At 36.2% G+C, this 72089-nt stretch overlaps 3 protein-coding genes, 1 long non-coding RNA gene and 1 other non-coding gene across 5 annotated transcripts in view; 4 read left to right on the top strand and 1 right to left on the bottom strand.

Moving 5' to 3' along the window:
* The window catches only part of LOC132606106 (purine permease 3-like), a 2004-nt gene extending 580 nt beyond the window's left edge, over positions 1–1424 (top strand). The window contains exons 1-2 of the mRNA XM_060319479.1: positions 1–158; positions 937–1424. The exon at positions 1–158 is cut by the window's left edge and continues 580 nt beyond it. Of these exons, the coding sequence (XP_060175462.1) occupies positions 1–158; positions 937–1284 (506 nt within the window). The 3' untranslated portion in view covers positions 1285–1424. The remainder of the gene's footprint in view (positions 159–936) is intronic.
* Positions 1425–4842: 3418 nt separating this feature from the next.
* LOC132638977 (uncharacterized) lies at positions 4843–8895 on the top strand. The gene is made up of 3 exons (XR_009582034.1): positions 4843–7050; positions 7768–7859; positions 8630–8895. It is a non-coding gene; the product is annotated as an uncharacterized LOC132638977 (long non-coding RNA).
* A 20657-nt stretch (positions 8896–29552) lies between these two features.
* LOC132614669 (glycine-rich RNA-binding protein 10-like) lies at positions 29553–40661 on the top strand. The gene is made up of 2 exons (XM_060329188.1): positions 29553–29743; positions 40490–40661. The coding sequence occupies exons 1-2, from the start codon at positions 29553–29555 to the stop codon at positions 40659–40661; spliced, it is 363 nt and encodes a 120-aa protein (XP_060185171.1).
* A 22500-nt stretch (positions 40662–63161) lies between these two features.
* On the top strand, positions 63162–64160 carry LOC132606040 (uncharacterized). Its single transcript, XM_060319374.1, has 2 exons — positions 63162–63293; positions 63407–64160. The coding sequence occupies exons 1-2, from the start codon at positions 63237–63239 to the stop codon at positions 63995–63997; spliced, it is 648 nt and encodes a 215-aa protein (XP_060175357.1). The 5' UTR covers positions 63162–63236; the 3' UTR covers positions 63998–64160.
* A 7649-nt stretch (positions 64161–71809) lies between these two features.
* Positions 71810–71915, bottom strand: LOC132619023 (small nucleolar RNA R71). The gene has a single exon (XR_009574467.1). It is a non-coding gene; the product is annotated as a small nucleolar RNA R71 (small nucleolar RNA).
* Between the last annotated feature and the right edge of the window lie 174 nt (positions 71916–72089).

Below are 72089 nucleotides of genomic sequence, written 5' to 3'. Positions count from 1 at the left end.
CTGCTTTGACTGGGCTTATTTTTCCTTTGGTGGAGTTGATATATAAAAAGGCACAACAAGCTATCACTTACACACTTGTGTTGGAGTTTCAGACTGTTTATTGCTTTGTTGCTACTGTGCTTTCAACAGTTGGGATGATCATAAACAGCGACTTTCAGGTCATTTGAATCCTCCCTCTCCATTTACCTTCTCTCTATTATTCGTTACGTACACATCTTTGACTTTCAACGAAATTTACAATGAGTTTAAGTTTCATGCGCATATCAAAAATATTTACACAATCAAGTTACCTTTAACATTACGTAAATCTATATGATATATAACCATTAACGGGTGAACCAATGAAAATCAACTAATTTAATAGTATAGAGTTGAAGTTTAAACAATATTTGATAGCGTACAAATGTTCTAACTTCTATACACCAATAGTTTTAAAAAAGAAATTACGTTATCAGATCACCTTAAGATAACTACTCATAATTAACAAGTGGAACTATTGATCTAAAAAATAAAAATATTTTTAGATTGTTTAGCCATCCAACAAAATAATATCCATCAATTGTATATTAATGATAATATACATATAGTATACATATTTATATATAATTAGTGTATATCTTTTGTATATTAGCCAGCAGAGTTGTAATTATTTTTGCTGAGAGGCCAAATATGTTAAAAGCCCGAAAATAAAGGCAGGCTGCTTGTTACTCCACTATAGTTGAATTATACTAATAGTGTAAATATTGTTTATTTTGAAGTGTATATAAGTTAAATTAGCTAAAAAAGATATAGAGGAGAAAGTCAAAAAAAAAAACAATCAGGTTAAATATCACTAGTTTTAGCCAATGACGATAAAATCCAACTTATATGAGGTGTAAACCAATTTCCCCCATTGTCACTAGTTTATTAATGGTGTAAAACATACTTAATTTGCAGGCAATTTCAAGGGAGGCAAAAGCATTTGAACTTGGAGAAAGCAGATATTATGTTGTGATAGTATGGAGTGCAATAATTTTGCAATTCTACTTCTTAGGCGCCATTGGAGTCATCTATTCTGCTTCTTCTTTGGTGTCCGGCATTTTGCTATCTGTCCTGCTTCCTGTCACCGAAGTTTTAGCTGTTTTTCTTTACGGTGAAAAATTCAGTGCAGAAAAAGGAGTTTCTCTTGCCCTCTCTTTATGGGGATTTGCTTCATACTTTTATGGTGATCATAAAGAGAACAAGAGGAGAGAAAATAACCAATCTCCGGAAACAGAGATGAGTGATAAAACTTGTACCCCATGATTGAAAAGAATGGTTTTTACATGCCAAGATTATTAGTACAAGTTGTAATATATTGGAATCTGTTCAAGTTAAGGAACTGTACCTGATCGATAGTTGGAATTCACCGAGGTGATTTTCAAAGTTCAAGTGATAAGACTGAAAAAGAGACTATTTAATTAGAATCACTTTACAGAAGGTCTTAGTCTCCCTCAAACTTGAAAAATGAGAAAGCTTGTGATGAGAACATAAATCGAATAGATATGACAAGAGTTTAATAATAAGAAATACTCCTGCAAACGTATGACAGAGTAATACTAATAGAAAATGAATAGCAGATCATACATATGCAGTGAACACCTGAGGATTGGCTCGCTTCCAGTAGCCAATAGCCAATTTAGTTCCTCCAGTTGAGTGTGAAATTTATTGCACGTGTCCCTGTATATAATGGATGATGCAGATTTATTTGCTAAACCAACCGTTTTAACCATGGTCAATGATATATCTCTTATCTATCACTACCCCTTTCTTCTGACATGCATTGAGTAATTTCAGATCAATAAAGGGAAGAAAATCAACTGTATATGTGCTCAGGTTATGAAATGTTGCAGATTTAAGTGAAGCCAAATGCAGAAGAATAGGATCTATAGGAATTTCTCCTTTTAATAGGCTTGAACGTAACATAGAATGAAAGAAGACGTGTTTTTTTGGTGAACATAAAGCTTTATTTATCACCAGGCAAACAAGTACAAATGTCCTACACTACTGTTGACTTAAGCATCCCTCCGTCTCAAATCAAAAGCAATAAAAAATAAGTATACACTATCCATCTATGTGTGTTGGTATAATCTCTCTATCCACTATCTTCCTTGTCTACTTTCCTTCCTCCTCCTCTGGCTATTTATTGGTATATACACCTCTCGTTTGATCTTTACACAGACTTTGGTAATGGTAGAGTCATCTTCCACACTGCTTCATTCCTTGCCCCCCAGATATTGCATATCAGTGCTACCAGCACAACTGTGATGAAATCTCTGTAGTTCTTACCTCTTCTGTTCCTTGTCATTCTTCTCCAAATGCCATGGAATTCTGCGTTCTGAATTCCCAACCCCATCCAGTTCATCATATAGTCCAGAAAAGTCCTTGAGAATTGACACTCAAAAGTGTAAGTGTGCAATGCTCTCAACAGCTCCTCCACATAGGACACAACTATCATCTGCTATAATTTCAATCTTCATCAATCTTTGCCTTGTTAGTAGCCTTTTGTGAGCTGCTAGCCATCCAATAAAGTAGTTCTTGGGTGTGCTTAATGTATTCCATACCCACCTACTCCCTTTCCATACTTCCATATCCCCTTTCCTCCAAAAATACCCACTTTGGATGGTATACTTTCCATCAGCTTTCAACCATCCATCCCCCACATATCCTTGCTTGTATCTGCATATTTTCCTCCAATACCAGCAACTATCACTTGGTGGAGCTTAGGTTCGAACCTATATATCATGGTGATATTTATCATCAGATATTTGATTTGCTTCGCCATAATCACAAGTATATCCTCGCAGAAATGTAAACTAGACTGATTCAGCTTTTCTGTCTAGAAAACCAAAAATCCCGTGTTTTTTCTGTTTGGACTTAAAAAGAAAAGAAGAAAAAGGGGCCGTTTTGGTTGTTGGAGAAAATGTAGGGTTATGGGATTTTTACCAACAATGCTTTATTGATGAATCTCAACGAAAGTATCACCCTGCCAGTTTTTTTTTTCTTTCAACTCTATCATCCTCTTTAGATATGAAAACCCAAGAAAGTTATCAAACCCAGTTAATACACCATTGAAATTTCCAATAAGCTTAAATTTGTGCACTTGCTGCATGGGTTAAGGGGATTACGAACGAGCGGAGTGCTTAGTGGGAGCTGCGAGCCTCCTGGGTTCTTGCTTTCTTGTCTTTTTTCCTCCGCCTTCCTCTTGTAATTGACCCTTTCTTTTCTGCTACGCCTATCCATCTATCAAAATAATGAAGAAAAAGACATCATGATGTAAGTTTATTATTCTTTGCATCATAGGTGTTGCTGCGTCTTGTGATCCTAATTGTCATGGTTCTGTTGCATCGTAGACGCAAATATTGGACCTAGGTTTGTTGATGGATCTGATCTTGTCGAACAGGTCATTTGAACACAAAGGCCCACTAGCCGAGCTGAATTGGTTAGTGATGGAAGCAATTCCCGTCAGGAGGAAATTAGTAACATGGCACATGGGTTGATACAAGGGGCTATTCATGTTGATCTTAATGATGTTCTAAGCTTAGATGAGAATTCTAAACAACTAGCCACAATCATACGGATTCATTACAAAAAAAAGAAGAAAGAGTGATGCCTAACCTAATGCTTTTTGCTTTGTAAAGGCCGCTAGGGTATTCTTTTGGAATTGCAGTTGACAATATGGAGGACCACCAACATCCATTCTTCCTTACTGATGGGACCTCCATGGAAGCTACTTCAGCATAAAATTTGAAGAAGGAGGGAGGAGAGAACTAAAGAAGAACAGTTTTCGTACATTGCGTCAGTAGCTAAGTTGTAGTGGATACAAAATTTTAAATTTGGCACCGTTTGAAAATTTGACATTCTAAATGGCATAAAACAACCCAAGTTAATGAAATTGATATTGAGTAGCTCAAATCCACGTTTAAGGCAAAATATTGGCATTCATCGCCAAAAACTTCTTCACTTAAAATAGCTGTAAAGATCCAAACTCTCCCAATCTCTTCTAAAGGTTTTATCCAATTATTTTTTTCAAAAATCTCTATCATTTCGCCCTGCTTTTCTTAAAGATGCAATAATTTTCAACCCTAGCTCTCAGTATCAAAGCTTCTTGGAATGAATCTACCCAAGGTAATAATCTCTAACCCCCCGAATAATCTTCTTGCAGTTGATAATCCTAGTTTCCTCATGGTACTTTGGCTCGCAACCAAATTCCTGGAGAGATAGGAGAGCTATCAAGAAGTATATCCCCATGTATATTTGTTTATATCAATTTAAATATAGTTTATCTCTTGTATATCATGTTTCGCTGTGTATATCCATGAAAATCTACTGATACCCACGATATACAATGTGATATACACATGTTGCAGTGACATCCATGAAAGTCTATGCGTGTCATATGCACTGATATACATGACATAAAATATGATATACACATTTCACAGTGACGTTTTTTCGGTCTGACTTCTTATTCCACACCAGAATAAATCACCTTTAATCTTCCTTAAATTTTACATACAACATCATCCAAGTGTTTCCAACCATATCTGTACACACCCATTCAATCTAACAACAAAACAAAACAAACAAAACAAAACAAAGGACAAAAAAAAAAAAAAAAAAATGAGGAAGAGAGAAGAAAAAGAAATTCAGATGCGTTTCTACTCCCTCCATTCCAATAGATTATTACTTTTCGCTTTTCTAGAGTCAAACAAATTATTAACTATTTTGACTTATAGTACTTTTTATGTAGTTTCCAAATATGTAATTTTTATTTCAAAAAATTTAAAGATTTATGTTCTAACACACGATCAAAATTAGAAAGCTTAACTCTCGAAAATCGAAAAGTATCAGTCTTTTTGGGACGGAGGGAGTATTTTGTAATTTCTCCTAAATAAATTTTTATAATTATTTATTTCGAAAGCTGAAAACTGATACTTGATTGGCGAAGTTGCTGTGAGTTGTTCAATGGGGCCGAATTCAATTTTCTCTCATTGTCTTCTCTTCAAAACAGAACTAACTGATTTTGATGTGTTTTTGAAACCGTGGATGCATTATCTATTTAAAGGAATACACTTTGAATGTGAAGTTAGGAAAAAAATATTTACTCTCCTATTTAGTCATCGGTTATAGTGGAATTTGGCTATACTGTGGGGTCCAGTCCTCTATCCCATATTTTAAGAAAGGAAGATTTTTCTTCCTTTGACAAAATCACATTGGTAGCAATTGTGGAATTGGCCAACAAGTCAATTCTTTTGTTCACATAGCCGTGATGTAAGCGCTTACCTCATCTTAGTCGTGATGTAAGCGCTTAGCTCATCATAGTCGTGATGTAAGCGCTTAGCTCATCATAGTCGTGATGTAAGCGCTTACCTCATCATAGGAAATTCATTCCTATAAATAGGCGGCTTATGGTTCATTTGTATCATCACCAAGATCATTTGCTATACACACCAAAATCTCAGACAATACATCTGAGTGAGAGCAAAGTGAGGTGTTCCATAGACTGTGAGAAAATAGTCTGTGAAGAAAACTAGAGTGTGAGTGATATTGTAGTAAGGTGGGAAATCAAAAGAGTGTTATTTCTTTTGTGGGTGTAGTGGTCTTAGGAGTATTTATACTCGTTACTACACAGTGTAAAATTCCTTACTATAATGATATCAGCTGCTCCTCTTGGCCGTGGTTTTTTCCCTTATTCAGAAGGGTTTCCACGTAAAATCTTGGTGTCATTATTGCTGCATTTTATTCTTGCTGATTTAACCATAACTTAGTGTTCCGCGTTTATCACTAATACCGTGAATATTATTTTGCGGGTCTATTTTATTCCCAACATATACAACGCCAATTTGGGGCTTTTATTGTTAAATCTATTCTTTGATTAAACAAAACATGTTGTGAACCAAGCTGGCTTCCTAAGGGCCAATGGGCTAGAAACTGATTTAGTTGGTATTTTTGGGCTGAGTAACATGCTGGAGAGTTTTATTTGGGATCTTGGCCAAATTAGCAACTTGTTTCAAAGGACGATGGATTAGAAAGAGTAGTTTTATGCATATTTTGAAACAAACCGTTTGTCTCTCTCGTCTTCTTTCCCTAAGTTTCCAATCCTCTTTTGGTTTCCTCTTCTCAGTTTTCCATTAATGACTATTACTCGTTAATTGCTTATCGTTTTCCTTTATTAGTTGTAATTTGTGTACTAAGTGGTTATATTATACATTAGTGTTGTGTTGGTTATTTCGGGTTCGTTCCATTGGTGCATTCATCCAAAGGTCTTCAATGGAGGACCAAATATATCGAACAATCGAAGATTCAATTAAGGACATGAAGGATTCGTGGTCGAAGGATCTCGCTAAAATTAGTTCAATGTTAAACGAGTTGGTTGGAAACCTTGCAGCGAGTAAACCTACCTTGGTGGAATTTTGGTAAACCTACCCCGGTGGAATTTCAACTATTCTGCGGCGAGAATCCAAAGTTATGGATTTCTCAGGCTGAACGCTACTTTGACTCCTATAAAATTGCAGAAAACCACAAGTTATCTCTCGCATCGTCTTATCTCGACATTAAAGCTTTGACGTGGTACCGATGGCTTTTCCAAAACAAGCAATTGACAGAGTGGAAACATTTTGCTGCAAAAGTGTTGATTCGCTTTCGTAAATGGTATCTCGTATTGCCAAAGTTCACTTGGACAATCTCCAGCAGGTAACCTCCGTGACTGAGTACCCAAGTCGTTTTAAGGTTGTTTCGTCGGGCTTCGATGAGTCATATTTACTTCGCCATGCGTTGCACATATTCATCTACAATGGAGTATTATAATCAACTCACCTTTTCTTCAAAATTATGATGAGCAATCTGAATCCAAAAGCAAAATGAATGCGATCAAGGTGTTCGACGAAAGGTTAACTAGTGCTGCCCTACAGTATTTGCCGAGGTGCAATTAGATACTCCATTCGAAATGCTTGATAAAGAAGCACCAGGTCCTGACCGTAGCGAAGTCCAACCATTCGATGCATGTCCTCAACGAGATATGCCAAATAGGTACGTTACTACAACTTCTCTGGATCGTGGCTCTAGTAAACAGAAAATTGAATTTGAGACATTTGAAGATATGTGTTACAGTTTGCATTTCGCGGGCGGGGTTAGCGCTCGGAAAGCTACTTTGAATTTGTTGGTGCTCTTTCGCACTTTGTTTTAAAAGAGTTGCCACCTAATTTTTAGGAAATTAGGAAAATCAATTTCGAAGGATTTATTCATAAAAAAACTTTCGTAATCTAAAGTTCTAGGTAAGAGTTCTGGTGATCCCTTAGGGAAGGTGTTAGGCACCCTAGTATTAAGGATCCGTACTATACGGTTGACCTTCGAATTCAAATGTATGAGTATGTGCATGAACTATTTATTTAGTGTTTATTCTCGCATTATAAAGTCTGTCATTTTTGCATATCATTTTTTTGAAATAAATTGAATATATCCCCTTCACATATAGGGTATTTACGTTCGAATTTAACATATCCGGGTAAGAATAAGCTACTTTTATGTACAAGGATAATATATCTTGTTTATGAAATGATCAAAATGCTTTTGGTTATATATATACTAGTAAGAGGTCAGCACGGGCCCAACACTATAATATTTCAACATTGTGTCCAAGCTTGATTTAAAATTGATAAGAACAACTTCGAAAAGTTCAATAGCTAACACTTGATTGAAACACCTGTAGAAATTTAATCTTGAATGATATGTTTCTTTTTCAAACAGGAAGTTGGGTACTCCTATCGCCCTTGTCCTTCCCAACAAATAGATGGTGCTCACTGCTATGATGTGAATGAGAAGTCTCAAAGAAGACAATGGTAATATCTTTTAAGTGCGAAAATCCAGATTGTAAAAGAAACTTTTCATCACGTAAAAATATCTAATAGAAGAAACAATAACAAAAAAAAAAAAAAGGAGAGAACATTTAACAGCAGCAGCAAATCCATAACAATTATAAAGTGAAAAACGAAAACTAATATACATGTTCGACCGCTTAAAACTGTACTTCTCATCAATGCCTTCAAACACTATATTAAGTGCAAATGCTAATCCTGGGAGTGAAACTAAATACTTGGCCAAACAAAAGGCATTAACTTATTATGGAAAACTCAGAAATTGGTATAAATAGAAATAGAAAAAGTTTGTTTTTCTACCGAGTGAAAGCTGACTCACTTACCTTACTCGAGCCCACCCTTTACATTGCATCTGGTGTGGTGGGAGTTGGCGATGACTATATCTCTCTCTTACGCATGTTTTTCTATTAGGACAGTATTATGAACATGTTTTTTAATGACTTCAGAATAGATAGTATTGTATGTGAAATGGTCATAACATCTGGGAGGTAATTGGAACATGACACTTACAAATATCTCCTCGTGGAAGTGAAGCTCTTCTAATTAAAACTCGGATTGCCGGTCAGTTGGAACTTGGAACCCTCACCTAAGTGTATGAATTACTTTGCTCTCCACAATCAATATACACTCTTCGAAAAGGATGATGAGAATATTTCTAAATGTAGTCTTTTCTTGCTCAATGAAATTTCACTATCTTATGTATAGGCTCAAACTGAATTTGTTTTGCTCAACAGGGCTTTCTAAGGGACGGATGACGTGTTTTGTTCTCAGCTACACTAAGGTGATATTCTACTGTAATTCTCGAATTCCCTGTCTTTTCTACTAATCAGTTGGTCATTTCCCTTCTTACTAAGAATGTGGTGGAGATCAAAGACTGTAAATGATAATGATGTGGTATTTGTCTTTTGCATTTTCCTAAGATTTTGTGGGAAAAAGGTTAGATGCCTACCGTGATTATCGAACATCATATGTTCATTTATATAACAAATATCTTAGGATACGAGGCTATGAAAAGGCATTTTCAAATAATCTCCCATGTTAAATTATTCAATATTAATACCAACGCGACATACTTTCTTGAAAGAATTCTTGTAGACCCATAAGAATTGTTTAAAAAAAAAGGTCATATACTCAATCAGAAGTATTTTTTTTTAAAATATATTTTTCAAGGCCTGATTAGCTTCATAAATAAAAGCACAATATGCAAGCTGAATGTTAATAAAATACAACAATGTATTCAGAAAAAAAAAAGAAAAAGATTCTTCTTTTAAGGCTTAGGGCAGTTCATGGTAATTGTTTTTTTAGCTGCTTCAAGTGTATGATAGCAAATTATAGACCAAAAGTGTCTAGGTGTCAACTGTCAAAGGTTCAAATGATAAAAATAGTATGCGAATGTTCGACACCTAATTTTCACCGCATAAAACGTATGTTTTTAATTTCCACATTTCCCGAGTCCAAGACGGGGTGAGGATGCCCTTAGAAAATTTAAAAATCCAAAAATCCTCAGAAAATTGCAAAAATTGACGTTTAATTATTATTTTTCATAAAAATTAACAATTACAAGAAATTACGAGTTATTTACTTTCACAAACGTGATTTGAAAAAAAAGATACACATCCCATTCTGTCTAGCTCGGGGAAACTGTTAATTAAAACGACGTACGAATTACTGTACTCTCGACCGCATTTTCACAATTTTTAAATATTGCTCGGAACTATGTCAATATTGGGCTTGTTTTAAAGATTGTATTTCAAAAATACGTGTTATAAATCTTGTTTACGTGAAAAGCTATTTTACGAGGAAGTTTTAGACGAATATGTTTTTTAAAGAATATGTATTTTTATAAATGAGTACATTGTTTAGGAAAGGTGTTTTCATCAAAAGAAAGGGTTAATTTAAACCTTTTAAAAACTTAAGGGGGGGGGGGGGGGGTTCTTCTTAAAAAAAGGGGAGTGGAAGTTTATTAAAAATAAACTTCCACCGCCTCCCCCCCCCCCCCCCCCCCCCACTCTTTCATGACACCCCGACTGCTCCTCTCTCATTTCTCAGGTGATTTGTTTGTTTTAGGGTTCCGCTGTCGATGGCCATTTCAGGCCAATCCACGGCTGTTCTTCGCCGGATTTTTGAGGGGTTTTGTTCCTTATCACGAGTCCTTGTGATTTCCAGGTTTAATTGTGTTAAATTTTCTATTAAGTTGCACCTTTTTTATGGATGTTGCTCGGGTCACCCATGCGTGTGGTTGCCATGGGCGGGACCTCGAGTCTCGTGCCAGCTTGTGCACCACTCGCGATTACACGAGGATCTAGGGTAATTTCCATGGGGGTTTGCTGGGTTTAGGTACGAATTTGGGGGGTTTTATCCCCTTGGTACAATTATGCCGTTATATATGTTGTTTGTTTGTCTTATATGTGACTAGGTGTACTATGCAGTTATTTGTTCGTAAATTTTAGGGATTTTTGAATGAGAATTTGGTACAAATGGGTTGGATTTTTGTTTGCTTGTATGAGGTGTACAAAATCTGAATTGGGGATAGTACTAATTATACAATTTTACTCTTATCCTATTGTGCCAAAAAATTCAAAATGTTTGAGGTTTTTTTTTTTTTTTGGGGGGGGGGGGGGGGGGGAGGGGGGGGGAGGGGGAATCTATTTTGGGAATATTCCTTCCTATTTTTTTTACCCCTAAGCTGGTGGTATTGCCTATATATAGCAAGTTTCTATTCATGTTAGAGAGATTTTTTTTGATACCCGAAGAGGACTAAGTTCACTACCTTATATACCACTACAATATACAAGACAAATATAATACTATAGGAATACAAAGCTATTTAAAAAAAAAAAAAGGTGTCAAGGTCTTGTTTGGTGTTGAAGCTTTGGATTTCAATCCCCATTTTGGTCTTTTGGTTGCCCCAATAAGAGGTAACTTCTTATTTCAAACCTTATTCTATTTTTGGTCATGATTATTTACTATTCAAGCTTGTTTGTTATTCAAAAATGCTATAAATGATTAGCTTAGTCCTATATGTTGCTATTCTGTTCTGTTTCTGTTATTCAAGGTTGTAAACATAAGTTAAGGTTTAAACTATGTCACATTAAGTAGATAGTATAGCCTGTTACTTGATAAAATGCGAAGAGTGGTTAAAGAATAGGATTTTGGAGTTTCTAAGTTAGAAATGCATAGTCTTTGGTTCAAGGATAAATTAAATAAGGTGGTGTGATGAGAATTCTAAGTTGCCAAATCTGTGTTAAGTTTTTTTTATATAGTCATACTCTTTCCAGTTTTGTTGTTTGAAATGGTGATGTTTAGAATCTATTTTTATGAAACAGTAATATGTAGTTACTACTTTAGTAAAGATGAAGTTACTTTCAAGGTCTGAAAATAATTTTGTGGTTTACCTTAGATTCTGGACTTTATCTTGCTTCATCTTAGCTAAATATGGTTTCTATTAGCTTAAGTCCATTTTAGAATACTATGCTTGTTTGATATGTTTAAACTAACTCAAATAGGTAAGCATTTTCCCTTGAAATGAATCATGGAAGTTACTTGTTAAGTTTTGAATGAAGTTCCTTGAAGATTGAATGTCCTGAGTTTGTTTTGTTTGAATGATTGAGCTCTGTACTCCCTTTTGTTGTCAACACCGTTAAAACATGATACATAGTAGGATAAGTGAACCTACTTACTTGGGCTTTGTGTGACCTAGTGTGTGCCTATCTTAATGTGTCTTTTTGTCCTCAGAATAGATTCATGAACCTTTCATAAGTATATTTTCTTAAAACTGGCAATCTTTGTGAAAAAATTGATTGACTATGTGATTTGAAAAGTGAAAAAACCTGCTTTGCAAATTGTTTTTTTTAAGCTGAGTAATAAGGTTCAAAAGAGTGGCTTAAATATTTTTAAGGAATGTAGGATGAACAAATAATATTTTAGATGGGAAATGTGTTTGAAACTTGGGAATTAGATATAGTTTGCTTGAGATCTAGGCTTTGTTTTGATATTATAAGCAGTTTAGCTGTGTCTTAAAGGTCTAAGGGTATGTTAAGAGCGTTTGCTTGATACTTAGGCAAGAGTAGGTCTAAAAATGGTATGTTCGGGGGCTATTTGGTTTCTTGTTCCCTGTTTGAATATACTCTTTAGTATTCAGTGTCTCCCAATCTCCTATTAACTATACTTGTTGAGTTTAAGTGCTTTCGCTCTTATTTCTGTATACTTGGGGTGGATAGCCTTCTGTTTCTTGTTCTCTCTATTGGATATACTCATCGTGTTTGAATGTTCTTGTCATTACCTTGGTCTATTTGCCATATCTAGATGCTTTAATTCTTAAATTAGTGTGTCCTGCTGATGTGTAGTTGGTTTTTGGGACTATTTCTGATGTTTTAGGAATATCTATTAGTTGTGTCATCTCTGAAAGTCATTCTCTGATAATTGTAAAAGGTGTGTACTTGCTGAGTCCAAGATTGAGTAAAAATCAATATGCTTAGCCTTTGAATGTTCAAAAAATGAGACCTCCACTAGCATAAAAGCTTGAATATAGGATGCAGGCCCTTGATATCAATTCTGTGATCCTGAAACTAGCTTAAAAAGAATGTCTATGTCCTTGTGACTGCTATTTTGTTAGCCTAAAGGAAAATTCCTACTGATTTCATTTAATTCTGTAAAGAATGTAAAATGGCCCATCTGAACTTATTTTAACTGAAATAAAGTGTTGATTGTTAGAGATGTCTAAAAAGTTTGGTTTTATGAAATTTGCAATCTATTCATTAGTGGTCTTTGGATTAGAAGTGTAAACTATGTTATTCTAGCCTAAGTGTTGTCCTGAGCTTATAGTAAAACTATCTCTTTTGTTTAGAATTAAGGGTAGGAGAGATAGGAGGGGAGCTAGTGCTATAATGGTCTTGAATCTTATCTTATTTTTGTAACTAATATGTTGTTTCCCTGTTAGATGATTGCTAATCTCCTATTGTGCTTTAAACCTACACTGTATTATGGACAATTGCAGTGTATAACACTTTGTTTTTTGCCTGTGTGATCATCTGAAAACTAGAATGAGTTCTGAAGACTAAAACTATGTTCATATGATCCTGGTTTATGTATGCCATACCTAGAATTATCCCTACTTGACCTAGTATCACCTATTTGAGCCAAATTATGTGCATTGGTTATCCCTATACTTCAGACAATGCCCTGAATTTTTGTTTAAACTTAAACTCCTTAGAATTTGTCATGTAGGAACCCCTGTTTATCTGCATTTGTTCTGAGATGTTGACTCATATCTCTGGAACTTAAGGCAGCACTCATATGTTTACTTGTGAACCTTATTATGGCTAAACAACTTGTGTGTCACTGTGTGCCAATTCTGAGAATGTATCATGATTGTTTGACTTTATGCCTAACTTGTTGTGAATGTTCTATATTGATTTGGTTCCTGATGGCTTTAAAACTGCCTGAAAATGATCATTAAAAATTTGATTGAACTTACTTAACTTGTTAAGTGAAAAATGGCTTCATTCAGTTGAAATTACACTGTTTTGACTTTGCAACTTACTAAAAAGAGATAGCTTGGAAATAATTTACTTGAAACCAGTTTGACTACTCATAAGATTGAAATGGACCTAAGAAAACCTGCCACTTGGTTTAACACTTGGTTTCTACTTGAATGAACTTCTGAATTGCTTCATGGCCTGCATATTGCCTGTTGGCTTCATTTGAGTCTTGAATTTTGTTTGAACCTTCCATGAGGATTATAATCTAGATTTTGTGACATAACAGTTAGTTTGAAACCATGTATCTAGGCCATTTTGATCCTCTGCAGGCTCCATGAGTCAACTATGTGACATTCATTCTAGGTCTAGTACTCCAAAAGCTGAAATCTTGTCCTTGCTTTGCTTTAAATACTTGAGTACCTCTCCTTGCACCTAGTTGAACCTTCTACATAACCCTAGCTTTTAAAATGACCAGTTAAGGCTGATATCTGTTGTGCTTATCATTGATCTTCATGCCTGCTCATTTAAGGGTTGTCTGCTGTTAATTTCTGTGGCTAGTTGGGCTTGTGATAATATTTGTGCATTTTGCTGGGAGTTTCCTTATATTGTTCTGTGTGATCACTTGAGCATTAAGAGCTTAAATTGAGGCGTATGGAGGGTATGCCCCTTTAGGGTGGTTTGCTCTCTCCACTATGTGGGATATCACCATGTGTGTCTTGGTATATAAAGGTTTCAACACTTAGAAAATTTTGGGAAAATTGAGAAGTATATATGTTGTATATCATGTATACTGCCAGCTTAACACTTAGAAAAATTTCAGAAATATAAGTGAATATACTGTGTGTATCACAAGTACAGTAGTTAGAAAATTGGAAGAGGGGGCTAGGAAGTACATTGTTGGTATATTTGTTATTACACTCAACACTACAGATTTTGAGAGGAAAATAGGTGGGTATAGCAGTTGTATACCCGGTATATTATAGTCTTGCTACTTAGAGAATTTTGGGATAAAAATCGTCGCTGGGCCAGTTGGGCCTGTTTATTGTTTCAACCATATATTTGAGAGGAATGCCCCCTTTGCATAAACTGCCCCTCACTATTTGTTTAAAAATTATGGGCCTAACTCAATTTTGTTGTAATTTAATTTTTGGCATTGTAACTTAATTTATGTCTCTAAGTCATAATGCAATGCAATGCAATAATGGTATGAATGTGATGCCATGCCATGCTATGCAAATGAGGTGTACACATGCACTCCGGACGGTAATATCGACGTCTCGGCAACACAACCCAGTGTGACTCGCGAAGTCTAAGTGCCACCCGTCCCGGATCTTTGCCAAACAGACAGACGGGACCCTGGCTAATTGCTCACAAGGGGAGTCTCACCGGCACCACTCTGGGGGACCCGCGAAGCCCATGCACTACAATCGATTCCAGAATAACATCGGAATCGGCCATGCAACAACGATGCCCGAATATAACCATCGGACATCGGCCTCCTCACAATCACTCAAAAGAGTTGTCAAATATCAGTTTCATAAATCAACGATTCCAGAATTGAACCTCGGACATCGACCTCCTCACAATCACTCAAGTAAAAGAGTTTATCAAGTGTCAGTTTCATATAAACAACAATTTCGGAATGGATCTTCGAAAATCGGCCTTTTTCACAATCACTCAAGTAAAAGGGTTTATTAAGTATCAGTTTCGCTCAATCAACGATACCGGATCATCACCGGATATCGGCCATGTATGATAATTATGAGAGAATGCGTGCAATGCATATGTCAATCATCAACAAGCAAGCTCAATATCACAAGTACCTCAACGGGGTACGCCAACAATGCATCACATCACAATACCAACAGTGGGTATGCCAACATATATAAATCCAGTACCAACAACGGATACGCTAATAATATATCAATAATATCAAGTACCAACCGTGGGTACGCTAATAATATATCAAGTACAAATACCAACAACGGGTAGGTTAATCCTATCCGAATCAGGACAACAAGCTACATTCGTTATCTACCAACTACACATGGCATCAAGCCAACACAATTAAACAATCAAACACATATAATGGGGTGGCTAGTCCCAACACACATCAGGGCCCAACCTAGGGTAATATCCATCCCAACTTCACACCCGAAGGTTCACATGCTGTCTCCGACATCATAATCTCAATATGTGATTCACTATACTAAGTCTCACCAAAGGTAAACCATAACCTACCTGGACTGCCAAACCGCAACACCAACAAGTCACTCTATCGCCTTGCCCTTCCTCTGAAGCTCAGAACCAAAACAGTCTAAGCATAATCGAATTCTAAGTTGGAAATCATGGAGAATGATACTAATATTACTATGATATCAATTAGGTCCATTTAAACCCTAGAAATTGGGGAAACGGACCCACAAGGGTGAAATGGGATATTCGCGAGCAAAATACCAAATTGAATCCTAGGTAATCATAACCCAATCATTAATTGTTGATTTAGCTCAAGAATTATCTCCAAATCTGATTTCTAGTAAAAAACCCCAAATTGGGTATGAACCCTAATTCTCCAAATCCGAAATTCAACATTAAAGGTGAAAGATAACTGATTACTAAGCTTAGATTCATCAAGTTTTATCATCAACATCATCAATTTATCATATAGGACCCTAAGGGAAAATCTCTCAAAACCCTTCTTCAAATTCCAACTCTAAGGGATTGTAAAAGGGAAGGGGGAATTCTAAGATGATTGTGATTAAGGAAGAGTAAAGGATTTGACAAGGTTTTGCCTCCAAGAATCTCCTCAATTTCACTACTAAAAAGTTGGCAAAATTCGACGGACAAAAAAGCGACGGACTGCGTCTCTTTGAAAAACTGACGGAAAACCGACGCAGTGTATTTCTATTTGTCTTTAGATTTCTGCCATTTTTTTTTTTTTTACAAAAACAGACGTCCCACGTCGGTTTTATTTTTAAAAATATATTAAATAATTTATGATTCATTTTGTTTTGTAAAATATTAATAAATGATTTTTTCTTAAAGAAACCGACGGACTATGTCGGGGGGTTTTTTTTTTGGTCAAAGGCTGGTCAACATTTTAAAAAAACCGACGGACAGCGTCAGTTTTTCCGTCGATTTTTTTTTTTAACAATATGATAGAAACGGGTTTGGCATATCATTTTCCATCTTCCCAAAAAAAAAAAAAATACCCACTTCTCTCTAAAATAAAAAACCCTAACCCGCCGCCCACCCCCCTCTGCCCACGCCCGCCACCTGCTGCTAGCAGCCGCCCACCCGCCGCTACCTGCGCAGCCCAACCCCACCTACCCCAGCCCCGTTTTTAACTTGTAATTTGAGGTAGTTTCTTTTAAAAGTTCTTTTAAATTAGGGCTTTTGAAATTCTTTCAATTTTAGTTCTATTTGTAGATTTTAGGCCTAATGTTAGTCTATTTAGCTTTGTTAAACATCATTTGTAATGTTATTAATGTTGAATTTGTGAAAAAATGTAAACTTTATTTGACTAGTTTACTTTTCATTTTTTTTTTTTTTGCTTGAGATTGTACTATATTTTATGTTCATTGTCAATGTATTTGTGTTAGCTTAGTTATCATTGTTTGTAGTATTATTGATGTTGAATTCGTGCAAAAATGTATACTTTATTTGACTAGTTTTTTTTTATTTGGAATTGTGCTTTTCGTTGGAATCCATAAGTTAGTAGAATGTTTATTGAGCATTCAAAATTAGAATTGGTTGAGATTGTGCTTTTCAAAGTTAGAATTGTTAAGTTATAGTATTTCTATAACCTCAAAACTAAAGTGTAGACTTTATTTGACTAGATTTACTTTTCAATTTTTGGAATTGGTTGGGATTGTGCTTTTCAAAGTTATATTAAAGTTAGAATTCATAAGTTATTAAAGTTAGAATTGTTATTAAGAATTTAAAGTTAGAATTGGTTAGGATTGTGCTTTTCAAGGTTAGAATGTTAAGTTATAATATTTTTATAACCTCAAAACTAAAATGTAGACTTTATTTGACTAGATTTACTTTTCAATTTTTAGAATTAAAGTTAGAATCCATAAGTTATTAAAGTTAGAATTGTTATTGAGAATTCAAAGTTAGAATTGGTTGGGATTGTGCTTTTAAAAATTATTGATGTTGAATTTGTGAAAAAATGTAAACTTTATTTGACTAGTTTACTTTTCATATATATATATATATATATATATATATATATACTTGAGATTGTGCTATTTTTTATGTTCATTGTCAATGTATTTGTGTTAGCTTAGTTAGAATTGGTTGAGATTGTGCTTTTCTAAGTTATATTAAAGTTAGAATCCATAAGTTATTAAAGTTAGAATTGGTTGTGATTGTGCTTTTTTCAAAGTTAGATTGTTAAGTCATAATATTTCTATAACCCTCTAAACTAAAACGTAGACTTTATTTGACTAAATTTACTTTTAATTTTTAGAAATAAAGTTAGAACCATAAGTTATTAAAGTTAGAATTGATTGTGCTTTTCAAAGTTAGAATTGGTTGGGATTGTGCTTGTCAAAGTTATATTAAAGTTAGAATCCATAAGTTATTAAAGTTAGAATTGTTATTGAAAATTCAAAGTTAGAATTGGTTGGGATTGTGCTTTTAAAAATTATTGATGTTGCATTTGTGAAAAAATATAAACTTCATTTGACTAGTTTACTTTTCATGTATATATATATATATATATATATATATATATATATATATATATATTTGCTTGAGATTGTGTTATTTTTTTATGTTCATTGTCAATGTATTTGTATTAGCTTAGTTAGAATTGTTTGGGATTGTGTTTTTCCAAGTTATAGTAAAGTTAGAATCCATAAGTTATTAAAGTTAGAATTGTTATTGAGAATTCAAAGTTAGAATTGGTTGTGATTGTGCTTTTTTCAAAGTTAGAATAGTGATCGTGTGGGTGTACATGATGAATTTGTTGACAAGTTTACACACATGCAATGTCACTTCATCCTTTTCAAAATGAAGGGGTTAATTAGGTATGCTTGTTCTCGTTGCTGGTGTAAGAAGTATTTGAAACCGGAAGTGGTTAGGGTTCATTTATATGGTTGAGGGGCTTATGTTTTAGTTTGGATTTCATAATGGACTTATGTTTTATGCTTTATGGACTTATGTTAAAACTATGTAGAACTAGTTAATGGTACTTTTGGTTGGACATTTAAATATTTTTGAACTTTGAAGGTCTATTTAGATCGTATTTGGTGTGTTTAGATAGTGTTTGATTGTTACTTAGGGTGATTTTATGTGTTGTAACTCTTTTAGAATCCATTTGGAGTATTTTAATGCTAGTTTTGAGCAGCTTTTGGTACTGGTTTTTGAGTTGGTGTGGCTGCAGAAAATGCAGCAATTACATGCAGGAAATTTTGGAAATTTTCCAGCAAACCGACTCAGTCCGTCGGTTTTCTGAAAATTAATTCTTAAAATTTTTGAGAAAATCGACGCACTGTGTCGGTTTTTTATTTAAAATAAAATAAAAAAAAAACCGACGCAGTTTTCATAAAATTTATATTTTTTTATTTAAGATAAAAAATCAAAAATTAAAAAACCCGACTCTGTCCGTCAATTTTTTTTAATTTTTTTAAATTATTGGATAAAAATCGACGGACCACGTAAGCAACGCAGTCCGTCGTAAAGAACCGACGTGGTCCGTCGGTTTTAAAAAAGCAAGGCTATGGAAACCGACAGACCGTAAAGGGTCGGTTTCCTGTCGGTTTCATTGAAAAAACCGACGCGGTTCGTCGGTTTTTGGCAGTTTTTTAGTAGTGTTTGTCTCCAAGAACAGCCTTCCCAAGCTCCAATACCGAGATGTGATATAAATGAGGGTCTAAGACTTATTTAAGTCCCATTAAATGAAATGTCACTGCCCGTGACCGCCACGGCGGAGGGAGTGCCGCTATGGCGGCTGGGACGCCGCTGCAGCGGTGAAGCCTGTTTCACTCATGACCGCCCCAGTGGTCATCACACCGCCATGGTGGTGCCGCTGGGGCGGCTCTGGTGCCACCGTTGCGGGCACCAGACACTAGATTTCCATAAATTATCTAAGTCCTCAATCGAAATTTCCGGTTATTCCCGAGGCCATCTGCTTTCAACCCGACCACCTAAACCCATACAAAAATACGATAGGAACGCACTCGTTCTTTTAAAATTTCAAACGAAGGTCTCGTTGACCAAGTCAACCACCGGTGCCTACTTCTCATTTCCCATTCAAAGTCCCAAGATACACCAAAATGCATTGGGAACCAAACCAATCATACACACAGGTTTTAAACAATCATTCGGACCTCTCGGAGTTGAAGAAACTCTGAAAAAGATCCGTTTTCCTAAAAGTCAACCTCGAGTCAAAAGTGAGTCAATCAATGCTCGGAAGTGGCGAAAGTGTCAAAAGAGCCATAACGACCAAATGTGTCGTTACATCAGATACCAATTGAACAGTTGCTCGTCCTTGAACAAGTAAAGAAGGAAAGTAGGGAAATACCTGAATCAGTGACCAACTGGGGATATCGGCTACGCATATCAGACTCAGTCTCCTAAGTAGCCTCTTCCACAGGGCGGTGCTTCCATTGCACCTTCACAGAAGCAATCCCTTTGGACCTCAATTTTTGAACCTGCCTATCTAGGATAGCGATAGGCTCCTTCTCATAAGTCAAATTCTCATCAAGCAATATAGAATCCCAACGGACAATGTAGGTACCATCGGCGTGGTATTTCTTCAGCATCGAAACATGAAAGACCGGATGGACTCCCGCCAAGCCTGGCGGTAATGCCAACTCATAAGCTACATCGCCGATACAATCCACAATCTCAAGGGGACAAATGTACCTGGGGCTCAACTTGCCCCTCTTACCAAACCTCATAACACCTTTCATGGGTGAAACCTTCAATAGATACTGGTCACCAATAGCAAAACTTCAAATCCCGAACCTTCCGGTCCGCATACATCTTCTGCCAGCTCTGAGCCGCTACAAGGCCTGAATAACTCTCACTCTCTCAAGGGACTCCCTCAATAGATCCGTACTCCTAAGTCGAGCCTCGAACCCATCGAACCAACCAATCGGAGATCTACACCTCCTATCATATAAGGCCTCAAAAGACGCCATACCAATACTCGAGTGATAACTGTTGTTGTATGTAAACTCCACCAAGGGCAAGTGTTGATCCCAATGACCACCAAAATCAATAACACACGCTCTCAACATGTCCTCGAGCACCTGAATGGTCTGATTGGACTGGCTATTGATCTGGGGATGGAAAGCTGTACTAAAGTCCAATCGAGTACCCAACTCATCATGAAATGCTCTCCAGAATCGAGAAGTGAAGACAGTACCCCGATCGGATACAACAGAAATAGGGATCCCATGTAATCTCACAATATCCTGAATATACATCTTGGCTAACTTCTCCATGGTATAAGAAACCTGAACCGAAACAAAGTGAGCGGACTTAGTCAGTCGATCCTCTATCACCCAAATAGAATCAAACTTGCCAAGGGTCTTCGGAAGACCCGTGACAAAATCCATGGTAATCCTCTCCCACTTCTACTCGGGAATGGGCATCCTCTGAAACACCCCACCTGGTCGCTGGTGCTCATACTTTACCTTTTGACAATTTCCACACTTAGCCACAAAATCAACTATATCTCTCTTCATACGGCGCCACCAATAGTGCTGTCTCAAATCACGGTACATCTTAGTCACCCCCGGATGAATGGAGTAGCGAGAGCTGTGGGCCTCAGATAAGATCAACTGAATTAGATCACCAACACGAGGAACGCATACGCGTTCTCTAATCCTCAGAATGCCCTCAGAATCGATCACAGCCTCCTTGGCCTCCTCTCTCGACACCCTATCTCGGATCTTGCTCAACTGGGAATCCTCACATTGATGAGCCTTAATTCATACTATGTACACTTGGTAATTGGTATATTCTCAACTACTTTGCTAAAATTATTTCGCCATGTATTTTTCGAACGATTCCTACCTTGGTAGGAGTAAGGTCTGCGTACACTCTACCCTCCCCAGACCCCACGTTGTGGGATTTCACTGGGTTGTTGTTGTTGTTGTTGTTGTTGTATTTTTCGAACGATTACGATATTATCGAAATTTTAAACTTAAAAACTTATGGGACTTTACGGGAGGTTAACCCCTCCCCTTTTATTTTCATAATAGAATTTTCTTTAGACTTAAGTCATATACTCCCTCCGGATAAAAAAGAGTGTTCATTTATCCATTTGCACACTCTTTAAGCAGGCGTTTGGACATGCGGTTTAAAACCATGGTTTGAAACCATGAGATGAAACCAACGTTTGGACATGCATTTCATCTCATGGTTTCAAACCCCAAATCATCCAAAAGGCATGATTTGGGGTTTCAAACTATGGTTTCAAAATTTTTAAATATAAAACTTGACCCATAAGTTGATATTTTATAAAAAAAAGACCCATAAGTTGGTAAATATTTTTAACAATCACTCCCACCAACCATTTACCAACTTCATTAACTTCCACCAACCTTTATTTATGTCTACCATGTGGGAGGATTATATTACAAAGTAGTTACGTTACTATTGTTAAATTTTCATTTTTATTGAATTATAGTTTGATCAATTGATGTTGTATTTTACAGAAAGGCCTTCTAGTAGCGTATTAATTTTGTTATGAACTATGACTTGCTCATTTGGTAAGACTATATAAGAATTGTGAATGTTTTGATAGTTTTCACAACTTGTGGGGTTTTTATGTCTGTAAGAGAAAATACAACTTAAGATATCCAAATTACATGTCCAAGCATGGTTTGAAACCAAATGGCTCCTAAGAAAACACTAACTTCTAGAAAAAAAAAAATGCAATTTGACTAAACTGCCCCTAATTAAATAGATATTGAAATTCAATCACATAACACTTAATAGGGACAAATCTGAAAAAAATAAGGTTAATTCTTTCTTGATTTGCTAAGTGGACACTCTTTTTTACTCAAAAAAAAAAAAAACCTAAGTGGACACTCTTTTTGATCCGGAAAGAGTGTATAGTAACTCCGCTTCCATCATGGTAATTTGGATATTTTATCCATCCTCTAAAATACCGAATTGCTTTTTTAAAATTTGAACTAAACGAAACCTAACCTATATTTAGTAGCACATCTAAACAATATCTTCCTTTTATAAATCAAAATTAAACAATGTATAATTTGTTTCACATCTATAAAACGAGAGTAAAAGAATAAGTCGTGATTCAGTTACATCCTCCAAAAAAAAATAAAAAAAAATACTCTGTATGTTACAAATATTATTTATTATTGTGGATGTCTATCTTTAGGAGAAATATTAGGGTTAGTGACTTTGGGATCAAGTCACTTTTTCCCTATAAATATAGAGATTCTCCATTGTAAATTAATCTCTCAAGAGAAATAAAGATATCTCTTCTCTCTTTTCTATGCAATATTCTTTTTGTAGATTTATTGTTTCATAACACGTTATCAGCACGAGTTTCTGCCATCTCGAGCAAATACTTTAAAAATATCTAAGGTATAAGAAGCAATTTCCAGGTAAGTTACTAGAATCCAACTTTAAATTGTGGCTATGAATGATATACTAAAATTGGAAAAGAACATCATGATCTACTTACGGCTATTATAATCAGTACATAACTTTTATATTAATCCTAGTGATATTTAGTACTAATAAGTAGATCACAGTGGAATCGATACAATATAGTACAATATTTGATTTGTTGGAAATTAAACTACAAACATGGAATTCCGTACCAATTTTGTTTTTGTATAATATTTGCTTACTGTGGATTATGATAAGCTTTTTCATCAAGATTTCTTCTTTTGTGTTGATTCGCGTAAATTCAGAGATTGTACGCTTGTTAGGTATGCAGTTAATTAATGGATACCTTGAAATTGTTTATACACGACATTAAAATTTGTCACCTCCAAAAGGTGATTTTGTTATCCATCCAAGCTATATCTTACTATTATTATTAACAGTGATAATATTTTGAGAGGCATCAAATTTGCTCCTGCAGAGCATCGCCTCAACTTACAATAGGGTTCATGAGAAACTTACAATCACCAGAAGTGAGTATATATTTTATATGGTCTCGCTATAGCTAAATCTGTTAACCACCAAAAGTGGAATATGCAGATATCAACTATAAGTGATTATATATCACGTGCTTCTTTGTAATTGAATTTGTTAACCACCGGAAGTGGTAATATTTTTATAGGCTTATGATTGCAATTGAAGATATGTTAAGAGAAAAAATTTCTACATTATACATGTGCCTTGATTTGCTCCTAAAGTAGTAATATCTTGAAAGAGGTTATAAGCTATCATAACTTTATCTGATTAAGTCACGTTCAGATGATTATGTTACATTCTTGAAGAATAAGAACTTTTAATAAATGTTACAAATACAGATCTATTTCTTGAAGTGAATACGATAATATTTCGTAAAGATTATAAATACATACGTGCTTTTGGTTGTGATAAATATCACACCTCACCTCAGACAGAGGTAGAACAATTGAAAAAGAAAATATTCTAAATATTTTATGATTTACTGCCGAAATAGTAAACTCATAAATCTGCTCACGAAGTAGCAAACTCAGAAACCTGCTCCCGAAGTAGCAAATTTTGAACTCTACCATTGTCTTTACATGTTGATTTTTATTTCATGACACCAGCAGTGTCTAACTAAAATTTCTTTATGATACCAGCAGTATCTAAAATATATTTGACAGTACAAAATCAATTAAGGGCTCCAGAAGAGCTGACTATTTATCTAGAAGATCATGACACTAGTAGTGTCCAAACAATATGTGATTATGGAGAATAAATTAAAGGCTCTTGAAGAGCTTATATAGTATTGTTTCATTCGTTCTAGTATAAGTATTGTTTCATTCGATCTAGATTGTAATGTACAAAGTTGTTATGATTGAAACACAAATTTTAGTGAACCCGAAGTTTACTAAAGTAAATGACTATCATATTGAAGCTATAAATGATGGGAGAATTAAATATCTTCAAAATCATAGTGGGTATGAAATATGTATGTGAAAGGTTACCCTCTCTGTTCTCCAAATTGTACCATACAAATATAAGTATGATGAAATCACATGTCACAGTAAGTCAGAAGTTTATTAAAACAAATAGCACATGCCATAGTAAACTTGAAGTTTACTAGTATAAATAATTTTATTAGTCATCATGAGCGGTTTGGCCATCCTGATTCAAATATGATGTGCAACTTGCGTATTTGACATATATTGAAGAACTAGAAGATTCTTCAAGAATTTATTTCTGTTGTTTGTTCTTATGATAAATTGATTATACTGGCTAATGTTGGGATTGAATTCCCTAAATTCTGAAAAAATATAAAAGGTGAATATAGGGTCGTTCACCTGTTATGTGATGTATTAAATAGATGTATTGATAAGACGGTCACATGTGCGTTTATTGTCAACCCGCAGTTTGACATATGCAAAGTTACTTGCTCAAAATAATTGAGTTGAGAGCATAATTTTCAGATTATGTAATCAAAATAATTCATCTCGTTAATGCTGGTTTATATCAAAGCTGGTTTGGCATTGAATGCCTCTGGGAACAAAACTTCATATGCTGGTTTGAGATATGATATATTGTATACAACATCACTTGTGTGCTTCAGACCAATAAATTATGATAAATACTCCCCTCATAATTGGTTCAGGGTTAGGAACCAGATATTTCTATCTAATAATTTTTTATGTGTGGTAGATGATTAATTAATCTACCATGATGCACAAAGATGGATTCACCCAAAGAAGATGGGATATATGTTAGTTTTTCTAACATAAGGGGGAGAGAATAAGCAGCTGAAAAATATGTTATGAATTACCATTAGTATGATCCTCATTCAAAAGATAATTCAACTCAAATGCTAGAAGCATTTGCTGACCCAAAATTAATATCTAATTTCGGATGCAAAATGCTCCAATTAAATTCATGTTCCTGAAGGAAAGAGTCTACAACATGCATGAAGCGTGGTAGACTAATCGGTTCCAAATAATCATTGAAAAGAAAGAGGAGCAAATGATCAATGATCATTATAAGGAGGCAATGTGCTCTTGAAGAGCCTACAGCATAACACTTCATGAATCCTCATGAGAGGTTTAGGTACCTAAAAATAATGGAAGTGATGAGATCTCAATAAGTTATGTCACATTGCGAACCGATACAAATGATCTATCGTCGACGATATCTTTGGTACAATATAGCGCAATATTGTAAAAGATTGTGAGGATCTAAATTCTGCGTCTATTAAAGCATGCTAACATAGAAATTATCATCAAGTGAAATGACACATCTTGTTAAGCATAAAACTTATTGGACCTGCTGTCCAGACACCAGAAGATGTCACATATTTAAATAGAAATAGATGTTGTCACAACCTATATGAATTACTTGACAAAATTATATGAAAATTCCTGAAGCATATACAAGTTGCAGAAATTTGTTCATAATTCTTATATGAATTAAGTTAAGCAAGGTGAATGCGATTTTATCACCTTAATGAATATTTACTGACTAAGAGCACAAATGACTCTATTTATCCTGACGTCTTTGTGAAAATCAAAATCTGTCATATTGTTGGTACAAGTTGATGACTTGAGAATTATTGAAACTCTTGAAGAGTTTTCAAAAGAAATAGATTATCTGTTGAAAGAAGTTGAAATGAGAAACTTGCAGAATTTTTTGGTCCAGAAGTGCCATATCTTTATGCAATTGATGCATTTATATATTTTGCTATGACTACGAGGGATTATGATCATACGATGTTGTTTTACATGACAGTTAAATCATATAAAGATAAAATATATTTATAAAGAAAGCCAAGAATTCACTTAGTGTGATATCAACAATATTATATGCTGATGCAGCTCTATCCAAAGACTGAAGATGCAACAACATACATAGCCCAACTAAAGAGTGGATTCATAAAAGGACAAAGTTCATTTCACCAAAGTTTTTCTTCACAAACGAGCTTTAAAAGAATGGTGATATCAAGGTGCAACAAATTGTTCGAGTGATAATATGGCTGATTTATTCACCAAGTCTCTACCAACTGCAACTTTCGAGAAGATGGTTCACAAGATTAGAATGTGAAGATTCAAGTTTTGGATTGAAGTTCTCATCAGGGGGAGTTAATACGCGTTGTACTCTTTTTCCCTTTCAAGGTTTTTGTCCCACTGGGTTTTGTTGACACCCAATTTTGTCCCGCCTCTCCCTCGAAATACCTATTTATCCTTCTAATATTTTGGAAAATTAAAAAATATATATGTTATATTTTTACTATAATTATTAGTCTCTTATCAATACCGGCGTTTCACTATTCTATTACCGCACTGATTATTATTATTATTATTATTATTATTATTATTATTATTATTATTATTATTATTATTATTATTATTATTATTATTATTATTATTATTATTATTATTATTATTATTATCATTTTCGGCATTTTACCAGCTTACGCACACGCATCGCATTTATCTTTGCATAATTAAATAATAGTGTTTATTTACTGTGGATTTTCGAAATATTATTACACGGCTATTACAACGCCATTTTTTATCTGATCACTAATAATTGCATATTTTATATTAAGTAATATTTTAACACAAGTTATTTAAATAGGTCTTTTATTTAAATGTAGTAGCCCAATCAACTCATATTATTTTCGGACCAATTCACAAAATCAGTCCACATTTTAATTTACCAGGCCATTTTAAATCAGCCCAACCCATTTTAATGCCCAATCCACATTCAAATACCAGCCCAATATTTCAAAACGGACCAGTCCAACCCAAATTATTACCCGACCTGGACGACCCATTTCCCATTTAACAAGGGAAACCCTATAAGGGTTTCCCTCATTTCGTCTTCTCCCTCTCTCTCTTCCTCTCCCTTCCGCCTCTCCATCTCCGCCCCACTAACCTGCCATCCCCCTCACGCCCATACCTCTGACACCCCACTCCCGCTGTTTCCCCCCACGCTTCTGCCACCCCACTTCTCCTGTCCCCCCCGCTCCTCTCTCTCTTCCTCAAAACGAAAACCCTAGCCCCAAATCCTAAAAATCTAGCTATAAATAATCGTTCCTAGAATGAATTGAGGGGCCTTTTTTTTTTATTTGCGAAAATCCCATAAAAGAAAGAGTTCTTCAGCCGCATGAAAATTTCCTTAAAAATCAATCCCTTTAGCAGTCATAATTTTATTTAATATCGGGTCAAAAAATACTAGATCCAATTTGTATTCGATTGCTTTGTTTGTTGTTGTGAATCCGAGCATCGCGAGCTCAGATTTGGTAGTTGTCACACCCCATTTTAACCGGGTCGATTTAGGAAGTATGACGTATTGGTGATTCCTGTTTATTTTTATTTAAGGAGTCGCCACCTAATTGATTTAACGGTGAATTAGGACACCTAAATGTTAACTAAGGTAAAGTTAAAACTAAACCTCAGTTAATAGTCTGCTTAACCAGTGTGATTCTAGGTAAGGGCTCTATATTATCCTAAAGGGAAGGGGTTAGGCATCCTTTAGAATCCGTTAACTTACGGTTATCCGACCAAACTTAGGTTAATTAATTAGGGCTAAAGATGCAAATATAATATTTAAGAAAATAATTTTGTAAATTATTGCTAAGGTTTAAAAGATAAAAATGTAATAATGCTATTTAAAATAATGCTTATAGATATTACTAAGGTTTTAAATGAGAAATATTAGCTAGAATAAGACGAATAGAAAATACGCTAATTTATAGAGAAAGGAAATTTCAAATGCCGTTTAGCAAAAGAAGGTTTGAAATGCTAAGTAACACTTAAAAATATGTTGATATAATTTTAAATAAAAAAAATAAAACCTGTAAGAGATAATTTGCATATGAGTAATAGTTTTAATAGAAGATTTCGCAAATTTGAACTTTGAATAAGATAGTGTGATATGAGTATGACTATGTACAAAAATCTAGACTATTCTTTAAATGGAAAGCAAAAGGAAGTGAACTTTGTTTCTCTTTTAAACTTTATTTAATTATGCCTGGTTAAAAAATATATAATTGGGTGAACCTTGAAAACAATATTCATAAAATATGCTTGAGTTTACATTTATGTAATAGTGGTGTTTTGGAAATCAAAAATATGAATTTATGCCATCAATTATTCTAGAAGCAAATATCATATATTCTATGAATAATTTAATGTGGAGAGAAAAAAAATGAAAACTTATGGGATAAATTATTGGTTTTGTTTAAACTAACTACCCATTACTAAAACTAAGCCTACTAATTATTTAAGATTTATCTAAACTAAGAAAGCAAAACAAACAAAGAATTAGTTTACATAATACAAATTTATATGCACAAAAATAAAATAAGAGGGTAATAAGTATCAAATGGGCCAGCCCATTTGGGGACTGCTGGACCCATTTTCTGTTGGGCTTCGGCCCAGCAGTTTTCATATTGTTGGGCTGCTGCTGCTGTTCCTGTGTATTGGGCTTTGGCCCAGAATATTGTTTTCTATTTTTTGTTGCGGGCAGGATTGATGGGGACGACCCGAGGAGATTGCGTTGGGGCTCCTTCGGGTGCAACGAAGTGAGGCTTCGAGTCTTCGATCTACACTCGAACACTACCAAATTCGAGCTCGCGATGTTCGGATTCGCAGAAACACCACAGTAATCGACAGAAAACAAGATTGATTTGATATTTTGACTTGATAACAAAACAAGATAAAAACTGTTAATCGAACTCGTATTTTAGGGGATTATAGGCGGCTAACGGACTTAACTTTTAAAGGGATTTTGTGCGACTCCTACTTAGTTCCAATTTTTCTCCGTTTCCTGAGGGTCATTTCATGAACCCGAAAAATCCCCCCCTGATCTGAGACTATTCAACCCCATTTTATAGGGTTTTTGGGTTGAAAAGAAAATGATAAAGGGAATCGAGGGAGAAGAGGAGCGTGGGGAACAAGAAGGTGTGGGAGTGTCAGAGGTATGGTGGAGGCGACACAATGAAGTGGAACGACAGTGAAGAGTGGAGGTGAGCGTGAGAGATGGCAGGTGAGCAGTGGATGTAGGAATAATGGAGGTAACGTGGGGTGTCAGGGGTAACGTGGGGAACAGAGGAGGTATGGGTGTAGGTGATGGAGGCGACGGAGTGGAAGGTGGTGGTGCGGAGAAGGAAGGCGGGAAGCGAGGGAGTGGCGATGAAGGAGATAAGGAGAAAAGGGGAGGGGAGGAGAGAAGAGCGGCGGGGGAGGCGGCTGGTGGAAGGTGAGAGAGAAATGAGGGGAAACCCTAAAAGGGTTCCCCTTATTTTCAATGAAATGGGTCAGACCCGGTTCATTTACGGACCGGGTCAATTTTTACACCGGGTATTAAAAGAATAGGCTAATAAATTAAAACACGGATTATTCTAAAAATTGAGATAAGGGATATGGACTAGTCCAAAATTATCAGGAGTCAATCGGGCTTTAATTTGGAGTCCGGTAAGTCAAAATGCGGACCGAGTGCAAGAAATAGTTTGGCTTTAAATTTGAATAAAAGACCCATTTTAATTAATGAATATACCGAGGGTGACAAAATATTACTTAATACCAAAAATGTGTGATTATTAGACTCGGGTAATAAGATCATATGGTGTTATAATAGCCGTGTAATAATATATATTATTTTTCTTTGAAAATCCGCACTAAATAAATACTATTATTTAATTATGCAAAGATAAATGCGTAAGCTGGTAAAAATGCCGAAATGATAAGAATTGTGAATTATAATAATATTAATAAATAATAATAATAATAATAATTATTATTATAATAGAATAATAAAGTGTCGGTATTGATAAGAGGCTAATAATTATAGTAAACATAATATATATATTTTATTTTTTCAAAAATATTAGAAGCTTAAAAATAGGTATTTTGGCAGAGAGGCGGGACAAAATTGGGTGTCAACAACTTGTCCCTCTTTGCCCGATAATGATGAAAGAGTTGTCGGGCAAAGACGTTGACTCAGTAGCCTATTTTGTCCCGGCTAAAGGAAACTTGAGAGGATTATGACCGGACTCCGGTCTCTGAGTTGCCTACATATCTCGGGCTATACGAGAATCAGGTCGAGTGTAGTTCTGGGACAATTACGACACTTGAACCCCAATTGGCGCAAAACTTGCAAAATATTGTCCCAGTGCTGAATTATGATGACACTGGGTATTGTGATAGAAACTTTAGAATTCTGAAAATTGAATTGCTGGAACGCAAGAGAATACTTGCAATTAGAGACGAGTGTTCGAGGTAGATCTTTGACCCGTGTCGGGAAGTTTGACTATCCTTCCCGACAAATTGCCCCAGTTCGCTGCCGAAGAAATAGTTCCACGATTTGATGTGTGATGCCAACTTTGATATTGCCAAAAGCCACCAGCTAAAAACAATTGTTAGCAATAAAGAAATATATGTAAATAAGACAGGGTTGGAGAAGTTACACTTGCAGCCCCTGTTTCGAAAGTTGAATCCACATTCGGAGGTGGATGCCGGAACTGAAATATAAGATACCCGCATTCGGAGGTGGGTGCCTGAACTTGAAATATAAGATACCCGCATTCGGAGGTGGGCGCCTGAACTGAAATATAAGATACCCGCATTCGGAGGTGGGTGCCTGAACTTGAAATATGAGATACCCGCATTCGGAGGTGGGCGCCTGAACTGAAACATAAGATACCCGCATTCGGAGGTGGGTGCCTGAACTTGAAATATAAGATACCCGCATTCGGAGGTGGGTGCCTGAACTTGCAATATAAGATACCCGCATTCGGAGGTGGGTGCCTGAACTTGAAATATAAGATACCCGCATTCGGAGGTGGGCGCCTGAACTGAAATATAAGATACCCGCATTCGGAGGTGGGTGCCTGAACTTGAAATATAAGATACCCGCATTCGGAGGTGGGTGCCTGAACTGAACATTGAAATACCCGCATTCTAAGGTGGGTGCCTAAATTGAAAATCGACATACCCGCATTCTAAGGTGGGTGTCTAATTTGAACATTGAAATACCCGCATTGGGTGCCTAAATTAAAAAATCGAAATACCCGCATTCTAAGGTGGGTGCCTGGATTGAAATTGACATACCCGCATTCTAAGGTGGGTGCCTAAATTAAATTTTGAAATACCCGCATTCTAAGGTGGGTGCCTAATTTGAACATTGAAATACCCGCATTCTAAGGTGGGTGCCTAATTTGAACTTTGAAATACCCGCATTCTAAGGTGGGTGCCTGGATTGAAATTGACATACCCGCATTCTAAGGTGGGTGCCTAATTTGAACATTGAAATACCCGCATTCTAAGGTGGGTGCCTGAATTGAACATTGAAATACCCGCATTCTAAGGTGGGTGCCTAGATTGAAATTGACATACCCGCATTCTAAGGTGGGTGCCTAAATTGAACATTGAAATACCCGCATTCTAAGGTGGGTGCCTGAATTGAACATTGAAATACCCGCATTCTAAGGTGGGTGCCTGGATTGAAATTGACATACCCGCATTCTAAGGTGGGTGCCTTGATTGAAATTGACATACCCGCATTCTAAGGTGGGCGCCTAGATTGAAATTGACATACCCGCATTCTAAGGTGGGTGCCTAAATTGAACATTGAAATACCCGCATTCTAAGGTGGGTGCCTGAATTGAACATTGAAATACCCGCATTCTAAGGTGGGTGCCTATATCATGTCCACTTCCCATGGTGCAAAAATGTAAATCCACATCCACTTTCAGGATGCAGAAAAATAAAACCAAGTCCACTTTCACAGTTCAAAATATAAATCTACGTCCGCATTTCACGGTACAAAATATAAATCCACGTCGACTTTGACGTCCGTATTATACGGTACAACAGTAAATTTACATCTACTTTCACGTCTGCATTATACGGCGCAAAAATAAATTCACTTTTACTTTCGAAACATAAATCTGTATCCACTTTCTACAATTATATGTATATTTTTGTAATATAATTCTACTCCCACTCCCATACTCGTATCCACAATATAAATGTAAATCCACGTCCACTTTAGAGATAATATTGTAAAAAGATATCCACATCTTACTCGATGTCCCATTGTGACGGGGGTTAAATCTACAATTAACCCCCACAATTTGATATACGATGCAATATTTCGATCTTGTTATCTTATTAACATACTTCATTCTAAAAGAATTTGATAATGATTTGAACATGTATGAAGTGATGACGAAATAGAGGAATTCTAACCAATAACAGGTGATCAAGGTCAGTGTCCATGATTATATGTATTCGATCCATCGATGAATGTCACGAGCTAAAACAACTGTTAGTGATAAGAATCAATAGCTGGGTCTAAAAGAATTATACTTACAGCCCTTGGTTGAGAAGATGAACTTGTGTCCACTGTTGCAATTGAAATTTCGTGATGAGTGGAACGACGCCCACCGTTCGGCATAAGCTACCTTTGCATCCACGCTGAAGAGTATTTGCATTTTGAAGAAAGTTAACTTTTTGATCACGCCCATAATTTAATACATACACCGTGTTCATGTTAATTGGACCTGTCTCAACAAAGAAAAATTGTGAGTTTAAAAGAAAATTGGTTGACTTGTGCATGTCGGGGAACTTGGCCCTTGAATTGACTTTTGTCTCGGTCGCGTCCACGTTCTTCGATGTCTCACCACATATCTTGCTTTGCCGGGGAGTTTCAGTTATAAAAAAAATGTATTTTGAAAATAAAAGTAATGAGATTTGGATGACTTTGAAAGGAAATACTTAGTGGCTCTAATATGTAACATGATTAAGAAGACTCGATTTTTGAATTTATTCACATTTTAGAAATATGGATGGACTTTTGTTTAAGACCACTTTTATGCTACTTCTAAAAATTTGTCCCAGTTGCAGTCTTAGAGATGCTTGATTCTGGACAATTGAAAAATAAGAACTTATAATGAAAGTTTTCGAAAGTGATTTGATCGACTTCAAAATTTGTCCCAGTTTCAAGTCCTGGAAACGCTTGGTTCTAAACGATCGAAAAGTGAGAAAATTGTAATGAAAATTTTTTGAAAGTGATTTGACCGATTTCAAAAATTTGTCTCAGTTTCAAGATACTAAGACACATGAATTTAAGCGGTGGGGAAGACCAAGTTTTGTATAAAAATCCTTATGTATTTTATAGGAACCAAAATGTTTGGACAAACTGAAAAATTTCAAAATAGAAGGGCCGAACCCGCCTCGGGTTGCCTACGTATCCCCAAAGGAATCAGGCCAGACGTAGTTCGTGATGAACATAAAGATTTTTGAGTTTGTTTTGTTTTTTAATAAAGGGGCCGAACCCTATGTGGGTTGCCTACGTATCCAAAAGGAAATCAGGCCATGCGTAGTTCCACTCATACAACAAAAACACTGAAATATTTTGAAAAAGTGTGCCGAACCCGATGTGGGCTGCCTACGTATCCAACAGGAAGTCAGGCCAAACGTAGTTCCAACCACAAACAAAGATACTGGAATGATTTGAAAAGAGTGGCCGAACCCGATATGGGCTGCCTACGTATCCAACAGGAAGTCAGGCCAAACGTAGTTCGTTCAAACAAAATGACAGAATCTTAATTTAAAAAGGCCGTAACAAAACATAGAGGCAACATGACAAAAGGAACTAAATGTTCTAGTTGATACCTCCGGCCTACTACAAAAGGAAATTTAAACTGAAAATACTGAAACTCCCGACGAACCGGGGCTAAGATAGAAGTTCAATTTTGCAACTCAGGTCCTGGCTCAGCAGCCTATAAAGTCAATATTTCAGCAAAGTCTTTGATTATCGCAGCATGATCATTTTCATCTTCCACGAACAGGTTCTTGACTCCCTCCACGATATCATCATAGGCAACTTCAACAATCAGATCTGAAGGTTTTGAGAAAGTTTGATCAATGGTAGGAATAGGTTTTGGCAATGCAATCTCCTTCATTTTATTTTTTCGTGCTTTCTTCACTTCTTCCTCAGTTGGCTCATATCCCAAACCGAATGTAAACTGTTGCGTAGAGAGAACGACTGGCTCAACCCGCCCATTTAGTGTTTTCCCTAGCCCAAATCCAGGTTGGTACCCATTTCTCACCATTTCTTTTGCAACCATAATTGCGGCACATGATCTTTTGAACTCTTGAGTTTGACATACTTCACTCTCCTTAGTGACATTCACAACCTCCCAAGCGTGGTAAGCTGCTCCGTCGAACCCTCCTTCTGCCTCGACGAATGGGGTGGATTGCTCTATATAGAAAGACGTGTCTCCTTCTCCATGTATACATATTTGTTGTTGATCCCACTCGAATTTGACAGTTTGGTGCAAAGTAGATGGTACAGCCCCAGCCAGATGAATCCACGGCCTACCTAACAGCATATTGTATGACGTGGAAATATCAAGTACTTGAAAGTCCATAATGAATTCAACAGGGCCAATCAACACTTTCAACTCTATTTCCCCAATAGGGCGCCTTTGAGCCCCATCAAATGCTCGAATATTCATATCACTGGTCTTGAGCTCACTAACATTATATCCGATCTTCTTCAGACTTGCTAATGGACAGATGTTGAGTCCAGAACCCCCATCAACTAATACCTTAGCCACAAACATGTTACGACACTTGACAGTTATATGGAGCGCTTTGTTATGCATACATCCTTCTGGCGGCAGTTCTTCATTATCGAAGCTGATTCGATGGCTGTCAAGTACGCGCTCAATCATCCCAGCTAACGCCTCACTAGTTGTTTCGCTTGGGACATATGCTTCATTCAAGATCTTCAACAGTGCATTTCTGTGCATATCCGAACTCAAAAGCAAAGAGAGAATAGGAATTTGAGCATTGGTCTTTTTCAACTGATCCACAACTGAATACTCACTAGCCTTAATCTTCCTCAGAAATTCTTCTGCTTCGAATTCAGTCACGACCCTTTTGGGAGGTACATTGGTTTCCTTAACTTGCCCCAATCTAACTAGCTCTTCTGGAGAATAGCATCTTCCAGACCTTGTCATTCCTGATGTCTTAACCTTGTCAGTGATCGTGTCCTTTCCTCGACATTCCATCACAGTTTGTTGATAATTCCATGGTACGGCTTTTGTATCGAGCACTGGTAACTGATTTGGTGCTTGAACTACTTCCACAGGCGTTGATGAAGCTCCTAATATCTCGACAGGCACACAACCCCTTATCACTACAGCCGGAGAAGCAACGGCTACAAAATCATGATCCTCCACACGATCCACAGGCACTATAAATTCGGCTGGGTCGTCAACATTTTCATCTATTCCAATCATATTTATCGTGGCCCCATCATGGGTCGGGAGTGGATTGTTAACCACATTTGGTGTTGGTGGTTTGACCGTGATCTGTTTTGCTTCAATAAGATCCTCAACCTTATGCTTCAATGCGTAACAACGATCAGTGGAATGGCCTTTTACCCCCGAATGATATGCACATGTTTTAGTGGGATCAAAGCTTCTGGGTAATGGATCTGGAATTCTACCTTCCACGGGATATACTAAGCCTGAAGCTTGCAGTCTTTCGAAAACAACGCTCAGTGGTTCTCCCAATGGTGTGAAATTGCGAAACGGTTTATTTGGGCGAGGTGCGGATGCATTGTTCGGACGATGAGGTTGTGATGGTGGAGCTGGATATGTTGGTGGTCGTGGAGCTCGATATGCTGGTTGTGTGTTGTAAACAGGGTAGGATATTTGTGGTGATTGAGGTTGGTAAGATGACAAAGTTTGGTCGTATGGATATGGAGAATATTGGAAATACTGTGAGTGAGGAGCGTTAGGCTGGTATCGTGGTGGTTGTTGATGGCGGTACGAGGTGTTTCCCAAAGCCATTACCGAGGCTGCTTCCTTTTCTTTTTTCTTTCCGTTTCCGAGAGTACCTGTTTGTATAGCCCTACTAGTAGACTGCAAAGCCGCAAGACTTGTTATTCTCCCTGTCTTAATGCCATCTTCGATCATGTCCCCAGCTTTGATCACTTCTGCAAAAGTTTTTCCACCCATTGTCACCAAACGTTCATAGTATTCCGGTTCTAGTGCTTGAATGAAGAAAATAACCATTTCTGTCTCCTCCATGGGTGGGTGTACCCTAGATGCTTCTTCTCTCCACCGTATAGCATATTCTCGAAATGATTCGATCGACTTCTTCTGCAACTTTGTAATTGAGATTCTATCAGGAGCGATCTCAACATGAAACTTGTAATGATCCACAAAAGCATTTGCCAAGTCATCCCAAGTACGCCATTTGGTTGTATCTTGCTTAGAATACCACTCCAAGGCTTTTCCACTCAAACTCTGATTGAATAGTTTGACTCTTATCCCTTCATTCTTCCCCACACCAATCAACTTTTCACAATAGACCTTCAAATGGAAGAAAGGGTTCCCCGACCCATCAAACTTCTCAAATTTTGGAATCTTGTAACCTGGTGGCAATTCTACCTCAGGAAATGCACATAATTCTTCATATCTCACGCTTTGGTTACTACCAAGTCCACGCAAACTTCTCATGGCATCTTCCAAACTTTTGAGCTTTCTATTTATCATTTCATCATTAACTGACCGTGCCTCATTTTCAACTTCGACATAATGATCAACATCTGTGCGACATTGTCCTTGAATCTGTGTCATGGGTGGAGCTGTGGTATAAGTATACACCGGCGGAACTTGATGTGTGTCATGTGCTGGCGGTATGAATTGAGCTTTTGAAGAGGTGGTTGTAAATAAAAAGGGAGCATTTTGAGTGAGGTGTTCGGAACGAACTGGCTGAGAAGTGGTGAAATAATTTGCTTGGTTAAATTCGTCCAAATTTGGGAATGGATGTGGCACAGGCAAAGTTTGACGAACTCCCTGGGACGGAGTCATATGTGGCGGTGTTTGAGAAAATGACCGGTTATGAAGTACCATATGACTTAGTTCAGCAACTCGTCGCTCCAGACGAGCAATGGTCTCCAAATGTGTTTCTGGTTCATTAGAAGATGTGGGATCACTCGTGATCGGTAAACTAAGAGATGACTCAGATGAAGTGGTTGCATTGATCAAACTTTGCTCCATTTTAGAACGAGTCTTTTTAGTTAACCAGACGATTAGTGATGAGTCAGAGTCTGATTTCTTGGCTCTAGACCGTGTGAAATATGGATGTTCCGCCAGTTCCCCTTTAGCACAAGTCAACCTTTTTTGTTTTGAAAATAAGTTTAAAAAGAAAAAAGATAAAAACAAGAAAAAGAAAAGGAAAATGAGTCAGTATACGGTAAGGATAATATTATTGCATATAAACACATTATTGCACATAATACATCGCGTTTTATAATGCAAGGGACCTCTTTATGCCAGAGGTAGGCCTAACGAACATTGAAGGACAAACATGTTTTTTATGTATCATTCCATAACTCTTCTTACAACTAATTTACAAGAAAATAAAATTTATTACATGCCAGTTTAATAATACAATTTAAAGTTGATCTAGGATATCTAACGCTTTATCTCCACTAATTTCTTTTAATTGTCTTCAACCTCTGGCATTAATTTTAGATGCTCCACGTCAACCTGCAACAAAAGGTCAGTTTTTCTTGAAATACTTATCTATAGAGTACTAGGTCTACATATTTCACATATTTGTCCTTCAAATAATGCACATAGATAGTGAGTAGTGTCACTTTGAGTCATAGACTCTTTTGGACATTTGGTAAGGTTGACTAATGAACTTAATACACCAAGGGTATTAAGCCTCCTAGGTTTAAAATGATGCATGTCCTTACAAGGTTTTGGCTTCGCTCTACCCTAAGTAGACTAAGAATGGGTTTACTAGACGCAAGGTTCCCAAGCGGACTGCTCGAGTGAGAAGGCTACGCGGTCCCCGTTACTCGGGCACCCCGCGCATACGCCAACTCTCCTAAAATTTGGATTCTACGAAAGAAATTTGCGGGTGCGCAAAACACACCTCGCGTGTACGTGTGATAGTGTGAGTTTCCAGAAGTGGAAGAAATATGAACGGAATGTCAATTTAAGGAAAGCAGTAATGTACATATTACATAGAAAAAATGCACATAAGGAATGAAATACAAACATTTAGAAGTATATAAAGCAACAATATAAGGAAAACAAAGCAAAACAAACAAAATGTCCACAAATTAGTTATTAACCTAAGTTGTTATGGTTAGAGCCTAAAGTCCCCAGTGGAGTCGCCAAGCTGTCACACCCCATTTTAACCGGGTCGATTTAGGAAGTATGACGTATTGGTGATTCCTGTTTATTTTTATTTAAGGAGTCGCCACCTAATTGATTTAACGGTGAATTAGGACACCTAAATGTTAACTAAGGTAAAGTTAAAACTAAACCTCAGTTAATAGTCTGCTTAACCAGTGTGATTCTAGGTAAGGGCTCTATATTATCCTAAAGGGAAGGGGTTAGGCATCCTTTAGAATCCGTTAACTTACGGTTATCCGACCAAACTTAGGTTAATTAATTAGGGCTAAAGATGCAAATATAATATTTAAGAAAATAATTTTGTAAATTATTGCTAAGGTTTAAAAGATAAAAATGTAATAATGCTATTTAAAATAATGCTTATAGATATTACTAAGGTTTTAAATGAGAAATATTAGCTAGAATAAGACGAATAGAAAATACGCTAATTTATAGAGAAAGGAAATTTCAAATGCCGTTTAGCAAAAGAAGGTTTGAAATGCTAAGTAACACTTAAAAATATGTTGATATAATTTTAAATAAAAAAAATAAAACCTGTAAGAGATAATTTGCATATGAGTAATAGTTTTAATAGAAGATTTCGCAAATTTGAACTTTGAATAAGATAGTGTGATATGAGTATGACTATGTAAAAAAATCTAGACTATTCTTTAAATGGAAAGCAAAAGGAAGTGAACTTTGTTTCTCTTTTAAACTTTATTTAATTATGCCTGGTTAAAAAATATATAATTGGGTGAACCTTGAAAACAATATTCATAAAATATGCTTGAGTTTACATTTATGTAATAGTGGTGTTTTGGAAATCAAAAATATGAATTTATGCCATCAATTATTCTAGAAGCAAATATCATATATTCTATGAATAATTTAATGTGGAGAGAAAAAAAATGAAAACTTATGGGATAAATTATTGGTTTTGTTTAAACTAACTACCCATTACTAAAACTAAGCCTACTAATTATTTAAGATTTATCTAAACTAAGAAAGCAAAACAAACAAAGAATTAGTTTACATAATACAAATTTATATGCACAAAAATAAAATAAGAGGGTAATAAGTATCAAATGGGCCAGCCCATTTGGGGACTGCTGGACCCATTTTCTGTTGGGCTTCGGCCCAGCAGTTTTCATATTGTTGGGCTGCTGCTGCTGTTCCTGTGTATTGGGCTTTGGCCCAGAATATTGTTTTCTATTTTTTGTTGCGGGCAGGATTGATGGGGACGACCCGAGGAGATTGCGTTGGGGCTCCTTCGGGTGCAACGAAGTGAGGCTTCGAGTCTTCGATCTACACTCGAACACTACCAAATTCGAGCTCGCGATGTTCGGATTCGCAGAAACACCACAGTAATCGACAGAAAACAAGATTGATTTGATATTTTGACTTGATAACAAAACAAGATAAAAACTGTTAATCGAACTCGTATTTTAGGGGATTATAGGCGGCTAACGGACTTAACTTTTAAAGGGATTTTGTGCGACTCCTACTTAGTTCCAATTTTTCTCCGTTTCCTGAGGGTCATTTCATGAACCCGAAAAATCCCCCCCTGATCTGAGACTATTCAACCCCATTTTATAGGGTTTTTGGGTTGAAAATAAAATGATAAAGGGAATCGAGGGAGAAGAGGAGCGTGGGGAACAAGAAGGTGTGGGAGTGTCAGAGGTATGGTGGAGGCGACACAATGAAGTGGAACGGCAGTGAAGAGTGGAGGTGAGCGTGGGAGATGGCAGGTGAGCAGTGGATGTAGGAATAATGGAGGTAACGTGGGGTGTCAGGGGTAACGTGGGGAACAGAGGAGGTATGGGTGTAGGTGATGGAGGCGACGGAGTGGAAGGTGGTGGTGCGGAGAAGGAAGGCGGGAAGCGAGGGAGTGGCGATGAAGGAGATAAGGAGAAAAGGGGAGGGGAGGAGAGAAGAGCGGCGGGGGAGGCGGCTGGTGGAAGGTGAGAGAGAAATGAGGGGAAACCCTAAAAGGGTTCCCCTTATTTTCAATGAAATGGGTCAGACCCGGTTCATTTACGGACCGGGTCAATTTTTACACCGGGTATTAAAAGAATAGGCTAATAAATTAAAACACGGATTATTCTAAAAATTGAGATAAGGGATATGGACTAGTCCAAAATTATCAGGAGTCAATCGGGCTTTAATTTGGAGTCCGGTAAGTCAAAATGCGGACCGAGTGCAAGAAATAGTTTGGCTTTAAATTTGAATAAAAGACCCATTTTAATTAATGAATATACCGAGGGTGACAAAATATTACTTAATACCAAAAATGTGTGATTATTAGACTCGGGTAATAAGATCATATGGTGTTATAATAGCCGTGTAATAATATATATTATTTTTCTTTGAAAATCCGCACTAAATAAATACTATTATTTAATTATGCAAAGATAAATGCGTAAGCTGGTAAAAATGCCGAAATGATAAGAATTGTGAATTATAATAATATTAATAAATAATAATAATAATTATTATTATTATAATAGAATAATAAAGTGTCGGTATTGATAAGAGGCTAATAATTATAGTAAACATAATATATATATTTTATTTTTTCAAAAATATTAGAAGCTTAAAAATAGGTATTTTGGCAGAGAGGCGGGACAAAATTGGGTGTCAACAGTAGTCTTCGAGGTAGATTCGGAAGCCCGTACCCACGTCGCTGCACCCGAAGAAGGTAATACACCTCCTATAAGTTATGTTGGTAAATTCTTAAGTGCTTAAACTGTTTATGTGATTCACTTGATCAATTACGATTTAGTCCCTGTTTGTGTTTATCTTAGTCGTTTTAAGCATGTTTGGTTCTATAATCAAATTGGCTTCGTGTGGAGTTTAGATCGACCTTGCGCTTTGAGTCGCATTTGTTTGCTGGAATATCATTGGATTAATCACGTGTTAGCTTAGATTGGGTAGCCTCTAAATCATGTCTGCTAATTTTGTCGAGGGATCCTTGCATATATGAATGGATTTGAAACGATGTTTAACATGTTAGCTTATTAGATTAGCATATGTTTGATCAGATTATTTGTGCCTGACCATGTATCATGCCAGTTTGCTAGCATATTTGATATTAACTCAGCTCCCAGCATGTTTGGCTCGCTGTCTGACTTCATTATTGGATTAGTATTGCGTTATTTTCCAATTTAACTTCAACCTTGTTTAAGATTTGTTGTCTTATGTTTAAATAATTTCATACTCTTAGCATGGTTTGGTTCAATTCGAATTTGTCCATGATTGCTGAGGTTGCTTGTTTTTCAAGTTTGTGTTTGGCTTGTTCAATATTATTGGGTATGACTTAATCAATGAAGTATAAATCAGTAGGATAACTCAGGTTTGAGGCAGAGGATAGACTTGTTCATTGATCATATGGGTTGGGTAATTTCAGAACCTAAAGAGATAGAACTGCTCTCGTTGTATATTTAAAAGACTCTAGTATTAAAGGCTGCCTCGTAAATGATTGATGTGTTTTTCCTTCTTAAAATGGGTCTATGCAACTTCTTAGTGAATAGGATATATTAATCAATAGGGAATAAGATCAGCTGCAGGTTTGATAGGATTTGAAATGTTGACTATGAACCCTGAATTTGCTTGAATTTGTTCCTGCTCACTAAGTATCTATTCTAATGATCTCATTCAAAGCACGACTCCAACCTGGCCTTAATTAATTTTTCTAGCATCCTTTTGTGTTATTGAATAAGTAAACAAGATTGATATGGTCTGCCAAAATCAATATGTGTGTTCGGGATAAGCATGTATGCCTGTTTTAGAGATCTGTCATTAACATGTCTATGAAGTCTAAATATCTTGTTAAACTTCAGTCTACTGAAATTAATTCTATAGGCTGGTCTGTTTGAGTCCCCGTATACTAGTATAAGAATCCAAACTTGTGCTATTACTCTGTGTGTTTACTTTTGGTCCCAATCAGTTGAATCTGCCCGGTGTGTGAGTTCGCTGCTATAAATCATTTGGAGTCTGGTTGTGTCAAATTCACGGAATCATTTTAGAATGGTAGTTGTCCAATTAAACAACCCCATGCTTCTGTCCAGAATCTGGTCTCATTACTTTTATCTAACTCTGTGTTTACTTGAGAATATATGATTGACCCTTAGAAAACTGGAGTAGTTCATAATAGGTCTGCACCCTACTTATTGTCAATATGCTTGTGCCTGGTGTGTGAGCTCGCTGCTATATAATATTTTAATCCATTTGTGTGACATGTGTGAATAGATGATCATTGTGGTTCAAATCAGTTTCTTCCTATCATTTTCACTTTCTGAAAGTTCTAATCTGTGTGTGCAAAGCTTAAACTAAACTGAAGAGAATACATTTCTTATATGTTGTTGACTAAAGGGTGAACAACTTATCTTAAGCATGTTTAGTCAATTTTTTCCTGCTTTATTTTGGGAATAAATGATAGCTTACATATCATGTGTTAGGTTGGACAAGGTCACATTGATTATAAGTCTTGTTTGAACCAAGGATGAAGTTAAGGGTCAGTACAAATGCCATATTAACCCGTTCAGAACCAATTTGGGTTGTAATAGTATGCATACCTGCTAAACACATAAGGTGAAACATCATATTACCCTTCCCATGATAGCAATATTGGTTGAGACTAATTCCTCTATGATCTATTAGTAGTATAGGTCACTCTTTAATCTGTCAAGTCTCTCTTTGCTGTCAAAAATGCATGTTCATGTTAGTGCCTTGTTCTAGGCTATTCTGGAGCTGGCAGCACCCCTATTGTGTTTTAGTTGGTCTTTGAAATTCATTAAATAGCTTGACATGATCATGTTGAAGATTTAAACTGAAGTTTAACTAGCTACATAGGTACTTGAATCCTAACTTTGCCTAGTTTAGAACTTCCTGTTAAAGGCCTTCTGTCAATGCAAGCATGCTCTAAGTGTAAGGGTTTGGTCTTCTGTTGGTTCATTTATTAACCATAGTCCAAATAGGAATTAGATATCAGTCCCATCTAGTCTCCAGGTCCTCTATGTGTTAAAAATAGATTTGAAGTAACTAGTTATGCTTTTCTCCTCTCTTGCTTGTATTAATCTGTGTATGTGAACTTGGAAGTCCACAGTTGACCCTGTACCTTCTCTTATGTGGAAAACTGAATCTGTTTTGCTTGAATTTATATAAGAAATTGCAAGTGATGGTGAGTCTTCTCCAAGAACTGAAAATGATCCTAATACTTTGATAAGTTGTCCTTTTAAACTTTCTGTGGAGGTGTACCTCTTTCTCTTCTTTCCTCTCCTCATTTAAACCGAATTGTGCCAATGAAATGTCCCGATTTGTTTAATTATATGCACACTTGAATAGGCATGTCCTATTTACTATATTGTTCTCAATCCTGAATTCATCAGAAGCTTTCGATATTAACCTTTCTAAGCATCCTTATGAATATGTGTACATGAAATATATTCGAATATTCATGATATATATATAACCCACTGGTCTGTTGAACTTGCATTGTATATTTTGGCTTTGTTTGTTGGTCACGTACTAATTCCTTTCCTTTCATTTTTGTGTGCATGACCATCGCATACGAGTCCGAGGGACTCGTTCTTATCCCGCATTCGGAGTTGGGCTAAGTGCCCAACGAAATCTTTCCGGGTCATTCCCTACCAATCCTGTCCGCAGCAGAAAATAGAAACAGAGTTTATTGGGCCAAAGCCCAGTAGCGGGCAGATTCGCAAAAAAAAAACGTGGGCTAAGCCCATTCCCACCAGCAGCAGATCAACAGCCCCATAGTGGGCTGGCCCATTTGATTTATTGCCCTTTCATTTTATTTTGTGCTCATTGATTTGCATTAGGCAACTAACTTTTTAGTTTTAGATAAATCCGGATGAATTAGTAGGTTTAGTTTGAGAATGGGTAGTTAGTTTAAAGGAAAGAACTAAAAAATATTTTGTAAACATCTTTTAAGATTATCTAAATTATGCATGCGTTTAGCCAAATGTAGTTAATAATACATAATTTTATTTATACTTCTAAAAAATGCAAAGTCAATTAATACTTTATCGTTTAGTTTGTTTCAAGTGTTTATTAAAACACTGCACAACCTGCGTATTCTTCTATTTTTATTTCATGCAAATCTTATTTTTTTAATAGCATTATTATTTAAAGTCTTTGCAACATTTCCAAGTTTTATTTTTCTGAACGGCGTTTGAATTTTCCTCTTTTATGCAAATTATCATATTTTCCTACAAATTTCGTTCTAAATAACATTTTATTTAAAGCATTAGTAATATTTACGAATTTTATAGCATCTGAAATCTCCTTTGATACAAATTATTCATATTGTTTTATAAGTTTATTAGCATGCTTATTTAAAGCCTCAGCAATATTTATAAATTTTTATTTCAAATAGCATTTTGAAATCTCCTCTTATGCAAATTACTAGTCTTATTTTTAATATCCTTATTATTTGAAATCCTTTATAAGTCTTATTATAAATAGCGTTTAAAATATTCTTTTACACAAATTATTATATATTTTCTTTTTTCTACACGTCTTATTTTTAAAATAACCCTATTATTTTTATTCAAAGTTCTAACAGCATTTATTAATCTCAACATTTCCTTTATATATTTCTCTACGAGTTAGTTCAAGCGGTATTATTATATTTCTTTTTGAAACCTTAGTAATATGTGCAAGCTATTTTTTTTACCATTCAAACACCATATTCAATTTGGATTAATTAACCTAAGTTTGGCCGGACAACCGTAGTTAGCGGATTCTAAAGGATGCCTAGCCCCTTCCCTTTAGGATAATATAGAGCCCTTACCTAGAATCACATTGGTTAAGCAGACTATTAACAGAGGTTTAGTTTTTACTTTACCTTAGTTAACATCTAGGTGTCCTAATTCACCGTTAAATTAATTAGGTGGCGACTCCTTAAAAATAAGATAAATAGGAATCACCAATATGTTGTACTCCTAAATTAACCCGGTTAAAACGGGGTGTAACAGCTTGGCGACTCCGCTGGGGAACTTAGGCTCTAACCATAACAACTTAGGTTAACAAATAATATGTTGGATGCTTTGTTTGTTCTGCTTTATTTTGCCTATATTGTTGCTTTATATGTTTTTAAGTATTTGTTATTGTTCCATTCCTTATGTGCATTTTCTATGTAATATGTATGTTACTGCTTTCCTTAAATTGGCATTCCGTTCATATCTCCTCCATTTCTGGAAAACTCACACTATCACACGTACACGCGAGGTGTGTTTTGCGCACCCGCAAATTTCTTCGTAGAATCCAAATTTTAGGAGAGTTGGCGTATGCGCGGGGTGCCCGAATAACGGGGACCGCGTAGCCTTCTCACTCGAGCAGTCCGCTCGGGAACCTTGTGTCTAGTAAACCCACTCTTAGTCCGCCTAGGATAGAGCGAAAACCAAAACCTTGTAAGGACATGCATCATTTTAAACCTAGGAAGCTTAATACCCTTGGTGTATTAAGTTCATTAGTCAACCTTACCAAATGTCCAAATGAGTCTATGACTCTAAGTGACACTATTCACTGTCTATGTGCTTTATTTGAAGGACAAATATGTGGAATATGTGAACCTAGTAATCTATAGATAAATATTTCAAGGAAATTGACATTTTGTTGCAGGTTGTCGTGGAGCATCCAAAATTAATGCCGGAGGTTGAAGATAACCAAAGGAAATTAGTGGAGTTGAAGTATTAGATATCTTAGATTAACTTTGAGATGTATTATCGATTGACATGTAATAATTCTTGTAAATTAGTTTTAGGAAGAGCTATGGAATGATACATAAAAGACATGTTTGTCCTTCAAATATTCGTTAGGCCTACCTCTGGCATAAAGAGGTCCCTTGCATTATATAACGCGATGTATTATGTGCAATAGTGTATGTGCAATAATATGTCATTATCATATACTGACTCGTTTTCTTTTTCTTCTTTCTTTCTTTTATCTTTTTTAAACTCATTTTCAAAACAAAAGGTTGACTTGTGCTAAAGGGGAACTGGCGGAGCATCCATATTTCACACGGTCTAGAGCCAAGAAATCAGACTCTGACTCATCACTAATCACCTGGTTAACTAAAAAGACTCGTTCTAAAATGGAGCAAAGTTTGATCAATGCAACCACCTCATCTGAGCCATCTCTTAGTTTACCGATCACAAGTGATCCCACATCCTCTAATGAACCAGAAACACATTTGGAGATCATTGCTCGTCTAGAGCGACGAGTTGCTGAATTAAGTCACATGGTACTTCAAAATCGGTCATTTTCTCAAACTCCGCCATATATGACTCCATCTTACGGGGTTCGTCAGACTTTGCCTATGCCACCTCCATTCCCAAATTTGGATGAACTTAACCAAGCAAACTATTTTACCACTTCTCAACCAGCTCATTCCGAACCCATTGCCCACCTAGTTACTCAAAATGCTCCTCTTTTGTTTACAGCCGCCTCTTCAAAGGCTCGGTTCATACCGCCAACACATGATGTTACCAATGCGCATCAAGTTCCGCCGGTATATACTTATACCACAGCTCCACCTGACACAAACCCAAGGACAATATCGCACAGATGTTGATCATTATGTCGAAGTCGAAAATGAGGCAAGGGCAGTTAATGATGAAATGATAAATAGAAAGCTCAAAAGTTTGAAAGATGCCATGAGGAGTTTGTGTGGGCTCGGTAGTAACCAAAGCGTGAGATATGAAGAGTTATGTGCATTTCCTGAGGTAGAATTGCCACCAGGTTACAAGATTCCAAAATTTGAGAAGTTTGATGGGTCGGGAAACCCTTCTTCCATCTGAAGGTCTATTGTGAAAAGTTGATTGGTGTGGGGAAGAACGAAGGGATAAGAGTCAAACTATTTAATCAGAGTTTGAGTGGAAAAACTTTGGAATGGTATTCCAAACAAGATACAACCAAATGGCGTACTTGGGATGACTTGGAAAATGCTTTTGTGGATCATTACAAGTTTCATGTTGAGATCGCTCCTGACAGAATCTCAATTACAAAGTTCAAGAAGAAGTTAACCGAATCATTCCGAGAATATGCCATACGGTGGAGGGAAGAAGCATCTAGGGTGCACCCGCCCATGGAGGAAACAGAAATGGTTACTTTCTTCATTCAAGCACTAGAACTAGAGTACTATGAACGTTTGGTGACAATGGGCGGAAAAACTTTTGCAGAAGTGATCAAAGCTGGAGACATGATCGAAGATGGCATTAAGACAGGGAGAATAACAAGTCTAGCGGCTTTATAGTCTACTAGTAGGGCTATACAAACTGGTGCTCTCGGAAATGGAAAGAAAAAAGAAAAGGACGCGGCAGCGGTAATGGCTCTAGGAAGCACCTCATACCACCATCAACAACCTCCGCGATACAATTCTAACGCTATCCACTCACCATATTTCCAATATTCGTCACATCTATACAACCAAACTTTGTCATCTTACCCGCCTCAATCATCACAAATTTCCTACCCCGTCTACAACACCCAGCCTACATACCGAGCTCCACGACCACCAACATACCCAGCTCCACCATCACAATCTCATCATCCAAACAATGCATCCGCATCTGGCCCAAATAAACCATTTCGCAATTTCACACCATTGGGAGAGCCATTGAGCGTTGTTTTTGAAAGACTGCAAGCTTCAGGCTTAATATATCCTGTGGAAGGTAGAATTCCAGATCCACTACCTAGAAGTTTTGATCCCACTAAAACATGTGCATATCATTCGGGGGTAAAAAGCCATTCCACTGATCGTTGTTACACATTGAAACATAAGGTTGAAGATCTTATTGAAGCAAAACAGATCATGGTCAAACAACCGACACCAAATGTGGTTAACAATCCACTCCCAACCCATGAGGGGGCCACGATAAATATGATTGGAATAGATGAAAATGATGACGATCCAGTCGAATTCATAGTGCCTGTGGATAGCGTGGAAGATCATGGTCTTGTAGCCGTTGCTTCTCCAGCTGTGGTGATAAGGGGTTGTGTACCTATCGAGATATTAGGAGCTTCGTCGACGCCTGTGGAAGTAGTTCAAGCACCAAATCAGTTACCAGTGCTCGATACCAAAGCCGTACCGTGGAATTATCAACAAGCTGTGATGGAGTGTCGAGGAAAGGAAACAGTTACTGACAAGATTAAGACGTCAGGAATGAAAAGGTCTGGAAGATGCTATACTCCAGAAGAGCTAGCTAGATTGGGGCAAACTAAGGAAACCAATGTACCTCCCAAAAGGGTCGTGACAGAAGCAGAAGCAGAAGAATTTTTGAGGAAGATTCAGGCTAGTGAGTACTCAGTTGTGGATCAGTTGAAAAAGTCCAATGCCCAGATTCCTATTCTCTCTTTGCTTTTGAGTTCGGATGTGCACAGAAATGCACTCCTGAAGATTTTGAATGAAGCACATGTTTCAAGCGAAACAACTAGTGAGGCGTTAGCTGGGATAATCGAGCGCGTGCTGGACAGTCATCGAATCAGTTTCGATAATGAAGAACTGCCGCCAGAAGGATGCAACCATAACAAAGCGCTCCATATAACTGTCAAGTGTCGTAACATGTTTGTGGCTAAAGTGTTGATCGATGGGGGTTCTGGACTTAACATTTGTCCACTAACAAGTCTGAAGAAGATCGGATATAATGTTAGCGAGCTCAAGACAAGTGATGTGAATATTCGAGCATTTGATGGGGCTCAAAAGCGTCCTATTGGAGAAATAGAGTTGAAAGTGTTGATTGGGCCCGTTGAGTTCATTATGGATTTTCAATTACTTGATATTTCCACGACATACAACATGCTGTTAGGAAGACCGTGGATCCATCTGGCTTGAGCTGTACCATCTACTTTGCACCAAACTGTCAAATTCGAGTGGGATCAACAGCAAATATGTATACATGGAGAAGGGGACACGTCTATCTATCGAGAGCAGTCCATCCCATTCATCGAGGCAACAAGAGGGTTCGATGGAGCAACTTACCGTGCTTGGGAGGTTGTGAATGTCACTAAAGTGGGTGAAGTGTGTCAAACTCAAGAATTTAAAAGGTCATGCGCCGCAATTATGGTTGCAAAGGAAATGCTGAAAAATGGGTACCAACCTGGATTTGGGCTAGGGAAGACATTAAATGGGCGGTTTGAGCCAGTCGTTCTCCCTGCACAACAATTTACATTTGGTTTGGGCTATGAACCAACCGAGAAAGAAATGAAGAAAGCACGAAAGAATAAAGGGAAGAAGATTCCACTGCCAAAACCCATTCCTACCATTGATCAAACTTTCTCAAAACCTGCCAGCTTTAAAACTTCAGATCTGACCGTTGAAGTTGCCTATGATGATATTGTGGAGGGGATCAAGAACCTGTTCGTGGAAGATGAAGATGATCATGCTGTGGTAGTCAAAGACTTTGCTGAAATACTGACCTTATAGGCTGCTGAGCCAGGACCTGAGTTGCAAAATTGGATTTCTATCTTAGCCCCGGTCCACCGGGAGTTTTCAGTATTTTAAGTTAAATTTCCTTTTGTAATAGGCCGGAGGCATCAGCTAGAACATTTAGTTCCTTTTGTCATGTTGCCTCTATGTTTTGTTACGGCCTTTCTAAATTAAGACTTTGTCATTTGTTTTGTAACGAACTACGTTTGGCCTGACTTCCTGTTGGATACGTAGGCAGCCCATATCGGGTTCGGCCACTCTTTTCAAATATTTCAGTGTCTTTGTTTTGTGGTTGGAACTACGTGTGGCCTGATTTCCTTTTGGATACGTAGACAACCCACATAGGGTTCGACCCTCCCTTTTATTAAAACAAAACTCAAAAGTTCTTATTTTGTTCACGAACTACGTCTGGCCTGATTCCTTTGGGATACGTAGGCAACCCGAGGCGGGTTCGGCCCTTTTATTTTAAAATTTTTAATATTTTCGGTTTGTCCAACTATTTTGGTTCCTATAAGATACATAAGGATTTTTATATAAGATTTTGGTCTTCCCACTGTTTAAATTCATATGTCTTAGTAGCTTGAAACTGGGACAAATTTTTGAAATCGGTCAAATCGCTTCCAAAAACTTTCATTATAAGTTCTCACTTTCCAATCGTTTAGAACCAAGTGCCTCCAGGACTTGAAACTGGGACAATTTTTAGAAGTTAGCACAAAAGTGGTCTTAAATGTTTGACGATTCTAAATAAAAGTCCGCCCATATCTTTCTAAAAATGTTGATAAATTCAAATTCGAGTCTTCACAATCATTCTATCTATTAGAGCCACTAAGTATTTCCCTTCGAAGTGATCCAAATCTCGTTATTCTAAAAATACACTTTTATTACTTATAACTGAAACTCCCGGGCAAAGCAAAATATCTGGTGGGACATCGAAGAACGTGGACGCGGCCGAAGCAAAAATCAATTCAAGGGCCAAGTTCCCCAACAAGCACAAGTCAACCAATTTTCTTTAAACTCACAACTTTTCTTTGATGAGACAGGTTTCAATTAACATAGATGTGGCGCATATTTGACTCTTCTTCAAATTTTAGTTATGGACGTGAACAAAGAGTTAGCCTTCTGCAAAAGGCAAATATTCTTCAATGTGGATGTAAATTTAGCTTGCGCTAAACGGTGGATGTTGTTCCATTCTTCATGAAATTTTGGTCGCAACAGCGGACATGAATTTATCTTCTCAACTAAGGGCTGTGAGCATAATTCTTTCAAACCCAGCTATTTACATATTCTTATCACTAACAGTTGTTTTAGCTCGTGGCATTTCTCGATGGATCAAGGGCACATAATCGTGGAGTTATCTTTCTTCAAGGTGGATACGGACATGGTCACCTATTATCGGGTTAAATTCCTCAACTTTTTCATCACTTTATATATACTTATTTATTTCAAATCGATAACAAGTTATTTTTTTAGAATGTGATATTTACTAAGATGACAAGATCGAGATCTTGCATCATATATTAAATTGTGGGATAATTATAGATCTAACTTCCGTCACAACGGGACATGGATTGGGATATAAACGTGGATACCTTTCTACAATACTATTTTAAAGTGGACGTGGATTTACATTTTTACATTGTGGATGTGGACGTGGAAGTGGAAGTAGATTTATATTATAGAAAAAAATAAAATGGTGGAAGGGGATGTGGATTCATATGAACATTGTGGACGTGGAAGTAAAAGTAGATTCATATCCTGGAAACGAATGTGGATTCATATGAACATTGTGGACATGGACGTGGAAGTGGATTTATTTTAAAGTTTGTGAAAGTGGAGGTGGATTTATTTTTCTTGCACCGTGGAAAGTGGATTTATTTTTTGAAAGTGGACATGGATTTATTTTTTGTACCGTATAATACGGATGTGGATGTGGATTTATTTTTGCACCGTATAATACGGACGTGGAAATGGATGTGGATTTATTTTGGTACCGTATAATACGGACGTGGAAGTTGATTTATTTTTTGTACCGTATAATACGGACGTGGAAGTAGATGTGGATTTACATTTTTGTACCGTGAAATGCGGACGTGGATTTATATTTTTGAACTGTGGAAGTGGACGTGGATTTATCTTTCTGCACTGTGGAAGTGGATATGGATTTACATTTTGGTACCGTGGAAATGGACGTGGATTTATATTTCAATTCAGGCACCCACCTTATAATGCTGGTATTTCAAATTTCGATTCAGGCGCCCACCTTATAATGCGGGTATTTCAAATTTTGATTAAGGCACCCACCTTATAATGCGGGTATTTCAAATTTCAATTCAGGCACCCACCTTATAATGCGGGTATTTCAAATTTCAATTCAGGCACCCACCTTATAATGCGAGTATTTCAAATTTCAATCTAGGCACCCACCTTATAATGCGAGTATTTCAAATTTCAATTCAGGCACCCACCTTATAATGCGGGTATTTCAAATTTCAATTCAGACACCCACCTTATAATGCGGGTATTTCAAAATTTCAATTCAGGCACCCACCTTATAATGCGGGTATTTCAAATTTCAATCCAGGCACCCACCTTATAATGCGGGTATTTCAAATTTCAATTCAGGCACCCACCTTATAATGCGGGTATTTCAAATTTCAATTCAGGCACCCACCTTATAATGCGGGTATTTCAAATTTCAATTCGGAAGGGGATGTTGATTTATATTATGTATAGTGAAAGTGGATATAGATTTATATTTCCTTAAAATAAAGTGGATGTGGATTTAGCTCTCGTTAAAGTGGATCTCGATGTCAACTCAATTGGAAGCCATAATTTTAATTCATCTCCAAAGTATATTGTGGATTCAACTTTCGAAACAAGGGTTACAAGTGTAAACTTCCCCAGCCTTGTCTTATTTACCCATATATTTCTTTATTGCTAACAATTGTTTTTAGCTGGTGGCTTTGAACAATATTGAAGTTGGCATCACACATCAAATCGTGGAACTATTTCTTCGGCAGTGAACTGGGGCAATTTGTCGGGAAGGATAATCAGACTTCCCGACACGGGTCAAAGATCTACCTCGAACACTCGTCTCTAATCACAAGTATTCTTTGGCATTCCAGCAATTCAATTTTCAGAATTCTCAAGTTTTATCATAATACCCAATGTCATCATAATTCAACACTGGGACAATATTTTGCAAGATTCGCGCCAATCGGGGTTCATTAGTCATTCAGGTGTCGTAATTGTCCCAGAACTACACTCGACCTGATTCTCGTGCAGCCCGAGATATGTAGGTAACTCAGAGGCCGGAGTTCGGTCATAATCCTCTCAATTTTCCTTTAGCCGGGACAAAATAGGCTATTGAGTCAACGTCTTTGCCCGACAACTCTTTTCATCATTATCGGGCAAAGATGGACAAGTTGTTGACACCCAATTTTGTCCCGCCTCTCCCCCGAAATACCTATTTATCCTTCTAATATTTTGAAAAATTAAAAAATATATATGTTATATTTTTACTATAATTATTAGTCTCTTATCAATACCGGCGTTTCACTATTCTATTACCGCACTGATTATTATTATTATTATTATTATTATTATTATTATTATTATTATTATTATTATTATTATTATTATTATTATTATCATCATCATTTTCGGCATTTTACCAGCTTACGCACACGCATCGCATTTATCTTTGCATAATTAAATAATAGTGTTTATTTACTATGGATTTTCGAAATATTATTACACGGCTATTACAACGCCATTTTTTATCTGATCACTAATAATTGCATATTTTATATTAAGTAATATTTTAACACAAGTTATTTAAATAGGTCTTTTATTTAAATGTAGTAGCCCAATCAACTCATATTATTTTCGGACCAATTCACAAAATCAGTCCACATCTTAATTTACCAGCCCATTTTAAATCAGCCCAACCCATTTTAATGCCCAATCCACATTCAAATACCAGCCCAATATTTCAAAACGGACCAGTCCAACCCAAATTATTTCGTCTTCTCCCTCTCTCTCTTCCTCTCCCTTCCCCCTCTCCATCTCCGCCCCACTCACCTGCCATCCCCCTCACGCCCATACCTCTGACACCCCACTCCCGCTGTTTCCCCCCACGCTTCTGCCACCCCACTTCTCCTGTCCCCCCCGCTCCTCTCTCTCTTCCTCAAAACGAAAACCCTAGCCCCAAATCCTAAAAATCTAGCTATAAATAATCGTTCCTAGAATGAATTGAGGGGCCTTTTTTTTTATTTGCGAAAATCCCATAAAAGAAAGAGTTCTTCAACCGCATGAAAATTTTCTTAAAAATCAATCCCTTTAGCAGTCATAATTTTATTTAATATCGGGTCAAAAATACTAGATCCAATTTGTATTCGATTGCTTTGTTTGTTGTTGTGAATCCGAGCATCGCGAGCTCAGATTTGGTAGTCTTCGAGGTAGATTCGGAAGCCCATACCCACGTCGCTGCACCCGAAGAAGGTAATACACCTCCCGTTAGTTATGTTGGTAAATTCTTAAGTGCTTAAACTGTTTATGTGATTCACTTGATCAATTACGATTTAGTCCCTGTTTGTGTTTATCTTAGTCGTTTTAAGCATGTTTGGTTCTATAATCAGATTGGCTTCATGTGGAGTTTAGATCGACCTTGCGCTTTGAGTCGCATTTGTTTGCTGGAATATCATTGGATTAATCACGTGTTAGCTTAGATTGGGTAGCCTCTAAATCATGTCTGCTAATTTTGTCGAGGGATCCTTGCATATATGAATGGATTTGAAATGATGTTTAACATGTTAGCTTATTAGATTAGCATATGTTAGATCAGATTATTTGTGCCTGACCATGTATCATGCCCAGTTTGCTAGCATATTTGATATTAACTCAGCTCCCAGCATGTTTGGCTCGCTGTCTGACTTCATTATTGGATTAGTATTGCGTTATTTTCCAATTTAACTTCAACCTTGTTTAAGATTTTTTGTCTTATGTTTAAATAATTTCATACTCTTAGCATGGTTTGGTTCAATTCGAATTTGTCCATGATTGCTGAGGTTGCTTCTTTTTCAAGTTTGTGTTTGGCTTGTTCAATATGATTGGGTATGACTTAATCAATGAAGTATAAATCAGTAGGATAACTCAGGTTTGAGGCAGAGGATAGACTTGTTCATTGATCATATGGGTTGGGTAATTTCAGAACCTAAAGAGATAGAACTGCTCTCGCTGTATATTTAAAAGACTCTAGTATTAAAGGCTGCTTCGTAAATGATTGATGTGTTTTTCCTTCTTAAAATGGGTCTATGCAACTTCTTAGTGAATAGGATATATTAATCAATAGGGAATAAGATCAGCTGCAGGTTTGATAGGATTTGAAATGTTGACTATGAACCCTGAATTTGCTTGAATTTGTTCCTGCTCACTAAGTATCTATTCTAATGACCTCATTCAAAGCACGACTCCAGCTTGGCCTTAATTAATTTTTCTAGCATCCTTTTGTGTTATTGAATAAGTAAACAAGATTGATATGGTCTGCCAAAATCAATATGTGTGTTCGGGATAAGCATGTATGCCTGTTTTATAGATCTGTCATTAACATGTTCATGAAGTCTAAATATCTTGTTAAACTTCAGTCTACTGAAATTAATTCTATAGGCTGGTCTGTTTGAGTCCCCGTATACTAGTATAAGAATCCAAACTTGTGTTATTACTCTGTGTGTTTACTTTTGGTCCCAATCAGTTGAATCTGCCCGGTGTGTGAGTTCGCTGCTATAAATCATTTGGAGTCTGGTTGTGTCAAATTCACGGAATCATTTTAGAATGGTAGTTGTCCAATTAAACAACCCCATGCTTCTGTCCAGAATCTGGTCTCATTACTTTTATCTAACTCTGTGTTTACTTGAGAATATATGATTGACCCTTAGAAAACTGGAGTAGTTCAAATCAGTTTCTTCCTATCATTTTCACTTTCTGAAAGTTCTAATCTGTGTGTGCAAAGCTTAAACTAAACTGAAGAGAATACATTTCTTATATGTTGTTGACTAAAGGGTGAACAACTTATCTTAAGCATGTTTAGTCAATTTTTTCCTGCTTTATTTTGGGAATAAATGATAGCTTACATATCATGTGTTAGATTGGACAAAGTCACATTGATTATAAGTCTTGTTTGAACCAAGGATGAAGTTAAGGGTCAGTACAAATGCCATATTAACCCGTTCAGAACCAATTTGGTTTGTGATAGTATACATACCTGCTAAACACATAAGGTGAAACATCATATTACCCTTCCCATGATAGCAATATTGGTTGAGACTAATTCCTCTATGATTAATTAGTAGTATAGGTCACTCTTTAATCTGTCAAGTCCCTCTTTGCTGTCAAAAATGCATGTTCATGTTAGTGCCTTGTTCTAGGCTATTCTGGAGCTGGCAGCACCCCTATTGTGTTTTAGTTGGTCTTTGACATTCATTAAATAGCTTGACATGATCATGTTGAAGATTTAAACTGAAGTTTAACTAGCTACATAGGTACTTGAATCCTAACTTTGCCTTGTTTAGAACTTCCTGTTAAAGGCCTTTTGTCAATGCAAGCATGCTCTAAGTGTAAGGGTTTGGTCTTCTGTTGGTTCATTTATTAACCATAGTCCAAATAGGAATTAGATATCAGTCCCATCTAGTCTCCAGGTCCTCTATGTGTTAAAAATAGATTTGAAGTAACTAGTTATGCTTTTCTCCTCTCTTGCTTGTATTAATCTGTGTATGTGAACTTGGAAGTCCACAGTTGACCCTGTACCTTCTCTTATGTGGAAAACTGAATCTGTTTTGCTTGAATTTATATAAGAAATTTCAAGTGATGGTGAGTCTTCTCCAAGAACTGAAAATGATCCTAATACTTTGATAAGTTGTCCTTTTAAACTTTCTGTGGAGGTGTACCTCTTTCTCTTCTTTCCTCTCATCATTTAAACCGAATTGTGCCAATGAAATGTCCCGATTTGTTTAATTATATGCACACTTGAATAGGCATGTCCTATTTACTATATTGTTCTCAATCCTGAATCCTTCAGAAGCTTTCGATATTAACCTTTCTAAGCATCCTTATGAATATGTGTACATGAAATATATTCGAATATTCATGATATATATATAACCCACTGGTCTGTTGAACTTGCATTGTATATTTTGACTTTGTTTGTTGGTCACGTACTAATTCCTTTCCTTTCATTTTTGTGTGCATGAACATCGCATACAAGTCCGAGGGACTCGTTCTTATCCCGCATTCGGAGTTGGGCTAAGAGCCCAACGAAATCTTTCCGGGTCATTCCGTACCAATCCTGTCCGCAGCAGAAAATAGAAACAGAGTTTATTGGGCCAAAGCCCAGTAGCGGGCAGATTCGCAAAAAAAAAAACGTGGGCTAAGCCCATTCCCACCAGCAGCAGATCAGCAGCCCCATAGTGGGCTGACCCATTTGATTTATTGCCCTTTCATTTTATTTTGTGCTCATTGATTTGTATTAGGCAACTAACTTTTTAGTTTTAGATAAATCCGGATGAATTAGTAGGTTTACTTAGAGAATGGGTAGTTAGTTTAAAGGAAAGAACTAAAAAATATTTTGTAAACATCTTTTAAGATTATCTAAATTATGCATGCGTTTAGCCGAATGTAGTTAATAATACATAATTTTATTTATACTTCTAAAAAATGCAAAGTCAATTAATACTTCATCGTTTAGTTTGTTTCAAGTATTTATTAAAACACTGCACAACCTGCGTATTCTTCTATTTTTATTTCATGCAAATCTTATTTTTTTAATAGCATTATTATATAAAGTCTTTGCAACATTTCCAAGTTTTATTTTTCTGAACGGCATTTGAATTTTCCTCTTTTATGCAAATTATCATATTTTCCTACAAATTTCGTTCTAAATAACATTTTATTTAAAGCATTAGTAATTTTTACGAATTTTATAACATTTGAAATCTCCTTTGATACAAATTATTCATATTGTTTTATAAGTTTATTAGCATGCTTATTTAAAGCCTCAGCAATATTTATAAATTTTTATTTCAAATAGCATTTTGAAATCTCCTCTTATGCAAATTACTAGTCTTATTTTTAATATCCTTATTATTTGAAATCCTTTATAAGTCTTATTATAAATAGCATTTAAAATATTCTTTTACACAAATTATTATATATTTTCTTTTTTCTACACGTCTTATTTTTAAAATAACCCTATTATTCTTATTCAAAGTTCTAACAGCATTTATAAATCTCAACATTTCCTTTATATATTTCTCTACGAGTTAGTTCAAGCGGTATTATTATATTTCTTTTTGAAACCTTAGTAATATGTGCAAGCTATTTTTTTTACCATTCAAACACCATATTCAATTTGGATTAATTAACCTAAGTTTGGCCGGACAACCGTAGTTAGCGGATTCTAAAGGATGCCTAACCCCTTCCCTTTAGGATAATATAGAGCCCTTACCTAGAATCACATTGGTTAAGCAGACTATTAACAGAGGTTTAGTTTTAACTTTACCTTAGTTAACATCTAGGTGTCCTAATTCACCGTTAAATTAATTAGGTGGCGACTCCTTAAAAATAAGATAAATAGAAATCACCAATATGTTGTACTCCTAAATTAACCCGGTTAAAACGGGGTGTAACAGGTTTTTCCTTGTAAGGTTTTTAATGAGGCAACCAAATGGCGTATTATTAGAAATGTGTACTCTTTTTCCTTCACTGGAATTTTTCCCACTGGGTGTTTTCTAGTAAGGTTTTAATGAGGCACATTATCTATCAAATAAACATCCAAGGGGGAGTGTTATAAATATTATTTATTATTGTGGATGTCTATCTTTAGGAGAAATATTAGGGTTAGTGACTTTGGGATCAAGTCACTTTTTCGCTATAAATATAGAGGTTCTCTTTCATTGTAAATTAATCCCTCAAGAGAAATAAAGATATCACTTCTCTCTTTTCTCTTTCTCTACAATATTTTTGTTCTTATTTTATTATTTTATAACACTGTACCTATTATTGTCAAAATTTTTCGCTGTAACAATTGTTTCAAGTAAAATATGACGCTTAATGGGAAAATGGGACTACTCGAACTCAAATATTGCTCACAAAGGAATATTTGAACTTAATATGTAGCTCAAATTGATCGAGCATTGACCTTGTCAAAGTATTTAAATAAAAATAATTTTGTTTGATATGTCATATATAATTGTAATAAAGAATTATTTATTAGTTTTGTTTGATTTACATAATTACAAGAAAATAAATAAAAAAATTAAAACTTGATAAGAGTTGATTAACATTATGATCAATTATTTTGCTTATCTTAACCCAAGTAATCACTGGCCATTTATTTATCAACTCGCCCTAGAGATGGACATAGTTTGGACCAACCCGAAATTCAAACTGACATCCGAACTTTTTGGATATTTTGTTTTGATTTTTGGATTATAGATTGAACTGTGGATTTTATATTTAAATTTTTTGGATATCAGATATTTTCGGATATCCAAAAATCCGAAATTTGTATACCTTATATTTAGTCCTATCCATATCATATGTTCCCAATACTAATTAGTACAAAGGTCCAATAGATTAATACCTTACGACCCTACCCATTATAGTATTAAGTCCAATATGAAATTTTCTACTAAATTAAATATAATATTGCTCGCAAAGCTGGTGTTTACTTCACTACATTTAGAATAATGCATGTCCTATGTAACATTGGAATAATGTAGAACTGAAATATGTGATTTGATACCTATTGGTTTAGTAGTAACAACTCTTTGCTGGATTCACATATTTGGTTTCATATTATGCCAAGACTTGTAACTGAGTAACTAGGGCACATGAATTTTGTTTTTAATAAACCTGCCTTAAAAGCTCGAAAGTCAAAACCGAAAATCCAAAATATCCAAACCAAATAATCATAAACCGAACTTAAAATATCCAATCCGACTATCCGAACGCCCACTCCTAACTCGCTCCATTTTAGTTCTCTCAAATTCAGCCCAACTTAGCTGTTTAACACTCCTATTAGTGGATTCCTAACGAGGAAATTAATACTTGAAGGGTGAAAAAAAGAACAAAAGAAGAGATAATGGTCAAAGACACATATGAAGTATTACTTTTTGCGAGTTTCCTATCTGGACTATAGATAATTGTGTTTTCTTATTAAACTATCACCAACTATTTATCAAAACTCTGATGGTGCGTGGTGTGCTTTTTTTTTGGGGGGGTTTAAAAATGGTGCCCAATGACACTTCACGCGGATAATTAAAAGAATTAATTGAAAAAAAAAAAAGATAATGGTCAAAACACATCTGAAGTATCACTTTTTTTGCGAACTTTCAGCACCATCAGATACTAATGATACGATTCGGATTGGGATAAACACTGAATCAACAACGAAACGCGAAAAATTAAGATAGCTAGAAATAAAGGGATGAGAATTGAAGAAAGAGGATGAGAAAAGAGGGATAGAAGCTAGACCCTCTTGATGATGAATCCATAGACAAACCTAGATATATCAAACCTAGACCCTTCCAATTGGATTCAATCAAGGAACCTAAGCTATTTGAATTCCAATCAAGAGTCTCAAACTTGAAATCCACAAATAAGCAACTGTTATATGAAAATCAATGGAAAAATGGTTCATAGCCAACAAAGGAATTCACCAATGATGAACTATAACTATCACTAACCCTATAACTACTGAGCTAAACAAACTCTCATATCCAGAGTTTTATAAATACATCATCATTAATAAACTAAGTAGAGTATTTATACTACTAGGCTAAAGAAGACTAGACTAACTATTATAAAAACACTCTTAATGAAGTAAGGGCCTAGTTTGATAGTTTTCTTTAGGGATAATGACTTAATTGCGAAAATAGCCTCTTGCATAGCTAGCCACCATCATGTCCCACCATCTTATCTTCGCTCCACACGACCAAGCAATCATCTATACGTCATATGCTCGATTTGACTCATGTGTGCTCCTCGGGATCGTATCAATCAGCTACTAGTCGGGGTGTGTTTGATAAATCGTTGGTGATTGTTTAGATAGGAAAACGCAAACACTTAATAGTTCAGGTGTGTTTTGATAAATAGTTGGTGATAGTTCAGGTAGAAAACTCACAAACACCTGATAGTTCAGGTAAAAAACACAAACACCTAATAGTTTAGGTAGAAAACTCACAAACACTTGATAGTTCAGATAGAAAACTCACAAAAAGATAATAATTCACGTGTGTTTTAAACCATTATCTCAAAAAAGGACATGAGAGCTAGCCCCGTGTAATAAGATACCCCCAGCAGCCTGTCAACAATAACATGGATGGTAATGGGATTGTTTTTTTCCAGGGCGCTTACCATCTGAGCAACCCCTCTTTTCTGGTAATGGCAAATTGAGCAATGGGTGGAAGTTAATTTTTGATGCAATTTTTGATCGAGTTCCAAATTCTAACCCATGTTGATTGTCTCTTTCAAGGCTGCAAAACAATTTCCACAAAAATTTAAGACCCATAACTTGTCTATTCACTCATCTCTTTAAACTTATCAACGTTTTTGTCCAATCTATTGTTCCAACATTTATGAAATTTCTACGTGGGTAATTGCTAGGCCACCACAATACTATTATACAGCTAGCTTCCATCGTTAATTAATGTAATCAAATGGTTTTCTGTCAGTGCAGCAGAGCAAGGCAGACCGCAAGACATCAGATTGGCACATGCCTAAGGTATTTCATTATTCATACATCATAAATGTAAAATATGTTGGGAACATAAAATACCGAAATAACGCAAGATAATATCGCAAGTGAATATATATCAGTTATGAGCAAGAGTTGTAAACAAACTCAAGCACAAATTGGTGTGAGCAAAAAACGTAGTACTATAACATCATAGACAGGCACTTAAGTAAAACAGAAACAATCTCACCGATTTGGAGTACATTAATTACTTTGTCTTAAATCCACCCTTTGTTTTAAGGACAATCAAAGCCAAGTGAGCCCCTTATCCAATCTCTTAAACATTTAAGCTACTCCATCCATCTCAAATTACTGTCGTCTTTTTGTTTTACACGTCCCTTACCCTTATTTATATTTAAGTTATAATCTCTTTCCATTAAATGTTTACTCTATTTATGTGTCATCTCCATTAATTATACTAGGGGTAAAATGTGAAAAATATAATTAAATTGTGCCTTAAACTCCTAAAACGATAAATAATTTGAGACAACTATTTTTAATAGCCACTACAAATAATTTGAGACGGAGGGAGTAACATCCAAATCAAATCCACTTTCTAGTCTCTATTCTTTATGAGTTTAACTTACATACATTGATTAGCTGAAAAAAATGTAACTATTAGGTCATATAAAATATCCCGAAATCATCCACAATAAGTGAAATTAGTTACTTGAATAATAAAATAAATAAGGTAACCTTCCTCTTCCTCAACAAATTAAGATATAATGAATTTGTTTTTAAGTTTTTGTTGTGTAGATAAGTTAAATCCTTAATTTTTTTGAAAGATTGTGTACCGTACATCAAAGGACCAAGAAGGGACAGTGAGCAACGTCCCAATTGGATGATCTATTAGTTCAAGCTGTACTAAACTCGAATCTTGATTAATACAACGAGTCTGTTGGATGATTGATAGGACTAACATGGTTCCTATCAGTTTTGTCTCTAAGTAATCCTAGTTGATATTTCCAAGTTGCTTCAAATAGTCCTAGTTGATGGATTAAAATTTTCATTTGTCTCTCTGATGCACAACCGTACAGCGAAGAGTCATATTTTGGTGACTGCAAAAAATAAACTAAATTAATCGTCCACTTAATTAGTACACATAAATCGAGTGAAAATTAAATTACCTTCATCACTGTTTTAATTGATTTTTTCCAGCTGGATAGGATACCATCTACTACCGCCCTTCCAATGCTATATATATATTGCCCAACAAATATACAAGGCATTCATAACATTCAAAAGCTTCAACTTCACCAAAGAATCAATTCAATTTCAAGAAAGAAAAAGTATAGGGAGAAAAATGGCCTGTTGGTCAGCTGAAAGTGCAACCAAAGCCTATCTCAGAGCAATAAAAATGGTTAGTATAACTTCACTGCCTGCATTGTTTGATCAATTTGTACTACTAAGTGTATTCAATCAACAAATTCCTAGATTTTATGTTTCTCATGTTGTGTTAATTTTGTATTTCAGGGAAAGAATGCTAAAGAACCAAATGTATCAGAATTCATCTCAGCACTTGCTGCAGGAAACAATGCACAACTGATGGTCATCGCATGTGCTGGTGCAGCCGACTCGACCACGCTAGCTCTTGTGGCTGCAGCCCAACAAACAGGAGGCAGAGTGATTTGCATCCTTCGCGAATTTGACAAACTAAACACATCAATAGAATTTCTAAGCCATAACGCGAGGCATGTTGAGTTTGTTATCGGAGATGCTAAGACGCTACTAGTAAATGACTACAGAAGAGCGGATTGCATAGTAATCGACTGCAACCTCAACAACTGTGAAGGCATTCTTAAAACAGCACGAAGAACCGGGGAAAATAATGCTATTGTTTTGGGGTACAATGCATTGCGAATGGGGTCATGGAGATGTGAAAGCTTTAATGCTCATTTGTTACCCATAGGAGAAGGGTTATTGGTCACTAGAATGACACAAAAAGGCAGTGATTTTGGCGTTTCAGGGAAAAAGAGTCGATGGATTGTTAAAGTAGATAAATGCACAGGGGAAGAACATGTATTCAGGGTCAGATCTTCACATGGAAAACCTCTTGAAGCATAGGTTTTCACTTAGTGATAATAGATAGAGTATACAATACTTTTCCACCATCTGAAATAATAAGCAGAGATTTTGATTCTTTTATTCTTAGCAGGCTGTGTATTTTGAACTGTAAATACAAGAGATTTAATCATGTTAATAGTAGCATATAGTTGGCTGATTCCTATTGTTGATTTCGTTGATGATCGATTGTCAAGAGTCAAAATTTTGATTTTCTTTCATACATCATAATGTAGTTAGAACAGTCACACAGGGGCCATCTCCACCAAGTGCCAATGAGAACATATACTTACTGTCATAATAGAAATCAGTGTGAGAAAATTTCAACCTGAATTATCAGAGGACAATACTGTCCCAAATTCTGCACAATCTCGGATGTAAGCAATTTACATTTTCCGATCTGCGAAAAAATTGATATAGCTAGGATCCTGAAACATTATAAGAAATCTAATTTCATTTTAAAAGAAGAACTCAATCCATCGATGTCTCTAAAATTTTTCAATATTTCTCTTGCAATAATCAAGAATTCGACTAGTAGTCACTGCACAAAAGCACTTGATTACTTTTTTCTCGGGCTAAATTCTAACGAGAGTATGCAAAATGATAGTTCAGTTCCCATACTAACCGTTTGGTGAACAACTTCAGCTGGCATTGGCAAATTCTCATCGAGTTGCCTATGTAACCAACCAAAACCCTCTTTCTTTCACTTTTTGGTACATGGGGAAGGGGACGGTGAAATATGACTTACACTTGTTGTATAGAAGAGAAGAGAAGACTCAGGTGTTTTGCAAGAATGGCTTTGTAGGTGAATGATTTTGAACTTTTGATCCTGTTTGCCAAATGGTCAAAACTTCAAGTATAACAAGTTTTGACTTGTTACCTTGACGGCTCGCCCATGGGACAAGTTGGGATAAAAAATTCACGACCACTTATTTCCAAGGTCATTCGGTGTAATTGCCTGAGAAGAGGCTCCCACCACTGTTATTAGTATCACTAGACAGTAATTAAGTCTGGTTGGTAGTCACACCTTGTAATGCCTTTTGCTGACTAATTAGCTTTTTTTCCTTTTGAAATTTTTAGCCTTAATCAAAAGTCAACAAGCAATATGCTTAACTGCAACTCATTCACATGAATAACAGCGTATGCAAACGTGTGCCTATGGCAAGATAACAATATTAATTAGAGCGAAACAACTACGACTTAATATTAAGCACACTTTTAAGTTGACCTATTCATGCAGTGTGCAGACATGTTCACCATTTAGCCAACATTGGCAGTTCAACATCCTAATAGTTAGTTGGCAAATTTGTTAATCATATGGTATTATTATGCATTTTACTCTCCCAAATCTTTCTCCTCACAACCTTCCATGTTTTCTTTTCTCTCGGAATCTATTGCAGAAAATTAACAATAAATAAAAGAAATTTCCAAGAAGTGTTAGCCTAGATCTATCAGGTTAGAGAACGTGCGGAAGAATAGTTTAATTTTTTCTTTATATATCACAACAACATGATTTTTCTGCATAATCAGAAGAGTGGGGCCTCAATGATAATGCAAGAAAAATAAGGAGAGTTTTTATATGCGCGTTGTTGCTCTGTTAGGCAATAAGTTTGCAGATTAGGAAACATCTTGATCTGATCTAGATTTTTGCTTGTCCGTCCTGAGGCAAAGCAAACCAATGTCCTGTTATGCTACTGAACAGCCAGCTATTCTGAATTGGATTTAACTTAGATTATACACTAACACAATTGTAAAATTTTGTTACAGTATAAGTTAATATGTTATGGCAGCGACTATATTACCCCGAGTAATTAGTTTCATTTCATTTATCAATGAGGAATACCTATAGTTATCTTTTTGATACTCTTTTTACACTGCCAGAATATAGAAATTACACTCCGAATGGATTTTGCAAATGTGAAGATGAAATTATATGTAACCTATTTTGCACGAAGAAATGTCAGTGTTGAACCTCCACAATTCAAAACTTCAGCAATTTTTCCTGGAATTTGAACTGCATTGTAATTCCAAGAATGTTTTGAACTCCAGCACATCCACTTGTTCTGGAATTTTTTTGTGTTTTAGCTAGGGGTATTTTTGTATAAATGCTATTTCAGTCTTAAGAAGTGGTTATTTCCCTATTACATTTCTAACGGCGGTTAAATTTTAACAAATGATCCAAAAATTGGCCAAGCTAATTTTTATAGTTTTAATTTATGGGGGCCGAACTTACTTTGTCAACATCAACGGGTAATTTGCATAAATAGGATATTTTAGTGCCATAGTTTTGATTCTAACCCCTTTTAAAAAAAATCACAAAATAGATGCATACTCACATTAAGTAGCAATATTCTAACAAATCGTCAAGATTTCAAATTGATGAATAAATTTTACCTTAGGATTTGCAGTTAAATTCTAGCGACCCAATAGGGTTTGGCCACAAATCATGTTTGGATCGTCAGAATTTTGCCACAAAATCCTGAAAATCGCCAAACCTTATTGTGTTAAACTTTCACTAACACAATTTTTCTTAAAATTAGTCCAAATCAACTTCAAATAACTCTTAATTTGATATCGAACATACTAATACCAATCCCAACAATCTATGATGGTTAGATTCAATCTAAACCTTCAAAAATCAATATACCACTTCATTTTCTTCAACAAACAAGCTCAACAAACCCAATAAATAGTGTTTTTCAAGTTTTTTGCAGTCAAACCAACTGCAGAAAAGATGGTTCTTAATTTTCTACAACTCATATGAAAAGATGGAGACAAAGGAGGAAGAAATAGTAGGACTAGGAGGAGTAACAACACAACTTCTGGCGGATGTCTATATTTGCTCTATTTTTCTTAATGACGCCAAAAGTTAAACGCCTAACCTTAAGGAGGACACCCGATGAAAATTCTTGAACATCAAGTAGATTCTAAATATCCGTATACAACCCTCAAATGGCCCGGGTTGGCTAGTTTACTAGAGTTTGAAACTTCTATATGTGAAACTCCAACTCATGTCATGGAATCTGAACTTTAATAAGAGAAACTTCAGCTCATCGTGCTGCAGTAGAGCATGAATGAAATAAGTTACGAACTTCATGTCATGAAGTTTCACTTTTATATATCACCCACAAAATTACCTCATTATTTTCTCAATATTACTGGTAACATCTATTTTGTACATTTTGAACTGAAGTTATCGATTTTTTCTCACGTACCACCTATGAAATTACTTTCTTATATATGAAAATTATAAAAATGAAACTTCAGGGTAATGTCCTAGAGTTCGATCCTTATAAAAGTAAAATTCTATAATAGTGTTCTTAAGTGTGAACCGTGTCAGTTCAAACCTTCGTTAAAACATTTTATAGCTTTCTCATATTTTATTTAAGAGTATTTTTTGACAAAATTTATCTCCCTATTAAAAATCGGCTAAAATTTAATAATTTTGAAACAACGGCTAAATGTTTATTATTATATTATTATTATTATTATTATTATTATTATTATTATTATTATTATTATTATTATTATTATTTGGTAACTAACTGATTTTTATTAATCACCAAGTACAAACTTTACAATACCACAGTAGAAGGATTCACTCTACTGTCTCAGTTCAGTCTTTCTACTAGACTATATACAAGAAAGCTCAAATACTTCTATTCAGATCAAGAACACAACTCCCAGGGAGGATTTTTGTAACGACCCTCCCGGTCGTTATGGAAAATCTAGGATCACCAAATAGAATCTTCCCAAAGGTAGAACGGGCTAATAGAAACTCGAATATACAAGTCTAAGAATTGAGGTAGAACGAGCTAATAGAAACTCGAATGTATAAGTCTAAGAACTGAAAACTTGACTTGTTTGTGATTATTGTTTAATTGTGTTGAGTCCATGGTGACGTAGGAAATTAGAACTCCGTTGGGAATTCCGAGGCCACGGGTGAGTCCGTATGGTGTTTTTATATCAATGTGCATGTTTTATTTGTATTTGTGAGGCCTCGGATGAAGTGTGGGATGGTAGAGTTGAAAAACTGTGAAACTAGCGAGCTCACTGGTTCAGTGGTACCGCTGCAGCGGAAGAATTACCGCTGCGGCGAGACCGCTGTAGCGGGACTAGGCTCGCCACAGCGGTGGGTCAGTTTTGGGTTGGTCCGCTACGGTGGACACTTGCCCGCTATAGTGGGACCGCTGCAGCAACGGGTGGACCACCGCAGCGGTCGACGGGGACAGAATCTCGATTTTTAAACACTTAGTTCCGAAGTCTTTATTCATAAAACTCCAAAACAGTTCTCTACAAGCACCTAGGGCAAAATTCCAAGCTAGGGCAAGAGTATCCTTGATAGGTAAGTCTCAACCATTCCTTCCATCATTACGCTTTCATCTCTATGATTATCATTCCTTTTATGGGTCTACAATGGTGAATTGGGAATAGTAACCCTAGCACTTAATAGACTTTCAATAGTTGATGGGTTATGATTGTTATTGTGTGTCTATCATCTAATGGCTTGGGTTATCACTTTTTAATCAAGAATTGAACCATTAGAGACATGAACTAAGTGAATTGAGACTTAGGGTTTCATAAAAATGGTAGCTTGACCATGGAAACTGCTTGTAATAGATGTTTTGATTAAATAGCCTTGTAAATTTATAGTTGGTGGTTGCTAAGGACAATGTTAGGCTTATTTACACCTAGAAATCATTCACTCATTAGAATGGAGCAAAAAAGGAAGGGTGTTATTTGAATTGATTTTGTGACTAGAGTGATTGTGACTTATTTAGCATCTTAATTGCTTGACTTTGAGTGTTCCGAGGCTTTACGGAAGGGAAAGGCTATAGCGGAGTAATCTGCATTGTTCCAGCTCTGCAGTTGAGGTAGGTTACGATCTACTTGAGTTAGACTTTGATTAGTTGATTGTATGTGTTGTGAAATTGATAGGAGAAAGCATGTCTAGTCTTCAAGCATAATGTGTGTGGTTGAAATTCCTATATTCCATTGATTGAGTGATTATGTGGGCTTCGTGCCACTATTCGATATGTTGGAACCTACAGGTTGATGATGTTGTGGTGAGAAGTTAATATGATCTTCTTGGTGAAATTGAGGTACAAAATGATAAATCAATTATTGAAAGCGATGTGACAATAAATATGAATATATATGAAAAGGCTCATTTGACCGGATGTGGGGATGAGGCCTAGTTATGGATAGGCACATTTGACCGGGGGTAAGGATGTGGCCTAATTGTGAGCTTGGGTCCGAGGAGTGAATCTGGAACGAGTGGTACATGGACACTATGGGTCCCCTGCAGGTCATGACTACTGAGCAATGACATCAGCTAGCATGTGTGTACATCGTGTACTTAGTTGTTGTTGGTAGACTTATTTCTGTTGTTTGCTTCCGTTGATTTGATTCTTGATATCATTGGGTGACTTGATTGTTAATATCACTGGTTGACTAGTTGTTGGGTATTTGATTATGTGTTGTCGACTGGTCTGTTTATTTTATTGATTTTATGATTCATGCATGATACTAATCTTAGTCGGCCTATGATATCTACCGATACATTATGTTTGTACTGATACTACCTTGCTGCATTCTTTTGAGTGCAGATTGTTATCCAGAGACAGCTACCCAACCTCATATTTAGCGTTGAGGTCGTTTGCTGACAGATTCAGGGTGAGTTTCTATCCATGCCAGGCTGCCCGAAGATCTTCTTTTCCTAATATCTATTTTCATTCCAGACATTGATGGATATTTATTTTAGACAGTACACATTTCTTAGACATGTTTGGATTAGAGTCCTTGTACGGTGACTGATGTGCCGTGAAATTATGGCACATTTGATGATTTTTGGCTATAAATTTTACTTATTTTTGAGCGAGTCTTGGTATTTTTGATGTGTTTGTGACATGTTGCAGATGTTTCACGTATTTCGGGAGCAAGTCGTGGAAATGGAGTAAAAAGAGGTTCAAAGAAAGAAAATTAACTGAAGCCTGATTTATACGGAGGAATATACGGACCTTAGAATATTCACGGTCCGTAAATGCCATCGTGAATGCTTAACAGAGAGGGCTCAGACGTGAAGTGGAAGTTCAGGCAGAAGTACGGACCGTATAATATTTACGGTCCGTAAATCTCACCGTAGGTTGGTTCCAGAAAAGTCTTAAAGAGAAGAGGATTTACGGGCAGGTTATACGGACTGTATAATATTTACGGTCCGTAAAAGTGGATCGTACATCTGACAACTGGAGAAGATTTTACGGAGATCTGTCACTGATTATACGGACCGTACATTTTGTACGGTCCGTACAGTGGTCCGTCGGGGGCAATTTTGTCAATCTTATTTTGCACGACTTTGACTCTTATAAATACCTTATTTTAGGTTTCTTGTAGAGACAATTACTACAGAACTCAGTTTTATTTTCCTAAGCATTAGTTACTCATAGTTTTGAAGTCTTTTGGAGATTACAAACAATTGCAATTAATTTCTCCTCAATTCCAAGCAATCAATTGTAAGCATTATGATTCCCATTATTTCTTATTGTTCTTTTTTCTATATGAGTAGCTAATTTTCCTTACTAGGGTTGTGAACCCAATTGATGGATGTTTTGTGATTGAGTTTGTGATTGATATACACATAATGGATTATTAGGGTTTATTTATTCTTCATCCTTCATTCATAATTAATGGTTGCAAACATTGATTAAAGTCATAAACCTTGAATTATTTGGGAAAATAATTAGGGTTGGTAAGAATAAATAACAAGGACTCAAAGCTATAAAATTTGTTTAATAAATTTAATAAATTCACTTAGGAATAAGAAGAATTTACTTGGCATGATTAATCGTTCTTCATAGTTACTTTCTTATATTTGGGAAAATCATAGAAAGAGATAATCTTTATTTATTGGGAAATAGTAGAGATTCATATAGAGATTAAGTGCATTCATATAATGACCAATTAGAAGTATATCAAGATCAATACCCATGATCATACACTCTATCTAACGGGGACACAATCTTAGTTTCTTTTACCATAAATTTCCACCAAAGTAATAGATAGCAATTAGTCATAGAAAAAACCAACTTTTACCAAAATCATCGGATTAAGACATTAGACCTAAACGTAGCATCCTACGACTTTAGTAACCTTTTCACACCATATTCCCTGTGGGATTCGACCCCAACCTTGTTGGGTTACTATATTTGACAACGTCTGCGTTATACCATTAATAGGTGTAATTTGAGCGTATCAAATTTTGGCGCCGTTGTCGGGGAATACGATTTTGAAATTACTAAATAGTGTTTGCTTTGATTGAAGTCTTTTGCTTATTCCATCACACTTTGTTTGCTACTCTGTGTAAACCAGGTGAACATGAATCAGAATCAGCAAAATCAACGTGCTGGTAACCAGGGGAATCGGTTGAACAATCAGGCGAAGGAATCAGATGATGAGAATATTTTCGCTGATCTTGTTCCAAAGGAGAACTATGCATCTGCTATTGTTCAGCCTCGAGTTGCAGCTGCTAGCGTGAAAATTGACTCCTCTCTATACCAGTTGTTGAAGCTTGAGGGATACTTTCGGAACTCTACCGAAAATGGCCCTCAACGTCATTTGCAGATTTTTGTGGATGTGTGTGCTAATCACATCCAGAACAACGTTCCACAAGATGCTATTCGGTTGAGGTTATTCAAATATTCCTTAACTGGAGAGGCAAGAACATGGTTTGAGAAGCTGCCCCGAAATTCGATTACTTCATGGGCAGAGATGGTGACTGCTTTTCTCACAAAATGGTACCCCCTAGCAAGAAGGCTGAAATTCGTGACAAGATCTATGAATTTAAGTAGCGACCGGGGGAAAAACTATATGAAGCCTGGGAGAGATTCAAGGAGTATTTGCAGAAGAGCCTGAATCATGGTTTTCCGGATCATATATTAATGGAGAAGTTCTACCGAGGGCTAGATCCAGTGACGTAGTCAGTTGCTAATAATGCAGCTGATGGTTGTTTCATGAACAAATTTTATCGACGAGTGACTAACATACTTAACAAGCTGACGACTCATAATCAGGCTTGGCACTCAAAAAATGCTGATGT

This window comes from Lycium barbarum, chromosome 1 (genome assembly GCF_019175385.1).
Source record: "Lycium barbarum isolate Lr01 chromosome 1, ASM1917538v2, whole genome shotgun sequence".
NCBI lineage: Eukaryota > Viridiplantae > Streptophyta > Magnoliopsida > Solanales > Solanaceae > Lycium > Lycium barbarum.
The sequence above is the reverse complement of the archived record's forward strand: the minus strand, read 5'-3'. Positions and strand labels throughout refer to the sequence as shown.

Excerpts from the sequence above, each read along its gene's own strand:
- LOC132614669 (XM_060329188.1), top strand. The coding sequence starts at position 29,553 with ATGGAGGTAACGTGGGGTGTCAGGGGTAACGTGGGGAACAGAGGAGGT. Across the intron at positions 29,744-40,489 it reads GGGGAGGCGGCTGGTGGAAG|GGGTAACGTGGGGAACAGAG; the intron begins GTGAGAGAGAAA and ends GTGGGGTGTCAG.
- LOC132606040 (XM_060319374.1), top strand. The coding sequence starts at position 63,237 with ATGGCCTGTTGGTCAGCTGAAAGTGCAACCAAAGCCTATCTCAGAGCA. Across the intron at positions 63,294-63,406 it reads ATCTCAGAGCAATAAAAATG|GGAAAGAATGCTAAAGAACC; the intron begins GTTAGTATAACT and ends TTTGTATTTCAG.